Source organism: Hibiscus syriacus, unplaced genomic scaffold, assembly GCF_006381635.1.
Source record: "Hibiscus syriacus cultivar Baekdansim isolate YM2019G1 unplaced genomic scaffold, ASM638163v2 tig00110813_pilon, whole genome shotgun sequence".
Taxonomy (NCBI): domain Eukaryota; kingdom Viridiplantae; phylum Streptophyta; class Magnoliopsida; order Malvales; family Malvaceae; genus Hibiscus; species Hibiscus syriacus.
The window spans coordinates 757,844-829,932 of NW_024062871.1; the positions used below are offsets into that span (position 1 = coordinate 757,844).

The window sequence follows — 72,089 nt, forward strand, 5'->3', positions numbered from 1 at the left end:
GTCCTAATGTCTTTGGAAAGTTCATTTTTCCGTCACACCTTTGTAACTACCCCCATTTGCCCCATAAGCTCATTAGCCACCCATTTCCCCACCACTTAACATGCAATGCCAAATTGCTTACTTCTTTATGCTAATTGCTAACCCTCTTTGTTTCTCTCTCTTCATTAGTCAAATTAATGGTTGTTTTTTTTTTAATTTTTACGGTAAATTTGTGGGTTTGTTTGGCCAACTCAAGACTCAAGGCTCTGTGTTTTAGTCCCCCCCACCCCACCCACCACTCTTTGAAGCTTGAAAGATGCTTGGAGACTCACTGCCATTTATGTTCTGAATCATAAGTATATGGGTTTATATGTTTTGGAAAAGAGAAAGAGAGAAAAATACTGTCATTGCAAGTAAAGAAACATGAATAATTTTGTAGGAACCAAGAAAAAAATTATTTCATGTATTTAGACGTCTATATCTTTATACTCATGTTCGAATACCTGTTAAACAAGAACATCAAACGTAGATACGAAAAAGTAAAATGAAAAGACGAAAGATCAATTTGGTTATAGATTTTGTCTTAAGCTATATATGAAAAACATTTTATAACAGGACAGATTGAGTTGTAGTCTTGTTTCTACATGAAACAAACAACGATGGTAGCAGAAAGAACAAAGAAATACCTAATAGCAGAGCCCTTAGAATCTGGTTCCTGAATTTTCCAAGCTTCCTTTAAAATTATACATATTTTGTTTTCATTTCTAATTTGTCTACTTTGATCACTTGAGTTGAATATTTTAGTAAATGAATTTGAAATAAATCTTGGCTATTATTGATGTAATATAAACTTGATTCAAAAACTCTGGAGAGACCTAGGTAATCTAACCCTCATCTTGTGCTTATAAACTGACAACTTATGTTGATTTTCGTAATCTTCAATTGAAGAATATCGTTAATACAACATTGTTTCATTGATCTATATGAAGTATGTCTGTCAGTTTCATTTGAAAAAAAATAAAAGATTCTCTTCACTTACTCTAAAAACCAAATAGTATAAGATACCATGTTTTCTTGGTAATGTCGTATCTTTGTCATTGAGAAGCTACTCCATGATCTTGACTTATATAAAAATCTGGATAATAAAATAAAATAGAGGTTTCATTTGTTTATTATTTACAAGGACTGCAAAATTTTCAACCCTTCGTTTGTGAAGTTTAAAATATCATAGATTCAAATTAGCTAACGCTATTCCCATATGTAATGGGCTAAGGGGAGGTGAAGAATAATATAAACAGATGATGATGAAGTTAAATACCCAGATTATGTTAATAGTTTTACAATCTCATATGCATTAATGCTTATTATCTCATATTAATCTGTCTTTATAGATAATAGCAGCACCAAATTGATTGATGAGCCAAAAGTTTTAGTTAATCTAAGTCATCATGATTCCTGAAGTTCAATCATATTAGAATATCCTTTCTTTTTTCTCTAAACCACATTTGTTTATAGACTAGGCTTCTGGATTTTTCTGCAATCTCAATGTAATAGGCTTTTGGACCTTTGGTTGATTGTTGTTGTTGCAGTGATAAACTTTTTCTAAGAATTGTGTGTGACGACAAAAAGTGAGACCAGGCCAACTTACAATTACACACACAACCCCATATTTCTTTAATCTTTTCTGTATTGATCCTTGAAAAAGGTCAAGCCCCATAAGCATTTTTCTAATTATTTTATTTCAAGTGTGTGGATTCTATGACAAACATTAGTCTCTTTGCTACTGAAAGACAATCCGGGAATCTGCCTATGCGCCTATTCTCTCAAAAAAAAAAAAAAAACTTAGACAAAGAGAAACCACTTATGTAGACATTTATTTTTATTTGGGTTTACGAAAATATTTTATTTATTATTATTATTATTATTATTAATTAATTATTATTATATTTGTGCAAGCCGACACAATTCAGCAGCCCAACAAATTAAACCCAGCAGCACTCCAACCCATTTAACTCCAATCCCACGTATCTCAACCATTCCTATTCGCCCGGAATTGGTTGTGCACTCACCTCACGTCTTTTGTGGGGGGGGGGTGAGGGAGAGATGGACACTTCCTATTTTTAGTGGCTGCTGGGGTTATATAATTGGTTGGAGATAACAACAAAAGGGGGCGCGACACAAACACAAATGAAAAAGGCAGAGGGATTTCAACTTCTCTCTCTCCAACGCATCCAATTCCCGCTTTATTTCGCAACGCCACCGTCCATGGCCACCGCCCAGGCGATAGCTAACATATAGTTATGGTCCCCCTCACTCGGTAAACAGCGAGATAAACAAACATACTCCCTTCTTTTGCTCCCTCGCAAAGTACCATGAACCTAACCAGTTTAAGTACTCCAAGAAACTTTGATAATGTTGGTTGTAGAAATGGCAAAAGAAGAAAGCCACTTCTTTAGTTGGCCACCGGTCGGAGCTCCATTGAATGTACAAGGAGAGGAAGAACGTTGGAAACATTTTGACAACTATGTCAATACCGTGTTTTTTTGCTTTGTTGTTGTCGCCATTATCATCTCCATGTCCGTAGTAATGGCCATCTTCGAACGCTTTCTTAGAACCAACTCTTTGGCTCCCCCTAACCATGGTGATCTTCAATCTCAACCCGGTTTCAATAGCAAGCTTAGCCACCCATTACCTAAAAGAAGCATAGCCTTTTCAGGAATATTCTGGCGCGAGCTCTTCTTTTCTGTGTTTTCATCATGGTCGTCCGTTTTGCTTACGTGGTTACAATCACGGGCGAGTTTTGCAGTCACGGTGACTTTTGTTACTTCTCCATGCCGCAGAGTCTCAACTTTGTTATACCTAGTGCTGGAGTCTCCGCCATCGTCGGAAACGACGCCGTCTCACGTAATACGTGGGTTGAAGAGGAACTGCTGGTCTTCAGTTCAGCAAAGAGCCATGCAGGTATGATTTTCTTTCTATATATTAAAAGGTGGGGGTAGTTATCGTAGTATTCCATTTAAATAAAAATATTTTGCTACAAGTAATATGTTTCTCTGATGAGTTGCATTGCAAGTATATGTATTGTAATCTCTGAAGTGTATGTTGTCAGATTAAATCGTGAATGAATAATTGTTTACTGAAAGTGATGTAACTTTTTGTCCATACATTGTCCTTTATGTTTCCATCTTATTCTGTTCATATTGGTTTATGCGCATCTAGAAATTTGAACTCAGAATCGGGTACCATTAGACATCGAGCTTCTTTGCATCTTTTATCTATTATTTTATTTAGCACCATGTCTATACTTATGCCATTTTCCATGTAATTGCTCAACCTTTAATTGTTATATTCCTAGGACATGTCTATTTGATTTATGTTCGATACACTATTGTAACTGACTTTTAGGTATATTTTCAATCAATCAAGGGTAATTAATTTGAATTAAATATTTAAATTTTAATTTTCACAATTAAGACAATCGAAAAATTAATTGGTACCGAAAGGGCGGTTCAAGGGTGTTAATCATTCCTTAACCGTAACCGACTCCCGAGCCCGACACATTTCTAGTAAAACGAATATCAGGTAAGATGATGTCAACCCACCTAAATTCGTTTTAAAATGGTTGGTGGCGACTCTAACCCAATTAATTCATGTCGAAGCCCAATTTCGGGGCCAACCTGAAAGACGGTTCCGACAGCTTGTCGACTCTGCTGGGGATAGGTAAGTGAGTTAGGCTGGAATTAATTTTCGGTTATCTTTTTATGCGAAAATAGTAAATTTTAATTTATTTATTCGATTCCAATTATTTGTCTTTGGTTATTTTTCAAATAAATAGTTGTACTCACGTTTTTTTCAATGATTTCATATTTTCAAAGTTTTCATCTAATGCTCTATACCTGAGCTCCAAACCCTATTTAAGTGGGGTGAAAGTGACACCTTCGTGTGAATTTATTCACCGCACATGCCTAGCAAGTAACCTTCAGGATTCATATACCTTATGTCTTCGTGTGAATTTATTCTCCGCATAGACATAAGGGAATGTTTCCTTTCGAGTTTAACTTAGTCCACCTAAGCTTGTAATGGACTTAGGACTAAGGGTCTAGTAAGCCCAAGGGGGCACCAGCAAGGAGAACTCGGATACCTTCTTTAAACCTAAACCGAGAGAATACAGGGAATTAGAACCCACCCAAAGCCTCATTTCAAACCCTAGGCTGCTTTGTTTCATGTTTTACTTTTCGTTCAAAGCACGCGAACTAGACAAATATGCGGTTAGGATTTGTTTGAAATTAGCATGCTGGATAGAGATTATGTCCGGGTAGGAATAATAAGCATGTGGGGTAGATATCATGTGGGGTAGGACTTTTTCATAACTTTTTCATTATTATCACCTCACTAACTCCTTTCATTTTTGTTTTATTTTATTTTATTTTCATCACTTGCATCATTTAAAAGAGGTGTTGATCCACCAAAAACGTGTTTGTTAAATATGAATAATCTGTATTAATGGAAAAAGGGGTTGTAATACAAGAGATGAAAATGCAGAGGACAATCTACAAGGTGACTATGTATCACATTCAATCCAAAAGACGTGGTGCCCACAATTGAAGAGTATATCACTCTGCTGTATTATAAAGGACTCAGAATAAACGGGTCTGCATCAAGCACAATGAAAGTCTATATTTGAAGAACTGATTGGCAGAGGTTGCAGGGGTAAGATGAATGTTATTAATATTGGGAGTCCCTTCAAAGACAACAATGGCAAAATGATGGCTGAAATTGGAGACCATTAATGACGAATTCAAGAAACAGACAAATAAACTTCACATAGTTTCTATCAATTGAGGGCTCTAATGACGTATTTGTTGGGAACATTTTCAACAAAAGATAAATGCCAGAGATGCAGTCATTCGAGACATCTTGGACAAGTACAAAAAGCAACTCAACATTTGCACAGTTCATCCAGAGAACCCAGAGCAATTCAACAAGTTATTCAACCGGTGATAGACGAAGGCAGAAGACTAGTCAATATGTCAGAAGCTGTCAGGATATTTGTCTCTCCTAAAAGATAAAACACTTTTGTCCTCAATAAGGATTATTTCTAATAACAAACATATTTTTGGATCAATGCCTCGAACATTGCATGCATCATTCATTCTTGCATATTTCGCATTATTTTTCTCTTTTTTTATTACATTCACATGTCTCATAAAAAATGAGAACATTTAATCCTATGACATATAAGGAGCTTTACCAACATTTGTTTGACGCACATGTGGTGTCACCATATCCAGAGAAATCCATGAAGCCCCCGTACCCCAGGTAGTATGATGAGAACGCTCATTGCGAATATCATAGTGGTGTCCCAGGGCGCACTATCGAGAACTACTCCACATTCAAGAGAATCGTACAGAAAATACATAACAAGAATTAGATCGACTTCAACAACTTGGGCATCATTGGAGACATTCTGTTTGAGTTTGTTTTTTTTCCTCAAGTTTTTGTAAGAACATTTGAATAAATTTATGTTACTTTAATGATGACAAGCAATGAATCACATTTGCAAACTTGCAATTCTTTGAATATCAACTGAATTAAGAAACTCTGTAAATGATTAAAAGTTACAGATCTCTGACAAAGTAACATGATTTAAAACAAGGACTTTTTTACCTTACCCAGAATATACACTCAAACACCGTACCCTGCTCTTGCAATTAACAAATGTAACCTTTTCATTTCATAAGGTGCGGACAACATGGGGCATCATTTGCATATGACAATTACTATACTTTTTTAAGACGTTCAATGATGATCATTATCTTTACAGATGGAATAGTCGAGTAAGTGAATCTAGTTTAGGTCAGTTGCTTGAAAATTGAGCTCTAAAGATGAGATTCCTTGACTTTTAACAACACCTAGGCTATAACAGGTTCTTCTTGACAATCTTAAGAAATTAAATCTGTAAAAACTGAGCTATTCCGCTAAGGCAATTGGTTATAGAGAAAACTCAAAAGCTCTGGCTTTATGAATATATTGCGTTCAAACCATGACATTACTCGAACACTTGGCAACTCGGTGTTTGCTCTACTGCTATTGTCAGACTGAAGACTTTGTGATTAAATGAACCCTTCAGTTAACCTGATAAAAGTGATTATAATATTAAGCTATCCCTCTAAAGCAATTGGTTAAACGCCCCGGCCTTATGGATTTAGCTAGTCAGATAACGGCATGTTAAATCAAATTTATCTAGGAAGAAATTTTTGTTAAAAATGGACTAAGGGAGTTAAAGAACACCTGTTATAATCAACTTCACACGAGCACTCAGAAATTTCATTTTTAGACCGATATTTTTTTCATTGCCTTTGTTAGAGGAGCCTACAAAGCTTGAACAAATGAAAGATTCCAGAGGATCGAAATAAAAGATCTAGTAATTGATCATGTTAGTTACGTCATTTTGTCCTCACCCAATTAAAATACCAAACAAAAAACATGTTGCGATATTTCAAAAAATGACATTTTGGATGATCGAAACCTTAGAAAGAAGGCCAACCTAAAGCCAACTCATCCATTTGAACATTTGTCAAAGAGCTGTAACTCTGAAAGCATTTAAAGAGCTATTGATTCCTTTGATATACTTTGAACTCATGTTTATAATTTGATTCAATTGCGAACAATATTTTACAACATTTTTATCATTTTCCCTCCTAAAACAAGAAAAAGGAGAAAAACATTTTCAAACAGAACAGTCTTAGATATGAAAGGTCTGTAAAGCCAAAGCTTGAAAAGAGAATGGAACACGATCAATTCCATGGACCAGATTGGCAGACAAAACATGAGACTCTAATCCAAGACATAAAACATAACTAATTCATGTTGCATGCATCTTATACATACTTAAGAGCATCACATTTATCATGTTTAGCACACATAATTTTTTACAACTTTTAGAGTCAAATTTCAACTTCAAGATGAAAGATACTCAATTCAAAAGCGCATTCGAAATTGATGATGGTTGCTTAACTTCATAGCGAATGGGCGACTGTCAACAAACAACTTTTTAGTTTCATTCAGGGTCAATTTCAACTTCACAACGAATGATATTAGACTCGAGACAACACAAGCTCAACTTCACAGCAAAGGGGCGAATGACTGTCAACAATAAACTTTCTAATTTCAGAGTTAATTTTAACTTCAGAGCGAAGGATATTGAGCTCGAAACACACAATTTGCTCGAGAGTAGATTTCGACTTCATAACGAAGGATATCTAGCTCGAAGGCAACCTTCACAATAAATGGGTCATCCACGGTTTCAACTTCACGACGAAAGGAATCGTGTCCACCCGCAACATACAATACTTGGATTTCAACTTCACGATGAAGGATATTCAAGTCAAGGCTCAACTTCACGACGAAGGGGCCATCCACGATCTCAACTCCACGATGGAGGATATCGTGACCACACATCCACGATTTCAACTCCACGACGGAGGATATCGTACCCACACATCCACGATTTCAACTCCACGACGGAGGATATCGTACCATTTAAGGCTCAACTTCACGACGGAGGATATTGGACTCGAAATAATACAACTTACTTGGATTTCAACTTCACGATGAATGATATCCAATTCAAGGCTCAACGTCACGACGGAGGGGCCATCTACGGTTTCAACTTCACGACGAAGGGAATCGTGCACACAAGCAGCATCCATCTCCAGATTTGGATTTCAACTTCACGACAAAGAATATCCAACTCAAAGAATGAGTGTTTGTCAATAAACTTTCCAGTTTCAGAGTCAATTTCAACTTCACGGCGAATGATATTGGCCTCGGAACAGCAACATTAATCTTGAAGATTGGATTTCAACTTCACGACGAATGATATACAATTCAAGACTCAACTTCACAACGAAGGAGTTACCCACGATTTCAACTTCACGAAGAAGGATATTGTGCCCAATGGATCAACTTAGTGTCACAACAAACACTATCAAGTCTGAACTCAAAGAGAAACGAAAAAAAACTGGTTGTCTTTTTCATCTTTGGCCTATTATTGTTAATACAAAAATGTACAAAGAGGGGCAGCTGTAGACACCCGTTTTTGTCCGGGTTTACGAAAACATTTTATTTATTATTATTACTACTTATTATTAATTAATTATTATTATATTTGTGCAGGCCGACACAATTCAGCAACCCAACAAATTAAACCCAGCAGCACTTAACCCATTCAACTCCAACACCACGTATCTCAACCGTTCCTATTCATGGGGAGTTGGTTGTGCACTCACCTCACGTCTTTTGTGGGGGTGAGGGAGAGATGGACACTTCTTATTTTTAGTGGTTGTTGGGGTAATATAATTGGTTGGAGATAACAATAAAAGGGGGCGCGATACAAACACAAACGAAAAAGGTAGGGGGATTTCAACTTCTCTCTCTCCAACTCATCCAATTCCCGCTTTATTTCGCACCGCCACCGTCCATGGCCACCGCCACGGCGATAGCTAACAGATAGTTATGGTCCCCCTCACTCGATAAACAGCGAGATAAACAAACATATTCCCTTCTTTTGCTCCCTCGCAAAGTACCATGAACCTAACCAGTTTAAGTACTCAAAGAAGCTTTGATAATGCTGGCTGTAGAAATGGCAAAAGAAGAAAGTCACTTCTTTAGTTGGCCACCGGTCGGAGCTCCATTGAATGTACAAGGAGAGGAAGAACGTTGGAAACATTTTGGCAACTATGTCAATACCGTGTTTTTTTGCTTTGTTGCTGCGCCATTATCATCTCCATGTCCGTAGTAATGGCCATCTTCGAACGCTTTCTTAGAACCAACTCTTTGGCTCCCCCTAACCATGGTGATCTTGAATCTCAACCCGGTTTCAATAGCAAGCTCAGCCACCCATCACCTAAAGGAAGCATAGCCTTTTCAGGCGCGAGCTCTTCTTTTCTGTGTTTTCATCATGGTCGTCCGTTTTGCTTACGTGGTTACAATCACGGGCGAGTTTTGCAGTCACGGTGACTTTTGTTACTTCTCCATGCCGCAGAGTCTCAACTTTGTTATACCTAGTGTTGGAGTCTCCGCCATCGTCGGAAACGACGCCGTCTCACGTAACACGTGGGTTGAAGAGGAACTGCTGGTCTTCAGTTCAGCAAAGAGCCATGCAGGTATGATTTTCTTTCTATGTATTAAAAGGTGGGGGTAGTTATCATAGTATTCCATTTAAATAAAAATATTTTGCTACAAGTAATATGTTTCTCTGATGAGTTGCATTGCAAGTATATGTATTGTAATCTCTGAAGTGTATGTTGTCAGATTAAATCGTGAATGAATAATTATTTGCTGAAAGTGATGTAACTTTTTGTCCATACATTGTCCTTTATGTTTCCATCTTATTCTGTTCATATTGGTTTATGCGCATCTAGAAATTTGCACTCAGAATCGGGTACCATTAGGCATCGAGCTTCTTTGCATCTTTTATCTATTATTTTATTTAGCACCATGTCTTTACTTCTGCCATTTTCCATGTAATTGTTCAACATTTAATTGTTATATTCCTAGGACATGTCTATTTGATTTATGTTCGATACACTATTGTAATTAACTTTTAGGGATATTTTTAATCAATCAATCAAGGGTAATTAATTTGAATTGAATATTTAAATTTAAATTTAAATTTAAATTTTTGTAATTAAGACAACAAAAAATTAATTAGTACCGAAAGGGCGGTTCAAGGGTGTTAATCCTTCCTTGACCGTAACCGACTCCCGAACCCTACACATTTCTGGTAAAACGCATATCATGTAAGATGGTGTCGACCCACCTAAATTCGTTTTAAAATGGTCGGTGACGACTCTAACCAATTAATTCACGTCGAAGCCTAATTCCAGACCTATCCGAAAGACGGTTCCGACAATTTCATTTCCTTTTTAAGCAGTCGATGCCTGCTTTAAACTTATCTTTTCATCCTTTTGAGGTGAAAGTTTGCTGTTGTTTTTAGCGTTATTATTCTTAACAACTTACATTTGGACATAAATGCTTTCTTGATTAGTGTTCAAAATCCTTCATATTTTTGGAAGGACTTGCCTCAGACTTTTTCTAGCTTCAACAGTTAATCAAATCAATAAAAGAACTGTGATTGTTTAAAGATAATTGGACGTTAAAATGGGTTGCACGTTTGATTATATTAATCAAATGCAAGTTTGCCTACTGGTAACATAAGTTATTTGCTACAGAATTTTTGCAGATTAGTTGAAAACCAACTTAATTACCAGCTTTTTTCCCAAGTGGACTAGGCTACCCCTTTAGTTGAAACATTTTAACAATTGATCAAACTAACCCATCATTCCACCAATGATAAGCTTTAACCTAAATCAACAGCAAATTATTAGTATTTGATTTCCAAGGGCAAAACTTTATCCAACTGCAATAAAAATAACCAATGCCATGAAATAATGAAAAAGGGTTTAATCCCATAAAACACATGCAAATTATTAGCCAAAATAATAAGGTAATTTGAGACAGGGCAGCAGGGACGGTCACTAACATTTCTTTACGATGAACTCTTACACAGTCTTGGCCACTATTAATCTTCGTCTCATGTGTCTACTTTTGACTTCTGCTTGAGTGAAGAGAAGTAGAGAAACTGTCCACTTTTGGCCATTTGACACATGACACCAATTAGTGTCTAAAACAGAGGCTGTGTTTATGCGAGCTTTCTTCTTCCCTTAAGGCCCACGCACTGGTTTTACTTCTTTTTACAGTTAAAAGAGGGAGAGAATTTCCTCATTGCAAAAGTTAAAGGATTTATAATTGCCTTGAGGGAAGTAAGTACCTTGGAGAAAAGGGAAAGAAAACTGCACATTGCCCAAAAGCCAAAAAAGAGTCTCGTATTTTCTGAGCCGTATTAGTGGGGTTTTTAATGCAAACGCAATATCAGTCCTCTGCTAAGTTTCAGGATGTTTTAAGCAGCAAAATGATCAGTTTTTATGAGTAGTTCCTGGAAGTCCCAGTACTCTTGAAAATGCAACAAGACAAGTTTAGTCTTGGAGTATAATCACGGGTCTCTGCGTACTCACATGTCCCTTCTGCCTCTCTCTTTACAATTGTTTATCTTCTCCATCTTCCTCAGAATCCTTTTCCGGTCTTCCTTGTTTTTTTAGAGACTAAGTGGTAAAGTCCTCTACTTGGTTCCATTTTCTGCTGTCCATGTTTCAAAAGAAAATTTTCTTTTTTCGTGGGTTTTCTGTAAGTTATGAACAATTTTCTCTGACATTATTTTCTTAGTGATTGGATTTCAAGGCAGCGCAGAAAGTAACATGTTGGGATTGAGAGTGACAACATTAAGGCACAAGCGATCAAAGAGGTGACTGTTCATAAATCTTTTGTTAGTTTGCTTTGCCATCAACTTTGTTGTACTTTGCTGTTTAGAGTTTTCTCTAACTAGAAGGGTTTATGGGATGATGTTTTGCTTGAGAAAACTTGGAAAATTGAGCATTTTCAGAAGTAGAAAACCTGAAGAGGCTTTTGCAAAACTCTCCTTCATTAGTTTGGTTCCATGTCCCTACTCCCTAGTTTTGGTTTATCATTAATGTTTTGATGTGATACTAATAAATATGGAGTAACAAAGGGAAGTTTCTTAAATCATAAAGCTACTTGAAATTTGGCTTCTGGCATTAATGTGAAAAGAAAAAAAAGGTTGCCTTTTTTGCTTGAAAGGGTACGAATAGCAATGACGACTCTCAAATCCTGCCTTTTGCAAAAATTATCTATTGATTCTTGAATTTTTGTCACATGGAAGCTTTCCTGGAAAGAAAAGAGTTGAGGAAGATGGCTTGGGTAATTCCCCTGAAGCATCAAATCGTATAAAGCTGGTAAAGTGTTCCCTTTTTTCCTTTACTCTTACAAGTAATGTGTAAGATATTATTTTCTATAGTTGGTTTGAGACATTATATGATAATTTGATTTGTTACTTTGACTAATACTTATTTCAAGGTTCTCTTTTTCCCTCCCTCCCTTTGTCATGTTCGTTTCTTTTTCTTTTTCTCTTTAGCTTCTCGCTGTTGCATATGATGGTAAGAGTTGGTGGTTCAAAGAAGGAATCATATAATCAAATTCTTTGTTTAAAATTAGTCTTTTAGGCCTGAATCAAAATGGTGCTGAATAGTTCTTGCTATGGACTAATAATTAGTCAACATTAATGTGTTGCTACTAGAGAATTTTTTAAAATTGGAGAAGGGTCTGATTTCTATATCTGGTTACCAGGATATGGAGCACCTGAAGGACTCCGTTAAAACCCAGAAGAAACAATCTCCCACTCCCAGCATCGAGGTTCAAAACTCTTTGAAGCAAGAGGTGTGGAATTAAACTTGTTTTTATATGAAAATTTACTAATCTTTAGACATCATAGGGCCTTAATTCAATTTGGGAGTAGTCCAATCAGGTCTTTTATGACCAAATTTAGGCCACAGTTCACAAAGTAACAAAGTTCTATTGTTCATATGATTTATATTTCTCTTGCCAAAAAACTCTTGTGCAGATTTTACAGCTTGAGAAAAAATTACAATATCAATTTGAGGTTCGCCGTGCATTGGAAACAGCATTCGGTTATAGAACTTCTTCCCATGAAGACAGAAATGAAACTTCAGTGTCTGTAACTAAGGTAGTTCCTCTAAACTCTTATTTTCCTGGCAGGAGTTTGTTGTTTAAGACTTTCTGCTGCTGTTTGGTTTTTTAATGATATCGTCATTCCCAGAACTGCTGATTCTAGTCTTAGTGGATAAATGAAGTTTCATTTATGCCAATGTTTACCTTAGAATTTAGTTTTCAACTCTACTTTTAGCCCCTCCTTATATGTTCTTCATCCCTGCCTCTTGACAGTTGACACTGCTTTTCTGCAGCCAGCTACAGAGTTAATCAAGGAAATTGCCGTGTTAGAATTGGAAGTTGTATATTTGGAACAGTACATTCTCTCGTTGTATAGGAAAGCCTTTGATCAACAAGTGTCTTCTATAGCGCCCTCTAAAAGGTGTGAAATGATTAAAACACCAATAGATTCCCCAAGAACGAGATTTTCGAAAGTTTCCAAACCTGATGATGCATCAAAAGTTGAAAACTCAGCTCTACGGTCTGGTTACCATGACAATTCATGCAAGGCGCCTTGTGGCTTTGAAGAAGAAAAACTATTAGATTCTGGTGTTCACCGATGTCATTCCTCACTATGTCAACATTCAGTATATTCAAGTAGAGCTGCACCTCCAGAAGAGAATTTGGATAAAGCCATACGGACCTGTCATTCACAACCTTTGTCCATGATGGAGGTAACTTACTTTTAGCCTGTAATCTTCTCAGAACATTTCTATTAAGTTTTACTTTGCCTTTTTTTATTAGTTGCGGGTTATAGTACATCACAATCAACCATTAGTCATTTTAAAATTTCAGGACAACTAATTAGCAATGCCTTATGTAGTTTACTTTTAGTTGGCTTTTGAGGTAAATAATCACAAATGTAGTTCAACCATCATCATAACCAACTCATATTGATTGAATAAAGAAGTGGAGTAAGTTCAGTTTATGGGAGAACAATCTCTCATATAATAGGTATTACAATTTGAGGTTCTTTTCTTGTGGTTGTAACTTTTCTTGGTTCTCTACAGTATGCTCAGAACTCATCGAATGCAATCAGTCTGGCTGAACATCTTGGTACTCGCACTTCTGACCATGTTCCAGAGACCCCAAACAAGCTTTCTGAGGATATGATCAAATGCATGGCTGCTATATATTGCAAGCTTGCAGAGCCAGCAATCCAAAACGGATTATCATCTCCAAATTCATCCACATCATCAGCCAGTGCCTTTTCTCCACTGGAACAGCATGACATGTGGAGTCCGGGGTTCGGAAATAATTCCTCTTTTGATGTACGGTTAGATAACCCTTTTCATGTGGAAGGAAAAGAGTTTAGTGGACCATATAGCACTATGGTTGAGGTGCCATGGATTTTCAGAGATAGTCAGAAACTAGGTGATGTTGAACACTTGCTACAAAACTTCAGGTGCGTCTTTTTGACATACAAATGCCACAAGAAAAAACCCTCTCGTAATTTTTCATGTGTTCATCGAATTGTTTTGTTATAGGTTACTTATCTGTCGACTCGAAGAAATTGATCCTAGGAAGTTGAAACATGAAGAGAAGCTGGCTTTTTGGATAAACATAACAATTCCTTAGTGATGCATGTAAGTGTTCTCATTGATGAAAAGAATGTGATATTTTAGCGTTGGCTCCAAATTTAATGGAGTAGATTGTATTCAGTCCTTTTCTTTTCCTCCATAATAGGCTTTTCTGGCTTATGGTATCCCACAAAACAATGTGAAGAGACTCTTTCTACTGTTGAGGGTAAGAATAACTTTTCTCATTGTTGCATCTCTCGAACTATAAAACTAGATTGGTACATGTTATCTTATACTCTACTACCATTCAGGCTGCATATAACATCGGGGGTCACACCATCAGTGCAGATACAATACAGAATACTATCCTTGGATGTCGTATATCTCGTCCTGGACTGGTAGAGTTCTATTCTCGATTTTGGTACTTTATAATTTCCTAAAATTGTTAATGATCTTGTAGAAACTGGACTCTAGTTTGAAATAGCTATTGAGCTTGATTCAACTCATGTTTTAAGACGGTGCTGATGAAGCTTTCCTGCTTGTAGTGGATTAGACTATTACTTTCTTCGAGGACGAAGTTTAAAACTGGAGATGAAAGGCAGGCATATGCAATTGAACATCCGGAACCTCTTTTACACTTTGCCCTTAGCTCGGGAAACCATTCCGATCCTGCAGTACTATTTCTTCTTCCATCAATGTTATTTTCCTTACTATTGTATAGCCAATGAAAGGATTTCAGCAAACCTATTGAAAGATGTTAATTTAGTTTCCCATGGTAGTTTCTTTTTATATGAACATTATCAGCCTTGTAATTATATTTAACCTTTTCTTTAGATCCGTGCCTACACACCAAAGAGAGCATTTCAAGAGCTGGAAACTGCAAAAGAAGAGTACATTCGGGCTACATTTGGTGTCCGCAAAGACCAGAAAATTCTGTTACCTAAGATTGTAGAGTCGTTTGCAAAGGATTCAAGGTTGTGTCCGGCCGGTGTCACCAAAATGATCCAGCACTCATTACCCGAATCACTTCGTAGGAGCTTTAAAAAATGTCAGCTAGGAAAACCACGCAAGAGCATAGCATGGATTCCTCACAATTTTACCTTCAGGTATCTAATATCCAAAGAACTACTCGGATGATTTGCCTGTATACAGGTGTTTCGGCATGATGCATTTTGCAAGTATTTCCATTTCGGAAGATTTCAGATTTTTCCTTGTACAAAGTAGAAATGGAAAGGGGAAATGTAGGATATAACTATGTAGCATCATTTTGTAATGTAACTGTTATTATCCTTTTTCATGCAAGAGGAAGAACCAATTATTTATGTAATGTGCATTGAGATTTGTATATAACTAAAGAGCTGATATACTTTTTATAAGTGAAGCGAAAGCACACAACTTGAACACCAACTCCAAAAAATACTGTTCTCGACTTAAATTTAGCTGGTTTCCAGCAGAAGCACGTGACCCACGTATCATAATTTGACTTGAAAATATCTGGCCATGTTGGTGAAATCTACAAGGTTGGGCTCAAATCATCACACCATCTGTCTTGTACTAACTACAACGTGCCAGCCAGGTCTTCTTGATGACATCCGTCCTCTTGGCACGGGTTCTGTTTTGTCGGTCGAGCTGCATCAGTTTTAGCTTCAGGACCATCTGCTTTTCAGTTACTCAGAACCTAAATTTTTGGGTCATCTTTTGCTTGTTCTGTGATTCAAGTTCAACATCATGCTTAACAAAGTGGTCAAATAAAAGGGGTGAAAATGTACTTAGAGGAAAACATTTCCAGAACTGGTTTTATTTAGATCCAGAGTATGGAGTTTGGATGATACAACATTGGTTCCCTACTTGCATCCAGAATCAATAAATTATCCAGAAATTCTCAGATCAGATCCTGCAACAAGCTATACATAGAGCTGATTTTCTAGTATAGCTTCTCTCCTACATAATTTCCAGGAGGATTATAGAAACAGATGGTTAAAGAAGTTTGGTCCTTGCATGTAGCTTGTGCGCAGCCCAGGTCGGAAGAGTTCTTCCAAACCACTTGCGTGTAAATCCCACACTTATGATTTGGTGCACAAGAATTGGTGGCATAATCATAGTGTTGAGCATAGGAAATTAGTTGAATATCGTTATGCTGTTAGAAGTTAGTTAGAAATTAGTTCGAAGCAGTTATCTTAGTGTTAAAGTTATATATATATGTAATTTGTATACATTTGATAAAAAAATAAGAGGTATTTTTCAACATGGTATCAGCTTAATCTCGGTCCTCCATCTTTTGCTTCCTTCAGTTTTTTGGCACTCATTTGTTATTTTCTTTTCATTCCACTCACCCTCGATCAGTTACCTTTTCCCCAATTTCTTTTCCTTTTTTTCTCTCAAAATGCCTTATGCTGAGGAAATCGATTTCACTCACCTGTTGTATCTCCATCCGTCCGACATGCCTGAGCTTTTGCTCGTCTCCCAGCCGCTCGTCGGATTAGATAATTAGAGCATATGGAGTCGTTCGATGAAGATTGCATTGTTGGCCAAGAACAAGCTAGGGTTTATTGACGGTTCTTGTCAGCGTAGTGATTTCAGCAACGCTTTACAAGTTCAATGGGATCGGTGCAATTAGGGATGACAACGGGTCGGGTTCAGGCCGGGTATTGGTCCCCCTGTCCCCGTCCCCATTTAAAAAACCGGTACCCGTCCCCGTTTAAAAAACCGTGGGAATTTAAACAGGGATCCCTATCGGGTAATCGGGGAAAACCGAGGGAAAACGGGTATCCCCGTTTAGCATAAACGTTTATTTAAACGGGTATCGGTAGGGTTGTTCATTCGGTTAATTTGGTGGCCGAACCGATCGAACTACCATTAACCGAATTAACCGATTTTTTTTAACCGTTAATAGAACCAATTTTTTTTCGAAAATATTAACCGAACCGAATAAATTTCGATTAATTCGATTAATTAATTAACCGAAATTTTTTAGAATTTTCGAATTTAATACTAGAGAGCAGCAGCTGTTCCATTTGCTAGGGAAGAACATGATGTTGGTATAGGTCCCGAGGCTGATTTTAATATGGCTAATTCACATGCTTCGCTTTGTCAGAGGAACGTTAAAGCTTGTATGAGGTTATTGGAATACGAGGTGAAAATGAGGGTTGCTGTCGAAGAGACGAAGACAATGTGCAAGTTGCATTGATTTTAAATTCTGCTGAACATAATTTCCAGCTTGCCAATGCTAGTGGTGGGCTTCAGGTGTGTAATGGTGTACTGGACGAGGACCCTGCAGCAAGTACACGTTCGTTGGAAGTGGCACAATACCAGCAAACCAACCAGACTTTTCCCATTTAACTAGACAATGTTTGTCTATTAAAAGATATTAAAGGTTCACACGTGATTGCAAACAAGAAGTGTAAGCGCTATTTTCACTATTAAAAGAGAAAAAAATATTATGATACAGCGAAAATTGAGGTAAATTTTAGAAATTGAAGAGGGGACGATGTTTTAAAGTGGGGCAGTATGGGGTGAAAAAAATAATAAAAAATATTTAAGGGTTAATTTAAAATATGTTATTAATATATATATAAAAATAATTATTTTAATATTTATCGGGTCGGGTAATCGGGTAATCAGGGCAGGGATTACCAAACTCATCTCCATCCCCGTCCCCGTTTAACATAAACGGGTTTTCCCCGTCCCCATTCCCGTTTATCATCCCCGAACCCAACCCGTTAAATTCGGTTTTCGGTTTTCCCCGTCAAGTTCGGGTTTTTTTGCCATCCCTAGGTATAAAGCGGTGGTTCTGTCTTGGATTCTGAACGCCGTCGGTAAAGACTTATCAGATGGGCTGGTATTTGCATCCAGTGCTGCTTCTGTTTGGAGTGATCTACAAGAAAGATTTGATAAGGTAGATGGCTCTCGTATCTTTTTTTTTTTGCATAGAGAAATTACTACTCTTTGTCAAGGCGAATCCACTGTTTATGAATTCTTCACTCGTTTGAAGATGTTGTGGGACGAGTACGAGTCCTTGATTCCCTTCACTACCTGTGATTGTGAAGTTTCAGAGCAGAACATGAAACATCTTGTTCAGCAAAAACTTTTTCAATTCTTGATGGGTTTAAACGACTCCTATTCAGCAATTCGCAGTCAGATTTTGTTTATGAAACCTCTGTCAACGGTGAATCAAGCCTATTCTATGTTGATTCAAGAAGAGTCTCAAAGGTCGCACCTCTCTGTGGTTGCTGCATATGATACGATATCATTATTTTCTAATTCTGCTACTACTTCTGAACGTAAACAATTTTTTAGAGCCTGTGACTACTGCAAAATTAAAGGCCAAAAGAAGGATCAATGTTATCGATTGATCGGATTTCCTCCAAATTACAAGTTCACTAAAAAGAAAGGAGCTTCTAGTGTTGTTGGCAAATTCGAGCGTTTCTGTTGACTCTATGCCTACTTCCACTCGTTCTAATCTTGTTCCTTCTACTCCGATGTTCACTCAGGAGCAATATAATCAAATTCTGTAGCTCTTGAACAAGCCACCAGATTCTACTGTTAATCTTGCAGGTATCTTTCCTAACAGTTACTTGCAATCTAATGCTTCGCTTAAATGGATCATTGACACAGGAGCAACATACCATATTTTATATGATTTTAAGAGCTTGGATTGTCCCACTACTTGTGATTAATCCACACGTTTCATAACTCTTCCTGATGGTAAACATGTTCATGTAACTCACATTGGTTCCTGTTTTCTTACTCCAGACTATAGACTTGAAAATGTTCTGTTTGTTCTACAGTTTAAACACAATTTGCTTTCAATGTCTCGGCTTACTCATGATCTTGATTGCTTCCTCACATTTTATCCTGGTTTCTGTCTCCTGCAGAATCTCTCCACTGGAAAGATGAATGGGATTGGTAGGGAATCTAAGGGCTTATATTTTTTTAGTATTCTTTTGATTATGGTTTGTCTCTTGCTTTAAATCAGTTTTCTTTTACTATTTCTTGTATGGCTTCTAACAGATCAAATACTTGTATTTGGCATGCTAGATTAGGGCATGCAGCCTTTTCTAAAATGAATAAAATAGGTTTTCTACAATCTGTTAAAATTCAGCAAGACTTAGTTCACAAATACTCTGTTTGTCCTTTAGCTAAACAACCTAGGTTGCCTTTCCCTGTGAGCACTTCTAGGTCATCTGTTCCATTTCAGCTTATTCATATTGATTTGTAGGGTGCATATAGGGTTTCTACACATAGTGGTTATCGTTTCTTTTTAACCATTGTTGATGATCACACTAGGATGACTTGGTTGTATCTGTTGAAGCATAAGAATGATGCCCTTTATTCCCTCAAACAATTTCTTTCTTTGGTTAAAACTCAGTTCTCTGCTTTAGTTAAAATAATTATGAGTGACAATGGCTCTGAATTTTTTTAACTCTGAGTGCTCTCATTTTTTTCCTCTCTTGGCCTTGTTCATCAAAGCTCTTGTGTTGGAACCCCTCAGCAAAATGGGGTTGCTGAAAGAAAACATAGACATATTTTAAAAGTTCCCCGTGCTTTGCGTTTTCAATCTAATGTACCTCTTAAATTTTGGGGTAAGTGTGTACTCAATGCTTGTTACATCATCAATAGGCTTCCATCTTCTGTGATTCAATAGAAGACACCATTTGAAATTATTTATCATAAACCCCCAAATCTATCTCATCTCAAAGTATTTGGTTGTTTATGTTATGCAACTAAGCCATACTATAGTGACAAGTTCTCTTCAAAAGCCATTCCTTTTGTTTTCTTTGGTTATTCTGCTACTCAGAAATGCTACATTCATTTTAATCTTGAACAAAAAATCTTTTTTGTTAACGAGATGTTGTTTTTCATGAAGATGTCTTTCCCTTTAAATTTGCATCTTATGATCGTTCTTTTTTCCTCCTAATCCTATCATTTCTGATTCTGATTTTTTACAAATTTCATTCCCTTAACCAGTTAATTCAACTTCTTCTTCAGAATCTGTTTTGCCATCAAATTCTTCAGAACCTTCTATTGCTCCTTTATCTCCTAGTTCAGCAGATCTTCCCAATGATTCAGCAGATATAGCTACAGATATTATTCCTCCTGTTTCTGTTTCTAGTATTGTATCTAGTAGAGTTTCTTCTAGAATTTCTAAACCTCCATCTTGGTTAAATGATTATGTTCATACCTGCCAATCCACTTCTCTTCCAAGTCAATATCCTATATCTAACCATGTTTCATATTCTCATCTGCCACCTCATACACAATCCTTTATATTTTCTGTTTCTCATTCCCTTGAACCCAAGAATTTTCAAGAAGCTCAATCTGATTATCGATGGGTTAAAGCAATGCAGGAGGAAATTCATGCTCTTGAATTAAATAATACTTGGTCTCTTGTTCCTTTACCTCCAGGAAAAGTGTGTATTGGGTGTAAGTGGTGTTTAGAGTGAAATTCAAAGCCTCAGGAGAAGTTGAGAGGTTCAAGGCCAGACTTGTGGCTAAGGGCTATAATCAGAGAGAAGGGGTTGACTTTTTAGAAACCTTCTCACCTATTGCTAAACTGACAACTGTCCGTTTTGTTCTTGCTATTGCTGCCATTTTTATTGGCTTTTATGGCAGATGGATGTTCATAATGCCTTTCTGCAAGGGAACTTACATGAAGAAGTTTATATGGAATTGCTTTAAGGGTTTTGTAGTTAGGGGAGAATGTGGTATGTATACTACAAAAGTCCCTTTATGGTTTAAATCAAGCCTCAAGACAGTGGAATGCTAAACTTAATGAGTCTCTACTTTTAGCAGGATATGATCAGAGTAGATATGATTATTCTTTGTTTACTAAGAAGCATGAGACTAATATTATGGTGCTTTTAGTCTATGTAGATGATTTGATGATTACTGGAAATGATGTGAAAATGATTGTCGAATTAAAAGAGGTTTTGTATAGGAATTTCAAAATGAAAGACCTGGGTGAGTTGAAATACTTTCTTGGTCTGGAAGTTTTGAGATCAAATGAAGGAATACTTCTAAATCAGAGGAAATATGCACTTGAGCTTATTCAAGACACTGGAATTGGTAGTGCAAAATCTGTTGCAACACCTTTATAGCAGAATACCAAGCTTACTATAGTGGACTATGATGGTTCATTTCAGCAACATCAAAAATAAGAAAATGATCATTTGGCCGACAAAGCAGAATTTCAAAGGCTTATTGGAAGGTTGTTGTATTTAACACATACAAGACCAAACACAACTTTTTAGTTCAGCATTTAAGTCAGTTTATGCATCAACCCAAAAGGGAGCACATGGAAGCTGCTCTTAGAGTAGTGAGATACATTAAGAAGAATCATGTTTTAAGAATTATGTTGAAGCCTTCGAGCAATTGTCAGCTTGTAGCAAGTTGTGACTCAGACTGGGTCAGTTACAGGATTTTGTATTAAACTGGGAGAGTCATTAGTTTCGTGGAAGTCTAAAAAAACAGAGCACTATCGCAAGATCATCAGCAGAAGCTGAGTACATGAGTATGGCCATAACAACTTCATAACTTGTTTGGTTGAAAGGGCAGCTAAAAGAACTTGGAGTTAACAATGATCAGCCAGCAGAGGTTTCTAGTGACAGTAAGGCTGCTTTTCATATTGCAGCTAATCCAGTGTTTCATGAAAGAACAAAGCATATAGAGATAGATTTCCATTTTATAAAGGAAAAAATTCAAAAGGGAATGATTCAGACAGAGTTTGTTCCAACCTCAGAACAACAAGTAGACATTTTAACAAAGGCTCTTAGAGTTTAACAGCATGAATATCTGTTATCCAAGTTGGGAGTAAAATATGTATTTTACAACCCAACTTTAGGGGGAGTGTTGAGCATAAGAAATTAGTTGAATATTGTTATGTTGTTAGAAGTTTGTTAGAAATTAGTTATAAGTAGTTATCTTAGTGTTAAAGCTATATATATGAAATTTGTATACATTTTATAAAAAAATAAGAGGTATTTTCAACACATAGTAATCCTTCTCTTTCACCCATGTATCCACCACCACGCACGGCGTCATCGCTCCACCACTACCCCATATCTAGTTTGCACCGTACTTTTGATCTGTGAGGTTGGCAAACTGAACCCATTTTGTTCCTTTGGTATCTTGTGAGAATGCTTGAGGCATTGGCCAATTGCTCACTCTACCTGAGAGGTCCGACTCCAACTGCGGCTCTTGCTTGGTTGTGGGCTTCGAGGAATTCTCTGGCTGCACTAGGCAGCGCTGCTGGTGCTGCTGCCCCTGGGCTGTGTTGTGGCAAATAGCCAGAAACAGAAGTGCAACCAAGGCGTTGGCTATTGTCTCCTGTCTGTTTTTTAGCTGATGATTTTAACTTGCAAGTTCTGTTAATGGAAAGAATTTATAGACTTCCAAGGATGGGTCCGTTGTGCAAGCAGAGAGATGTGGGAACGTGGTCACCTTAGAAGTGGGGAAATGGGGACAATGTGCACCACTTAAACGGGTGGAATTATGAGATTTTATTGAGTTGTTAAGATATGGTAAGCTTTCTGAGCAATGAAATAGTTTGAATCCTTGGAAGATTCAACTTTGCAAAAGACCTTCTTGACTTCCATCCGTAATTGTATTAAGAGCTTGTTATTGTTTTTGAAAATGTTATTAGAAACAGTTCTTAAAATAAACGTTTTTAAAAACTAAGATTGTGTTTAATATGGCTCTTTAAAAGTATTTTAAGAAGATAAAATATTTACTTTAAATATAATAATTAAAATGATGCTTAAATTTATTAATATTATAATATATAAAATAAATTAATTTAAATTATAATAAATAGAAAAAATTATGACAATTCATTAGATATATAAATATAAATTTTAGATGAGAGTATAAATAATATAATAATATATTTAATATTTAATGAAAATCTTTAAATAATTATATATAGAATTTTTAAAATCTTATAAATATATGTCTAATAATATAAATAGAGCAGATTAATGAAATCGGAAAAAAAGGATCCAAATTGAACTATGCGGTTCAATTCGGTTTGATTTTTTTGTTTGGCGGTTCAGTTTCGATTTGGATTTAAAATATAATTTTACAATTACATTTAGTTTCGGGTTTTCCACAAGAAACAGTTTATCTAAATTAAATTGAATTTTAAAAAAATTAATTATTCAACTCAAATTTATTTTGAATTTACTATAAAATAAACTTAAATAAATAAAATTTTAAAATAATAATAATTTTATAAATTTAAACTTGTTTGTTTGTATTCTGTTTAAACTTTAAGTTTACTTTCTTTGAATGTTGAGTTTGAAAATTAATAAATAGTCAAAACCATAAAATCGAACTAAACCGTTCCGAAAATTATAGTTTTTATGTCATTCAATTTCAAAATTAGTTTTTAAAAATCACAAAATGCAGTTTAATTTGTTTTTTTTTTATTAAAAATGGAACTAAAACTGAATATACCCCTAAATACAAATGGCATTAATAAATCAAGAAAATAGCCGATATTAAATTATACATATATGAATATAAGTTTAACAATTGATTAGAATTTAATATTTGTTTATGTGGTGGAAAAATGTTTATTTTAGCCATAAACATCACTAAACGCACCTTAACTATGGACGTACCCAATATCACAGTTTTCATTCTTGGGGAAGGTATAATTGGAAGATGTTTTCCTTGAATCTCAGTTGTTTTCGTGATAGAAGGTAAAAATAGACACATGATATGGTGAATTTTATATTTAATAACTTATATTATAAATTTAAAATATAAAATTTCAAAATTTCAAAAATTAAATTAAATCGTCAATAAAAGAATAATAAAATTATATGAGAAACAAACAACTACCTTTACTCATTCTCTTTGACACGTTTTTAATTAAATAAATATTTTTTTCGTAAGCGACTCGGATGAGCAATAGTACAAAATATGTAAATTAGGGGAAATGCTTTTTTACTTCAATACTCTTGTTGTACAGAAAAAAAGAAAAAAGAACCCCGGATGCAGCCACTTGCCAGAACCAAAGGGCTCAAGCGAGTGGTCATTGAGCCCATCTATTACATGACCCAATGGTTAAGTATACCATGGTCTTCAATCGGCCATCAAAGCATATGATAAAAGAAAGGCAAAACTACTTTAAATACCACTTAACTTTACTCGTTAACATATTTATACCAATGGATTTTTAATTTTATCAATTATAGCACTGATCTTTAGTTTTACGTTCAATTATACCACTATGCCGTTAGGCCACTAGCATGATGATGGCATGGCTAACGGTTGCTGACATGGCATGTCACACCAAAATGATGTCGTTTTGGTATAGTTGTTATGATGCCTAAAACGACGTTGTTTTAGACTTTAAATTTAGGGATGTATTAATTATGCCACCGAACTTTTAAACATCTTTCTTTTTTACCACTTTATTTTTCGATCACCGTCAGAAACCAAACACCACCTATCATTGATCATCTTTCGTAACAAAATCGGTACCAAAATGTTCGTATTTAATTCCTCATTCTTCTCATGTGATAAGTTTTCCATGAAACTCACTCAAAATCGACAAAATTAAGCACAAAAAATCTATCATTTTTTAGATGTTTGGAGACTTTATTAGATTTATGATTTGGTGTTTGTTCAAAAATATTAAAGGTAAAAAACATTTTTTTTTTCAAAAAGACGAACAATACATCTCAAAACTAACTTCATGAAAAGGTCATTGAAAGATTCAACGGTAATTAATTGTCGACGACAGTAAAAAAATGTAGTGGTAAAAAATTATTTAAAAATTCAGTGGCATAATCGATACACTCTAAAGTTTAGTGTTTAAAATGACGTCATTTTAGGCATCAGAATAGTCGCACCAAAATGACATCATTTTGGTGTGGCATGCAACGTCAGCAACTCATGTCATTGTCTCGTTAGCGACTTAACGGCAAGGTGACATGATTGAATGTAAAACTAAAGCACTATGTTATAATTGAAAAAATTAAAAGTTTAGTAGTATAAACGAGTAAGTGAGCAAAGTCCAGTTGTATATGAATTAGTTTTCCCTAAAAGAAAACAAGAAACCAAAAGAATACTAACATGGGGCATAGGGCAAGAAAGAATAGTAACATAGACCTCCCTGGCTACCTTGTCAAGTTCGTCTCAGCATGGCTACTTTCCAAAACCACACTCTTACAATCTATATCCAATAATATTAGTTAACAACTTGAGTTTTAGCTTAACACCGTCTTTGCCTAGACCAGGGCTAGCAGCTTTTATGGAAAGAGCACACAAGTCCGGCAAGCAGAGAGACTTGTTAGATTGCGAGAGTGGCAACAAGAAGTAAATTATTCCTTGTTGAAGTTCCTCATCAGGCACTTGAAGCACGCGGATTGGTGTAACCGGTTTTCGTCCAGACACGAATTTTTACTTGGCGGAAAAAATAATGTGGATAGAAAATGGTTTTGATTTAAAAAATGTTTTGGGAGTCGCTATTTACCTTTTTGAGTTAGGTAGGTCAAATACCTAAAAATAATCTTTTAAAATAGTTTTTAAGAAAACATAATTTAAAAGATAAACTGATATGCGTATAACCAAAAAATTTTAGTAAAAATAGATTCGTGGTCGATTAGGTTTAGGGAATGATTAGCACCCCTATAACGCCCAAAATTAGTACTCGTTAATTATAATTTGTCTCTATTATTGGAATTTTAAAATTCAAAAATATATTTAATTCATAATCATGTTATTTCAAAATAATTTTATTTTTATAAATAAGATATTTATTTACTTAGAAATATCAGAAAATGACTTCTAGGTGCTTTAAGACAACCCATTTCTTAATATTAAAAAATAAATAAATATTAATAAAACATTTCTATAAAAATAATTAAAATAAAATAAAATAATATATATATATATAATTTATAAAATATGATATTTATTTATTTGAGAATGTCAGAAAATGACTTCTAGGTGCTTTAAGACAACACATTTCTTAATATTAAAAAATAAATAAATATTAAAATATGATTTATTTTTCTTATAAAATAATTTAATTAAAAAATATCTGGTTTTTATAAATAAGATATTTATTTATTTAAAGTACCAGAATAGGACATCTAGTTGCTTTAAGACTGCCCTTTTCTTTGATATTAAAAATAAATAAATATTATTATTTAAATATATATATATATATATATATATAAGAATAGGATAAAAATAATAATTAAAGCAATAATAATATAAAATAATAATAAAATAATATTTCAAATAAATAATGATAAAAGAAATTATCAATTATAAAATTAAATTGAAAAGTATATTAAATAAAAATTATCAAACTATTAGGGATTAAAATATAATATATATAAAAATTAATGGTCTAAATCAATTTATCATAAAAATATAATTACTAATACTGTAATTATCCCTTAATTATTAATCAGTGATTAAAATAATAATTATTAAAATTAAAGGCTCTAACTTGAAATAAAAAATTTTAAGTGTTAATAATGTAATTTAGTCTTAATAATATATACGAGATTAAAATGTAAAATATTAGAATTTAAAACTATAATTCGAAATATTAATATAATATGTACATTAATAATACAATTAATCCTTAATTCTAAATATATATATAAACATATATAATTAGTGGCGAGAATATAAATAAAATTAAATTAAAATACCAAATTAGAAGACATATAAATTGATTTTAGTGGCTAAAATGAAAGTTTATAAACTTTTGGTGACTGCGCGTATGGTTTAACCACGTGAAAATTTACACAAATACCCCTCCCCCAAAACGATGCCGTATGGGGGAGGGTATTTAAACCCAAAAATCGGCCCCCTTTGGCCAGATCTCTCATTCTTTCATTTTGAGTTCTCTCTCTAAGGGAGAACTCTCTCTATTCTCTCTAATTTTCTTTCAACGGCGAGAGTCCGGCCATCGCCGGTTGTCGTATTCCGACGCCGATCGCCGTCGCCGGCCACCACCCACGGTGGCCGAAAATTACAATTTTACCCCAAATTAAAGCCTATTTTACCCTAATACCAAATCCAGAGGTATTTTAGCCTAAAACATTACCAAAATGCGTAGATCTAAAGTGGTTACCTCCGACGTTTCAGTTTTAACGGCGTAGGGAGGCTCTGACGAGGTAAGTCTTTTAGTTTTTCTCTTTCTTTCGAGTTTGTAGTTGTAGATTGTTTGTAGTTATTGGTCGTTTGCTTGTTGTCCTTCTTCGTTCATGGTTATTGTTTGTTGTGTGTGTTATCTCTGTTCTCTCCGCCGTCGCTCTATGGGTTTTTTTCTTTTCGTAGGTATGGTGGCCTTAATAGCCACCACGAGGTTTGTCTTGGACTGGTCACAAATGGCGACCTTTGGTGAGTCACCGAACTATGTGGTGACTCACCTTGGTAGCTGCGACGTGAAGGGGGCAGGTGGCTCTTCTGGAGTCTTCGATAATGGAGGTAGAAGGTGGCTGAGGCATCTGGCAGCAGTGGGTTGAAGCAGCGACGTCGGCAGCAAGGCGTTGGACCACCTGGCGTCTGAGGCATCGGCGACGTCTAGAATGGCTTCAGAGGCGGCTGAAAACCCTTAGAATCAGCGGCTAGAAACCCTTAGAGTCGGTGGTTGGGGCTAGGGTTAGAAAACCCTAGCTGAAATGATATAAACCCTAAAGGGTTTGGGCCTTCTATTGGGTCATCCGGGTTGGGCCTGAAACTGTAATCAGGCCCCGTTTTGGGCCTTGTATTTTTTTTTATTTTTTATTTAATAATAATATAATAATAATAAAAATAATAATAAAAATAATAAAAATAAAAATAATATGAAAAAATTAGTGTTTACAGCTGCCCCTCTTTGCTCATTCTTGTGTTAACAAGAATAGAGCAAAGACGAAGAAAACAATAATTTTTTCATTTGGCTTCTTTTGAGTAGGATGGAAATGTTGAAAACATTCTGTCTAAAAGTCCTATCATCTTGCACTGTAGGTCTTACAGATGATCCGAAGGTTTTGAAAACATCATGCACTGAAGGGCTTACAGATGACCCGAAGGTTTTGAAAATATCAAAAAGCTCCCGAAGGCTTTTTGAAAACATCATGCACTGCAGGTCTTATGGACGACCCGAAGGTTTTGAAAGCATCATGCACTGAAGGTTTTATAGATGACCCGAAGGTTTTGAAAATATCAAAAAGCTCCTGAAGGCTTTTTGAAAACATCATGCACTTCAGGTCTTATGGATGACCCGAAGGTTTTGAAAGCATCATGCACTGAAGGTCTTACAGATGACCCGAAGGTTTTGAAAACATTATGCATTGAATGGCTTACAGATGACCCGAAGATTTTGAAAATATCAAAAAGCTCCCGAAGGCTTTTTGAAAACATCCTTCACTGCAGGTCTTATGGATGACCTGAAGGTTTTGAAAGCATCATGCACTGAAGGTCTTACAGATGACCCGAAGGTTTTGAAAACATCATGCACTGAAGGGATTACAGATGACCCGAAGGTTTTGAAAATATCAAAAAGCTCTCGAAGGCTTTTTGAAAACATCTTGCACTGCATGTCTTATGAATGACCCGAAAGTTTTGAAAACATCATGCACTGAAGGGCTTACAGATGGTGGGAAATAGTTTACTAAGTAAGAAACTATGAAAATCGTTTTCTTACTATTCAACAATTTCATTTTTAGAAAAGATTAAATTAGAAACTTTGGAAAGTGTTTTTCTCATTGAAATAACTTGTTGATTGGGTAACATGCCCCAAAATAATACTTCTTTTGTGGATCGCGTCCATCTATTTTTCAGATGTTTACGTGATTCCCGCATTTGAGGTTTTGAATTCTACCTTTTTATTGTAAGGTATTGTTCATCATGAATCTTCTTTTTCATATAAAAATATGCAAAACCTTATGTTTGAATGCAATTAAATGTAGCAATGTAATGCATTTTCTGTTATACAAATGTCGTTATTATGAATACATGAATGTTTATGCAATCTTCATTTGACTTCAAAGTGGTGAACTCGGTCTTCCTTCACTTCATCATTTATTGCCAGGGTTACCTTTGGATATCAGTGTAACAACCTATGCCATAAAGCTGAAGAACCATTTGATTAACTTGTATCTTTGTGTCTTCTTTGTCTCATGAAAGTATTAGAAGAAATGTTTTATTTAGGGTACTCTTGTTGTAGTCAAAATTATGACCTTGATGCCCCATTTTATTGTGGATAAAACCAACTTTCTTTGTATGGACTTGTATAGAAATCCAATAAAGCTTTCATCTTTGAAAAGAGAATCTATCATCTTTGAAGAGAGAATCTATTATCTTTGAAGAGTGTAGATGTAGATATTCCTGACTCAGCAGAGATTAATTAGGAAAGTAGAGTATGTTCTGATTTGTATCTTGAAACACATCATAAGGAGGATTTATCCTAATTCCTTTCATGTCTCCACATCTAATTAGATCTGAAACAAGGCCACTTGAACCATATCATGTCGAGATGCTTAACAACAACCTGTCATTCAACCTTAGTTGGATCCAATAGTTTCTTGTTGTTAAAATTTCTACTTTCCTTTTATGGAAGGAAATCTTCATCTTGGATCCATAAATGGAAATAACATATGATTGCAACATTAGTTCAGCATCAGAATAACTGGTTCGTAAAACATGTGACAATACATTAATCCTTTCTCGTGGCTTCTACCCGGATTTTCGTAAAGCTTTTGATAACACACTCATCCTTTCTTGTGGCTTCTGGCTAGATGTTTGTAAAGCATTTGACAACATATTCATCCTTTTCTATGATTTCTGCGCAGATTTCTGATCAATGAAGCTCTTTGCACAGTATTCAAAGCTTTTGTATGATGTCATAAGACCACTTGAGAACAAAACTCAGTGGGAATATAAGTGAGATGTTGGTGTGTTTCATGACCAAAACTAGATCAAATTCATGAGATATGCTAGTGCCGAATTGAATAATAGATACCAACTTCTTTTGATATCATCTCTGGCAAAGACAAGTGTGATATCGATCACGTTTTCTTCCATAATGAGTGTTTTAGGAAGTAGAAACACATCAGCTATAGGATCCATATACATAAGGAAGTTCATGGAATTCTTGCTGATAAACCAAATAGATGAAAACTCAGTTCACTCTGACTGTCAATGATAACCCCAGTAATAACGGGAATAAGGGTAATATACATAAATCAAGCCTCCCTCTTCAATGTTATCAAGTAAGCAAAATTGATGTGAAAAACATCTTCGTAGCCCCAACAGTATGATTGAAACTAACTGCAATGAATCTTAAAGAAATATTTCCAATCATTACCGACACACAGAATACAAAATTAAAAGCCGAGATTTTGAGGAACTGAACCATGGATCGAGTAGTCTGCCTGGGGACCATCTTTATTCATGAAACCATGATGTAGCTTAACAAAGAACACGTTGTCATGTGACACATGATTAAGAAGATTGGGTATTTGAAACCATACTTGCTGAGTAAATATTTGTTCAACAATATGACCCTAATGCAACTGCCTGATGAACGAAGCAATTATGTATAGTCAGCTCGACTGTTACTGCTTTACCATTTTCATTCTTCATACATTTCTATCTCATTGGAAATTTTTTCTCAAATCAATGATCTTTCCACAAGATGATATATGCCTTCAACATGTCCCAACAATTGCTAATACGAACGTTCAAAATACGTCAACATTCCTATTCCTATTTGAAATGGGCTTTCAGCATGCCCCAACATTGGTTAATACAATCGTTCCAAATACATCAACATTCCTGATTCTGATTGAAATGAGATTTCAGCATGCTCCATCATTTGCTTCTTGTTAATGTGAGCTTTCAAAAATGCCAAAATATTCATGTTGACGTGGGCCTTCAGAATTCCCCACATGAATCATTTATGTTTGAAATGGGCTTTCGAGATGCCCCAATATTCTATTTCTGGTTTACTCTCAACGCCTGTTTAACTTGAATATCATGATCTCCACGAGGTCCAATTTTGACAATGCACTGTTGTGGGTACTTGTGGCTTTATTCATGCACCAAATATGTTTATCTTGAATACTTTCATTCTGGTGTCACTAAACAGCAGTTGTCAAGTAACTTGAGGAATTCTCTTCATATTGTCACAAACTTAAGAAGTAATCAATAATTCAGACGAAAATGTCTGAGATATGTTTCTCTTCTTAATGAGGTGCCCATTTTTTGGATCTGGAGGGATCTAGTCAAACAGAGTGGTATGCATCGCTTGGTAATTCATTTCAGGCTGACACAGTGAACCTTGTTTTCAGTGAAGGCTTTTTCTAGAATATACTTTTCCATGCAACATGTTGATTCTGATAACTACTCATCTGATTATGAAGCGATCTTTCAGAATGATTTCACAGATATTGATAGTTCTTCTGATACCAAGGAAATCCTGCATTCTGATTCTGATGAGGAGAATAAAATGTTATAATTGTCGAAAATGGGGTACTCTGTAACATCCCAAAATACGGGTTAGTGAATAAATCATAAAACTTCAGAGTTTAGTGATTTAAGTATGATATTTGTATAGTCCAATGATTTGTTCGGAAATGTTTCCTGAAAGTTATTAGTAATTATCAAAGGAATTAAGGGGCAAAATGGTCATTTAGCATGAAAGATAATTTTTTCTCCAATAAAATAAATGAATCACGTGGGGATAGGGGAAAGAGTTATCTGAAAACTCTTTCTTCTTCCTTCTTCTCCCCACCGTGGAAGCTAGGCAAAGGTAAGGGTTTTCTGATTTGTTGATTATTTGTTAAATTAAAGGTTAGGTTTTGATCATTAGATGATAACTAAGCTTAAGGAAAGCTTAAGTTGTCTTATAATCAAAAGATGAAGAAGTTATAAGAGATTTAAGAAAACGAGTTTTTATATGAAATCATGGAAAAGAGTTGATAAGTTGAATTTGAAGTTAAATTTGACTTGTCATCATGCTAATTAAGGAATATGAAGTGTTAGAATTGTATTTAGAACATATTGAAATTTGAGTATGATTCTTGAATTACATATGAAGGATAGGATTTTGAAGTTATAGATGATTTTCATGGATATAAGTTGGTTTAAGTAATGGTAGTTAAGTTTAATGACATGATATGGGTTTAAAATAGAAGAATTAAGTGAAAAATTGATGATTTTCGGGGTTAAAATATAATTTCTGGGTAGAGGGAACTGATACCCTATGAAGGGAATCGATTCCCCCTCTTGGACAAAAATTCCTGTATGTGCAGGGGGAACAGATTCCCCCCTGGGGGGTATCGATTCCCCGGGAACAGATTCCCCCTGGGGGGTATCGATTCCCCCCTAAATGAAAAAATAGAATTTGATTCATTCAACCGGTTTAAGTTATTAACATCAAGTTTAAAGTTTAGGCTTCTGATAGTTGTTTTGAAATGTTATATTTATGTAGATATTGAGCCTAAACAAGTTCTGGAATAATCAAAGGATTAGAATTGATTCAAATCAAACAAGGCTAAGGTGAGTGCAATTTTAATTGTACTTATATTATTGAACGAATATTGGCTTGCGATGAGCCAGTGACGGAGTTACTGTGGTAAGAAGTGACTCCTAAAATGTTATTTGATTTGTGATGCATGCAAAACATTATATATGGATGTTTTATACATCATTGGGGTGTATTTTTGATAAGTATATTTACATGTTTGAATTCATAATTCCATAAGCACAAGCATGTGATTGATATGAATATTATGTGTGCATGAGTACATGAAAGTGGGCATATGTGTCTTATATTATTTTATGTGACATGATTGATGTGAACATATGAGAATAAAATATGAGATATGTGAAATTAATATATGTGAATACATTCATATCTGAGCAAGATATAACATATGTGTTTACATGAACACATGAGAAATGATATAAGCTATATGATATGATCTACATGATTACATGCACATATAATACATGTGATATGATATGAAATGACATATGAATATGTAATAGGTGATACATGTGATATGATATGTGATATGATATGAAATACATGGTTACACATACATGTGGTATGTGATAGAAGAGAAAGAACAAGTGATGAGAAATGTATTCATAATAAATGCCCATAGTATATGATACGAGAGTTATAGGTATAGTTGGCATGTCAAGAGTCAAGGGTTACATATGTCCTATAAGACATAGGATAGGTCTTACGGGACATAGATTACATCATTCGGGGATGACAGGTCTTTCGGGACACAGATGACATCCTTCGGGATGATAGGTCCTTCGAGACATTTATACGAGCTGTGGTGACAGCATATGTGTGCACAACCTCAGTGTACTCGCATACCTCTATTCTCAATAATATATATGGGCAATACAATTAAAAGATAAATTAAAGTGAAAGTGGCACAAGAAGGTAAGTTTTACATGTACATGACATGCTTATATATATGTTATCGTGTAATAGATACATGCATGTTGAAATGTCATGATCAAATGATAAGAATGCATATTCATGAATTGGTTGTTAAATGTTTACTTATTGCCTCACTAAGTCTATGACTTAGCGTGTAAGTGATTTACACGTAGGTACCAAGAAACGAAAAGAGCAAGAATAGAAGTGGCAAGGATAATATTATTACTAGAAGATCAGATCAGAAGTAATCGACAAAGTATGTATTTTGGTGTGTATAGAGTGTTGGCATTTAATAAGTCGTTAATTACGAGCACTCTGATGGAGTTTGTATTTTGTGGTCATTTTTATGTAAATTAACTTATTTTGCTTTAAACAAAGTTTTAAATTTCTCTGTTTTTCAAAAGAGTCAAAGTTTGAAAAGTCAATGTGACACCTCATACTTGTATTCGATTCGAGTACGGGTTGGGGTGTTACAGTTAATGGCATCAGAGCTAAGGTTTAGTCGATTCTCGGTATAAACCGGATTCTAGAGCGTTTTATAAGGTATACATGCCAACAAAATAGTGAAAACTTCTGATCTGATGGAATAGTAAGTGTACTGTCTTGCTAATAGAATTAAAATACTATGTTATATTAGATATATGATCATAAGAGTTTCTAAAGTGAAATACAAGGTGATAGACCTGAAGGTAATAGCATTCACCTGCCCTGGCCAGGCAGGGAGAAGAGCGAAAACCTCAGGGAATGTCTGTATAAGATTAGAGAGTGATTCATGATGTTGAATGATATTATGATGTGTTTTAATTTTATACTTCTATAATTCATAGAATTAATGTATTGAAAAGAGTTGAGAACACCCGAGTTTAAGGGTGAATTTGAGAAATGTTCCATTGTTATGGAAATTTGATTAAATGGTAGGAAGATAATATTAGAAAATTTTCATTTCTCCAAAGTGGAGAAGTTAAATTGAGTAGTTTTATTACTGCGTAGGTAAGCTAGAAGTATGGTGAATAAATGTCACCATAAGAATGTTAAAATATCAAGTGACGTGGTTATCAATTGTAGAAGAATTTATGAATAAGTACATGAATGATCAGTTCATAAAACAAATGAAGATCGAATATATGAGATTAACAAAGAAGTTACACATGCATGTGTATGAGTATAAGTTTAATAAGTTAAACAGATTTATTGTTGTGTTAATTTTGATTAGAAAGGATAAGGAAGAACATGTGATTGGTTGTTTAGGGCTTGCGCCTTAAATTAAAAGAGTGTTACTGGTTTTGAAATTGTTCTCAATTCAAGAAATGATTAATCGCGTTAAAATTCTATAGAGAGCTAAGAATAAAAGAATTGAAGAGAAAAAAATTTAGACGATTAAGAGAATTAGTGTTTAATAGAGTTAAACACCATTAAAGAAAGATAGAGATTCTGGCTTTCAACTTCAAACCAGATATGAATTAGTTGTATTCTCTGCCACAGAATCAAATCAGATGAGAGTCAGACAGAATAAAGAAGTAGGGTCTGATATTTGAAGATTAAATAAGGAGTTAATTGATGATAAGTCAGGGTTAAAGACAACCTTTGTGAATTGGGTTAAAAGCTCTGTTAGAAGTTATGAAAATTGAAGCAAGAATATTATTTTAAAGGGATATAAATGAGTTTAAGTATGTGTTTGTGAGATGAGGATTTGAATGTTCAAGAGAAGATATAGAGCAATAGAAAAGTTTGAGAATGAGTAAGTCGGTGAACAATTTATAAGATAAAGGAAGTTATAACGTTCGATTTTAATCAGAGAAATAATATTGCGTGTGAGTAAAAGTCCAAGTTTGAAAATTTGAGTAAGATATCATTGGAAATATATATATATATATATATAATAATAATAATAATAATAATAATTTGATTGAAAATATGGTATATGATTGAGTGGATAAGGGTTGTACTCTAGATTAAAAATTAAAGATTTTGTTTAAAAATTGAGGTGTTATTAAATAATGTTAAAGGATATCCACTATTATAAAGTGGAGAATTTAGATGAGATAATTTAGTTCCTATGCAGTTGAGCTAAAATATGGTAAATAAATGTTGTAATGAGAATAATGTAAGATTTATTGATGTGAATATTGTTTCGGAAAAAGTTTAAGAAATAGGTATGTCAGTAATTATTTTATAAGATGGAAGATGTTGAAATGTTGAGAGTAAACAAATAAAATTTCATGATACATGAGAATGAATGTGGATTTGATAAGTTAAGTAAACTATTGTTGAGATAATTCTGATTGGAAGAAAATATAAAGTGAATTAATCAAGTATGATACGGATTTGAATATGGTTAGGTATTTGGATCCTATATATATATATATGATTAAGGCAATGAGAAGAGTATTTACAGGTTTTAAAAGGCGCTTTGAGGAATAAAAATAATGCAAGTATAAGAAATGATAAAGAATAAAGTTATGTGAAAATAATGTTAAATATTAAGATTATGAAAATGTGATAGATATTATTAATCATATATAAGTACAAGTGTTATTATGATGTTTTTCATATAGATATGGAAAACGTAATGGAGTAAAAAAATGAATGAAATGATTTATATTGCAAGGAGATTTTAATTTGTGAAAGAATAAAGAGATAAGGAAATTAAAGGATAGAGTTTAAAGGTTTAAGAATGAAAAGGGTTATGATGAGGTGTAAAGTATAACTTTGGTATAAAAGTAAGAATTTTTCAATTCTAAGTGGAAAGGATAAAGAGTTATGAATTTTGTATCAGAATTTCAGTAGAGACTAAATTTGGAGGTTTATGAAGAAACTGATTAAGTTAGTATCCTTTATCATACTGAGGTAAATATTTCTTGGTTAAGTATGTAAGGTTATATGAAAAGATTGTTGGATTTTGTAAATTGCATGTCTTAATTATATCTGATGAAGATTTAAGATTATCTCAAAGTTGTGGAAATCTTTGAAAAGGTCTTAGGAATTTAAATTAATTGTAGCATTGATATCTATGCATAGACAAATAGTGAGTTTAACAGATTATTCATACTTTAAAAAGGATATGTATGATTGAGTTCAAAAAAATCATGGGAAAATTATTTACCTTTAGTAGAATTTGTCTATAATAATAATTATCAATTGAGCATTAATATGACTCTGTATGAAGTTTTATTTAGGAGAAAATGTCGGACATCATTAATTTGGTTCAAGTTAAAGGATCATAATTTTAATTTCTAGGATTTATTGAAAGTGGTTGAGGATAAAATAAAGATAATTTAAGATAATTTCAAGATGACATCTAATCAACAGAAGTATTAGGCAGACTTGAGACAGAAATAAATTGAATTTTATGAAGACGATAAAGTTTTCTTAAAGTATCGTATTAGAAAAAAAATTAATTATGCAAAGAGGAGCGTATAATAGAGTTTAAAAGATCGGAAAAAGAATGTTTGACTAAGTTAACCAAGTGTAACATGTATTGGTTTAAGGTTGTGTTTCTTAGCCATGTAAATATAGTAAAAGAGATAAGGATTTATTTATATGTATGAAGGAAACTTGAGATATATTTGAATGATAGTATTCTCTCTAATCAAGTTGTTAAAGATAAGCATGTAATTTTTTAGATGAAAAAAAAGAGTATTGACATCAATTTCAAGATTGATATGAGTAAAATTTAGAAATAAAGGTGTATAATAATTTGGATGAAGATGGTATAAGAATAAATGTTTGGTTTATGTTGTAAGTCATTAGAGATTGATGAAAGAAATCAATGGACTCATGATGTTGAGTGATAAGGATTAAGATTACCGTATGGATGGAACCTTATTATTTCCATGATGAGTGACATTATATTTATACGAATTTATAAAGATTAAAAGGTGTAGAATCGAATGAGTTAAAAGATAGGAATGAATGCAATTCCTTGTTGATTGAAAATAAGTTTAGTAATTGCAACCACGAAGGGAAAGTTAAAGACTTAAAGTCATATATGTTGTCATAGGAAGAGTTATTATTGAGTTTATTTAATGAGTAGTAGGTTCGCAAGTAAAGAAAGATATCAAAATAGTTTTTTTTGTGACATTGTGTAAAAGAAATGCTGGAAACTATTAAGTTAGTTGAATAGAAATATTGAGATTTTGTATGGACGGATTGGATCAAAGCAATTGAAGAAAAGTGAAAAAAAATTTAATTAAGATAGTGGATAGTTAACAGAAGTTCTATATATATATTTAAAGAAAAAAATGGAATTTCTAGATAAGTGATAAAGTATTTATTAATGTCTTGTTCTAAATAAGATTCTCTGTATAGTATAGCTCAGTCCTACATTCATTGGACCTTATGGAACTTTAAAAGAGGTGGATCTGTAGTATAATATGGAAGTGCAAATAAGATATAAGTAGACAGTTCCCATCCCTTTGTACAATGAAAATTCGAGGACGAATTTTCTTAAGGGGAGAGATTTGTAACATCCCGAAATACGGGTTAGTGACTAAATCATAAAACTTCAGAGTTTAGTGATTTAAGTATGATATTTGTATAGTACAATGATTTGTTCGGAAATGTTTCCTGAAAGTTATTAGTAATTATCAAAGGAATTAAGGGGCAAAATGGTCATTTAACATGAAAGATATTTTTTTCTTCAATAAAATGAATGAATCACATGGGGGTAGGGGAAAGAGTTATCTGAAAACTCTTTCTTCTTCCTTCTTCTCCCCATCGTGGAAGCTATGCAAAGGTAAGGGTTTTCTGATTTGTTGATTATTTGTTAAATTAAAGGTTAGGTTTTGATCATTAGATGATAACTAAGCTTAAGGAAAGCTTAAGTTGTCTTATAATCAAAAGATGAAGAAGTTATAAGAGATTTAAGAAAACGAATTTTTATATGAAATCATGGAAAAGAGTTGATAAGTTGAATTTGAAGTTAAATTTGACTTGTCATCATGCTAATTAAGGAATATGAAGTGTTAGAATTGTATTTAGAACAAATTGAAATTTGAGTATGATTCTTTGAATTACATATGAAGGATAGGATTTTGAAGTTATAGATGATTTTCATGGATATAAGTTGGTTTAAGTAATGGTAGTTGAATTTAATGACATGATAGGGGGTTTAAAATAGAAGAATTAAGTGAAGAATTGATAATTTTCGGGGTTAAAATACAATTTCTGGGTAGAGGGAACCGATACCCTATGAAGGGAATCGATTCCCTCTCTTGGAAAAAAATTCCAGTATGTGTAGGGGGAACAGATTCCCCCCTGGGGGGGTATCGATTCCCCGGGAACAGATTCCCCCTGGGGGGGTATCGATTCCCCCCTAAATGAAAAAATGGAATTTGATTCATTAAACCGGTTTAAGTTATTAACATCAAGTTTAAAGTTTAGGCTTCTGATAGTTGTTTTAAAATGTTATATTTATGTAGATACTAAGCCTAAACAAGTTCTAGAATAATCAAAGGATTAGAATTGATTCAAATCAAACAAGGCTAAGGTGAGTGCAATTTTAATTGTACTTATATTATTGAACGAATATTGGCTTGCGATGAGCCAGTGACGGAGTTACTGTGGTAAGAAGTGACTCCTAAAATGTTATTTGATTTGTGATGCATGCAAAACATTATATATGGATGTTTTATACATCATTGGGGAGTATTTTTTATAAGTATATTTACATGTTTGAATGCATAATTCCATAAGCACAAGCATGTGATTGATATGAATATTATGTGTGCATGAGTACATGAAAGTGGGCATATGTGTCTTATGTTATTTTATGTGACATGATTGATGTGAACATATGAGAATAAAATATGAGATATGTGAAATTAATATATGTGAATACATTCATATGTGAGCAAGATATAACATATGTGTTTACATGAACACATGTGAAATGATATAAGCTATATGATATGATCTACATGATTACATGCACATATAATACATGTGATATGATATGAAATGACATATGAATATGTAATACATGATACATGTGATATGATATGAAATACGTGGTTACACATACATGTGGTATGTGATAGAAGAGAAAGAACAAGTGATGAGAAATGTATTCATAATAAATGCCCATAGTATATGATACGAGAGTTATAGGTATAGTTGGCATGCCAAGAGTCGAGGGTTACATATGTCCTATAAGATATATGATAGGTCCTACGGGACACAGATTACATCCTTCGGGGATGACAGGTCCTTCGGGACACAGATGATATCCTTCGGGATGATAGGTCCTTCGGGACATTTATACGAGCTGTGGTGACAACATATGTGTGCACAACCTCAGTGTACTCGCATACCTCTATTCTCAATAATATATATGGGCAATACAATTGAAAGATAAATTAAAGTGAAAGTGGCACAAGAAGGTAAGTTTTACATGTACATTACATGCTTATATATATGTTATCGTGTAATAGATACATGCATGTTGAAATGTCATGATCAAATGATAAGAATGCATATTCATGAATTGGTTGTTAAATGTTTATTTATTGCCTCACTAAGTCTATGACTTAGCGTGTAAGTGTTTTACACGTAGGTACCAAGAAACAAAAAGAGCAAGAATAGAAGTGGCAAGAACAATATTATTACTAGAAGATCAGATCAGAAGTAATCGACAAATTATGTATTTTGGTGTGTATAGAGTATTGGCATGTAATAAGTCGTTAATTACGAGTACTCTGATGGAGTTTGTATTTTGTGGTAATTTTTATGTAAATTAACTTATTTTGCTTTAAACAAAGTTTTAAATTTCTCTGTTTTTCAAAAGAGTCAAAGTTTGAAAAGTCAATGTGACACCTCAGACTTGTATTCGATTCAGGTACGGGTTGGGGTGTTACATACTCAGAGGCTGAGGCTTCAATAGCCATGGAGAGATGTGGTCTAGATTTATCAATTGCAGAGTTGACAAATTTTATATGTGCTGCTCAAATGGCTAAGGCTTCTGACGCACTTCTTCCAGTAGAAGATAGGAAACCATTATGCAACGACCCCAATTACAAGAAAAGGTAAAACTCGGGCTATGATTTTTGAAAAAGGAAGAAACAGAGGAAGCTTGAAAAGAAGCTTCATAATGAAGATGATCATGCAGTTTATCTTCTGAATCTAACGATTGGTTTTGGGGTTCCTATCGAACCAGATCAGATAACTCAAAGAACATTTCCAGAAGATACTATTGGGACTTCTTATATCTACTACGAGAACGTGGTACTTGCTCCAGTTGGTGTTTGGACCGAAATATCATGGTACTTATACGATGTAGAGCCAAAATTTGTAGATTCAAAGTATTCTTGTGCTGCTGCACGGAAAAGGGGCTATATTCATAATCTGCCAATTGAGAACATATTTCCTCTTATTCCACTTCCTCCACGCACCATACATGATGCTCTTCCATTGATAAAAATATGGTGGCCTTCTTGGGATCCAAGAACAAAGTTGAACTATTTACAAACATGTACGGGAAGTGCCAAATTGATAGAAAGGATCCGTAAGGCTCTTGAAGCTTATGACGATGAGCCACCTTTGAGTGTCCAGAAGTATGTTCTTGATGAGTGCCGAAAATGGAATCTGGTATGGGTTGGAAGGAGTAAAGTTGTTCCACTTGAACCTGATGAGGTGGAAATGCTTCTAGGTTTCCCTAAAAACCATACACGAGGAGGATCTGCTAGAGACATATTCACCGGTGGTATCAATGTCTTGTCTTTTTTCTCTGGGATCAGTGATGCAGGGGTTGCCTTCTACTGTCTTGGCATACCTTTGAAAAAAGATACGCAAGAACTGAATGGTGATCGGTTAGAGCAATTAATGAGTAGGTTTAGCGAATTCGATCTTGTTGTTGGTGACATCCAGTGTAACAACCTTACCGGAAGAAATAAACATCACCGGGATGAACTAGAAGATTTTTGTTGGTGCATTTTCTTGCAATGATTGTTACAGCGACTGTCTCTTCTGTTGCTCCAAGATATATCACACTCTCGTATGAAAGGTATACAAGTGTAGAATCTGTTCCGATGTTAAATTTAAGTTCAGCAATCTTCTGAAAGACATAATGGATATAATCCTGACAAGGAAAATGATCGACATGGAAGAAGTATCAATGATGTATCAAGACTTGAGCCAGTATCATGGTATAACCAGAGTGCAGGTGGTGACTTTTTCATTCCCATAATACACCTTAATGGGACTTATATATCTGTGATTTAATCTTCTAGAGAACATGGATTGATGGCTGGGGAAAATAATTTGTCTGGTGATGCTTATTGCCCTCAGTATGAGATAAGTGATAATCTTTCTTGATGGATTGCTAATGATGTCACAAGAGAGCGTCACAAGTTCAATTCTCCGGATTTTCTGGACTCTCAGACCCCTTGCCTTCAAGAATGTGAAATGCTTCATCTTTTTCGCATCACTTTCTTTTTCTACAATAGAAGTAGAATATGCAACAATTTACTTTAAGGATCTTCCTCATTTGAGACTATCATGTTTGAAAATGTTTTTTTCTCATTTCTTTACTGAAGAATGACAGAATTTTGTAAAGTATTTCCCTTTACAGGTTCATAACAAAATTAAATCATAAGACATGAAATTAATGAATATCAAATAAATCAATTACTCCTTTAAATCATTCAAAAATCATAGTCATATGGCAAGTGTCAAAATTATTGACTGATTTAAGGTGTAGGTTGATTATGGTAAAGTAAGGTCTCTCAGGTTAGTCCAGCATATATGTCTCTTTGGGTTTCTATTTACTTGAAGAAATAATTGTTATGCTTATATGGTAGAGATACTTCTCGTTATTATGCTCATCTCGTAGAGATACTTCTCGTTGTTATGCTCATCTTGTAGAGATACTTCTTGTTTCTAGTCTCTCAGGAACATCATTGGGATGTGTGGTGCTTCATTAAGAGCTTAAGATCGTCTCTTATGTCGTTGTTGCACCATTTAATATTCGAGCCACCTTTTCAGGTTTTCAAATCGAATCCTCCTTTGGTTTCAAGATGTTATTCACAATTTACATCTTGAACCCCCCCTTTTATCATTTTTCATATCATGCATTAAAGATTTTAAAAACCAATTTTTTCAAATAAAAATCAATCTTGAGAGGCGGAATGAATTATGAAGATATTCTCTTTTAATTAGATGCCTACAATCTTGCTTTGCTTGACTTGGATCTGCTTTGCTGGGGATTTTTCCATAAGATTCATTCATCTCCAGTATTTCTTGTACTTCGTTTTGAATATGAATCTTTGAACTAATTGTACTTGATCAATCTTGTAACTTGAGGCTCTATGAGTCGCCTATTTTAATTTAATTTTTTCCTTTTTTGATTTCTTTTTTGTTTTCTTCTTCAAGTATAATATTTCTTGACAGAATCTGAGTTTATTTCGTTTCTCAGAACTTTCCCATCCATTTCTGCCAAAATCAATGCTCCTCCGGAAAAGGCTTTTTTTTATATGACCCTTCCTAATTAGGCATTCATTTCCCACATAAATCTTTATGTATAGGCAAGATCATTTTTTTTAAAAACTAGATCACCCTCTTGGAACTCTCTCGGATGTACTTCCTTGTTGTGATCTTTCATCATCCGTTTCTGATGTATCTACCCATGGTAAATAGCTTTCAATCTCTTCTCATCAATAAGGTTTAATTGATCAAATCGAGCTTGGATCCCTTCAACCTCCTCCAATTTTACCTCTTTCAAGATACAAAGTGGTGGGATCTCAACTTAAATCGGTAAAACTGAACAATAAGGTATTGCCCCAGTGATGTTCGAACAGTATTTCGATATGCGTATAAGGTAAAAGGTAGCTTCTCTTGCCAATCCTTGTAAGTTTCAGTGGTCTTCGTAATGATCCTCTTAACATTCTTATTTTCTCCTTCAACTGCCCCATTCATCTTTGGGCGATATGTCAATGAGTTTGCATGCTTAAATGGTGTAAAAAGTTCAGTCGTCTCATACATAGAAGTATTTGTAAAAAGAGGTATCTCCAGGGGGATGAATATTCAAGATTAACTTTCATTTACATGAAAACAATGCAATTAATGCATGATATATTAATTTAAATCAATCCCTTTTTTCTTCTTTGAGTATGCCCCAATCACTCAAAATTATCTTCAATAAATTGATCCATGATGCCTCATCTCGTCTCTTCTTGCAGGAAGATTCACGGATAATTGAAGTTTGGTTCTTTTGAAGTCTTTTGGTTTTACCAGTATGATGGTTGTATATTTGGAAGGACAAAAGTGTGACTTATGAAGTCATGTATATGGTGGAATGTAGTATCATAAACCAGTAAACATCTGGAGTTGATCTCTCAAAAATAGGTAGAGACATTTCTTCAGAGTCTCAGATAATTGTAGTGTCAGGATTTGGTTTTGGTAAGGGTTAAGTAGTTGGCGTTGGATGGGATATAGAAGATATAATTTTACCACTTGCCAAAGATCTATAACTCTTAAAAAATTAAAAGAATATTTAATCTACCTGATACTCAAGAATTTCAAGATTAAAACTTAATTCCTTGCTCATAACCATAAAAGCAACAAAAATTTATTTATTGTACAAAAGGTGGAGAAAAGGAACAAAAAACAAGTTCAAACAAGATGTTGAAAATGAAAGGTACTACAGTGGTAGATATCAACTTCCACTTGTTTATCTATCATGCCTCATTATAATGTTGGGTGTGTAATATGACTAAGGTTGTTGTCTTCATTTGCCCCCCATTTCTTGATCATCTTTTGTGTCAACTTCTTTGGATAAACCCTCAAATGTACAAATCTATACTTCTTCTTGATCAGTCTCTATCATCATCTTTTTCTTCCCCGAGTGGAAATTGGACTCAATTTTATATTCAGAACAGCTTCCATTGGTGATGACAGTTTTGTTTTGATTCTGAATGCATCTTACAGTTGTGATTGGAGTAGTATTCACCAGACTCTTTATATTGCGCACTGCTTCACTTGTCCTCAGAAAATTTGATACAAATATTTGAGGTTTCTTCAGATTTACATTTTTCCCATTCATTCTTAAACTTGTGGGCCAGTCTCGAATTACCTATCTTTTCATTTCTTTCTCATTTTTTAGCATCAGAGAAGTATCATGAGTTGAATCTGTCATACATACTTCATATTCCTCAATTTTACTTGTTTTCTTTTCAATATCTTCTGTTGTATGATCTTCATTTACCTTGACCTTGTTAACTTTATTTTGAGGTTTGAATCCCAATTGTTTGATCAAAATGGATTGACTGTTAACATCCACTCTTATGATTTTATGAACCAAAAGGTCTTGAACTTGTAGTTTGAAGTTACCGCAATTCTCGATGGAGTGTCCTCGGATTCCAGCATGATATTCACAAAAGATTTTCTCATTATACCATCTTGGGTAAGGAGTCAATAAAGGCTTATCCTGACATGGGCCAATAAGATGGGCTTTGAGTAACTCATGATATAACTTGCTGCATGAAACTGAAGGAAACTTGGGTAGAATTTCCCCTGACATCACTATCACATTACAATTATTTACTTTGATTTCTTGAAGACCTTGTGACTAACGATATAGATGTTTTCTTTGTTTAACTTTCTTCAGTTGCACTGAAATTTCTTCCATGCTTCTCTTCAACTTGATCTTTGTCGCATTTTCTGGGGTCATACCCGATTTTTGGAGATTTATCGAATTTCCACATCCCTTGACAAGTACTTGATCATTTGTTTCTATTGCATCAGCTATATCATTCATAATCCCATTCAAATCTTTCACAATAGGATCCTCTAAGGGTTTCTCTCCATGGATTACAATATTCACCCGGTCCATCAATTTGGTCAGTTGTTCCTTTGAATCATCCTGGAAATTTTTTACTTGATCAGTCATCTCTTGTTGTGTCTCGATAAATTGCTCTTGCAGTTTCTCGATTCTACCAACCCTTGCTAAAATCTCATTCATGGCTATTATCCTTCTTTAGGAAGACCAAGTTAGCTCCACTTTGATTTCAAAAATTCTGTCATGGAATTCTCCATGAATTATTCCAGTTGTCATGATTAAATGCATGTAAAATAGTTTGAAATAAAATGTAATTATGCAAATATGAAAATACAAAAATGAAAATATAAATACAAACGTAAAAATGAAAAAAATACAAAATGCAAATGTAAATATGTGAATATGTGAATGTAACAATAAAAATACAAATTGTGCAATACAAAAGCAAACATAAAAGTATAAATGAAAATGCAAAGATGCAAAATGAAAATGCATGTATGAAAAGGTGTTACTCAAGAGTGATCATCTTAGAACAAGTTTCATTGAACACAAAAGTTTCTGTGCATCAAACAAAACTTTATATATAGGGGACAACTTTCAGTCCTATCTTCAACAAAACTTTACATATAAGGGATAACTTTCCCTCCTAACTTCTCTAAAGCCAAGTAGTTCCATTCATGCTCAACGTTGAATTATCAGTCTGCTTCAATTCCTTGTAAAGTCAGCTTGGTCTATCAGCTTATGGGCCATATTGCTGTCTGGACTACAGCTTCTTCCATGACATTATGGTGTTTCTTCATCTTCTGTGTCACTTCTCGAAGTTGCTCATTTTCCCTTGTAAGAGAACCTTTCTATCCAAGAAGTTCTTGGATTAGATCTTCATAGATGTTGCAGTTATTTTTCAGTTTGGTAACCCCTGTTATCCACTCTTCTGGAGTGTTTCCTATGCCAGCTTTTTGGAAAGCTTGACTGGTCTTTTGGAAATCTTCATGCATGGTTTCCACTTCTGTGCTCAATTTCTTGTTTTGATCCTTCAAATAACATACTTGAGCTTCATAAAAACCTCCTCTACTCTGCGTGTCCCAACTGATACTCTTACCGTAGAATTCTTTTGGTATCAAACTGGCAGGATCTTTGTGTAATACTTTTGGTATTAATATAACAGGATCTTTGCGTGCATAACTTGCTTCTATCCTCGGGGTTTCCTCGGGATGTCTTTCCTTGGCCGCGTCATGTTTTTATTTGTCATAAAACTTTTTGTTTATTTATGAATTCTTTCCATTGATTAGCAGTCTTTCAGTCAACACCTTTTGGTTATGCTATGATCATGCAATGCAAACAAAAGAAATCAATAAACAAGTTAGAGCAAACATGTATGAAAAATAAAAATGAGAAATGAAAAAATAATTGGTTAGTACCAGTTAATGGAAACAAAGAAAATTCTATCAAGGTATAAAATCCTAACCTCATGCTTTCTAGTTCCATGCTTAGTTTAGAAAATTAACCTAACTGCATGATTTCTAGTTCACAAGCATTTATTTAAAAAATAATGGAATCAAATAATTAAAAGCTAGAGCTTATTTCTCCTTTGTGTACATCTACGGACAGGGTTTCAGTATTGTCTTAGATCAGTAGAATTTCTAGGGTTTATTATATGCAGTTTCAGTTCTAAGAGTAAGGTACTCGAACTGTCCTTGTTGGTGCCTCCTCAAACATTTGACAAACAAAAAAAATGAAATTTAATATCTAAAAATAAAATAAAAACATAATAATAAAAAAATATAATAAAATATTATAGTAATAAATTTTGAAAGAAAAGATTATAAATTAAATAAATATATTTTAATTTCTAATTGATAGAGACAATTTATAATTAATTTCAAAGCTGATCGCATCCCAGCGGAGTCGCCAAGCTGTCGTAACCGATTTTCGCACGGGCACGAATTTTTACTTGGCGGGAAAAATAATGTGGATAGAAATGGTTTTGATTTAAAAAATGTATTGGGAGTCACCATTGCCTTTTTGAGTTAGGTAGGTCAATACCTAAAACAATCTTTTAAAATAGTTTTTAAGAAACATATTTAAAAGATAAATTGATCTGCGTATACCAAAAAAATTTAGTAAGAAGGGATTCGTGGTCGATTACGTTTAGGGAAGGATTAACACTCCTATAACGCCCAAAATTGGTACTCATTAATTAAAATTTGTCTCTATATTAGAATTTAAAAATCAAAAATATATTTAATTCATAATCCTGTTATTTCAAAATAATTTTATTTTTATAATAAGATATTTATTTACTTAGAAATATCAGAAAATGACTTCTAGGTGCTTTAAGACAGCTCATTTCTTAATATTAAAAATAAATAAATATTAATAAAACATTTCTATAAAATAATTAAAATAAAATTTATATTATAATTATAAAATAGGATATTTATTATTTGAGAATATCATAAAATGACTTCTAGGTGCTTTAAGACAACCCATTTAATATTAAAAAATAATAAATATTAAATATGATTTATTTTCTTATAAAATAATTTAATTAAAAACAATATCCGGTTTTATAATATATTTATTTATTTAAAGTACCAGAATAGGACATCTAGTTGCTTTAAGACTGTCCTTTTCTTTGATATAAAATAAATAAATATTATTATTTAAACAATATAATATATATATTTTATAAGACTAGGATAAAAATAATAATTAAAGCAATAATTAAAATAAAATAATATTGCAAATAAATAATGATAAAAGAAATTATCAATTATAAAATTAAATTGCAAAGTATATTAAATAAAAATTATCGAACTATTAGGGATTAAAATATAAATATATATAAATTAATGGTCTAAATCAATTATCATAAAAATATAATTACTATACTGTATTATCCCTTAATTATTAATCAGTGATTAAAATAATATTAAAATTAAAGGCTCTAACTTGAAATAAAATTCTAAGTGCTAATAATGTAATTTAGTCTTAATAATATATACGGGATTAAAATGTAAAATATAAGAATTTAAAACTATAATTCGAAATATTAATATAATATGTACATTAATAATACAATTAATCCTTAATTCTAAATATATATATAATATATAATAGTGGCGAGAATATAATAAAATTAATTAAAATACCAAATTAGAAGACATATAAATTGATTTTAATGGCTAAATGGAAGTTTATAAACTTTGGTGACTGCGCGTATGGTTAACCATGCGAGAATTTACACAAATACTCCTTCCCAAAAGGACGTCGTATGGGGGAGGGTATTAAACCCAAAAATCGGCCCCCCTTTGGCTATATCTCTCATTCTTTCATTTGAGTTCTCTTTAAAAGGGAGACTCTCTCCCCTTCTCTATAATTTTATTTCAACGACGAAAGTCCGGCCATCGCCGGTTGCCGTATTCCGGCGCCGATCGCCACCGAAAATTACAATTTTACCCCAAATTAAAGCCTATTTTACCCTAATACCAAATCCGAAGGTATTTTAGCCTAAAACATTACCAAAACGCGTAGATCTAAAGTGGTTACCTCCGACGTTTCGGGTTTAACGGCGTAGGGAGGCTCGACGAGGTAAGTCTCTTGGTTTTCTCTTTCTTCGAGTTTGTAGCTGTTGATTGTTTAGTTATTGGTCGTTTGCTTGTTGTCCTTCTCCGTTCATGGTTGTCGTTTGATGTGTGTGTTCACTATGTTCTCTCCGCCGTCGCTTTCTGTTTTTTTTTTCTTTTCGCAAGTAAGGTGGCCTTTATAGCCACCACCAGGTTTGTCTTGGACCGGTCACAAAGGGCGACCTTTGATGAGTCACCGAACTATGTGGTGACTCACTTTGGTAGCTGCGACGTGGAGGGGCAGCTGGCTCTTCTAGAGTCTTCGATGATGGAGGCAGAAGGTGGCTGAGGCATCTGGCAGCAGTGGGTTGAAGCAGCGGCGTCGGCAGCAGGGCATTGGACCACCTGACGTCTGAGGCGGAGGCGTCGGAATGGCTTCAGAGGCGGCTGGAAACCCTTGGAATCAGCGGCTAGGGATAGGGTTAGAAAACTCTAACTGAAATGATATAAACCCTAAAGGGTTTGGGTCTGGCTAGGGATAGGGTTAGAAACTCTAACTGAAATGATATAAACCCTAAAGGGTTTGGGTCTTCTGTTGGGCTATCCGGGTTGGGCCTGGAACTGTAATCAAGCCTTGTTTTGGGCCTTGTATTTTTTTTATTTAATAATAATAATATATATAATAATAATAATAAAAAAATAATAATAAAAAAATAATAAAAATAATATGAAAAAATTAGTGTTTACAAGCATCGACTCTCAGCAGCAAAGGAAACAATTCGGATTCTAGGAAACAATGTTCTTGGCTTGGGTTGGTTGTCTGAACTCTTATGTACAACCATCGATGTGAACCACCTCAGCAGCTGTCGGTGAGTGTCGGACTCTGCTCGAACCTCCTGTTACAGCTTTACCTGTTTTTGAGTTTGAAATTGTGCAGTCACAGGCACCCATTTAGACTTCTATAATATATTTTGGTGATATATTTTTAAATTTAAATGCACAAACTAAAGAGTATGAAAACATTTAGAGTTTAGAAACTAAAATTTATCTTTGTTGTTGTTGGTCAAAATTGCAAGTAGCGGAAAAGTCACTCACCGGTTTTTCCACACTTCAACAAATGCTGTGTTAAGCTCAATGCTTCTCAATTATATTCTTGTAGTTCAATGATGTATATTCTTCTATGAGACTAGACATGAATTATTATAGCGAACAAAATTATCCAATCCAATGCCCCCACTATCTGATTGTTCGTACATATAATATATTAATTTTATCAACGAGTACAGTGAGGTGGAGTTTTCCAACTCAGTAAGGCAAAAATGAAAATGAAAGCTCGGTATTCCTTTTGAGGTTGGAGGAACATGGGAACAATAGTATAAGAGGCAATATACATTGCCGATGACCCTTGCCTCCTTTTCCAGCAACAATTGTTTAAAATTATTGTACTCATTTTCTCCAATATATGCCCACTTCTATCTGTCATCTTTCCCTTTGGTCTGCTTCATTCCTCGTGTAAAGGCCATCTCTACTATGTCATGTTCCTATTTTGCACGATATTCAAGGTTTGGACGTGTTAGTTTGTTTCGGACAAGAACATCTGCAGTGGGTAGCTTTGTCATCCCTACAAAACATGTGAGTTGTGGAAATAAAATAATACTAGATTCTTCATTTCTGTTTATTGAGTTTTTAAGTTGACCTAGGGTTAGATTGTTTGGATGATTAACTTTATCATCCACATCCTGCATTCTACATACTTGATATTAAAAATAAATCATCCAAAGGAATCAAATTCCCAGGAAAGTGATTGTATGCACTTGAAAAAGCTGATACTGGGATTTCTTTTCCACTGTATCAGAGAAACTTTTAATGCATCCAATAAAACTCAAACATCATGCTTCTGGAGATCCACATTATGGCATGCAAGGGTGTGGACCTCTCTTTCTGTTCAAGAAGATCCCGTAATTAGACCCGTTAATTTTGAGGCATAAAATAACATGAATAGTACGAATCAAACGATCTAAATGATTAAATGGATGATTGTTATTTCTAGGGTTTCGAGTTGAGCATGTTGTTTGTAGGAATGTTTGAGTATTTATTATCAAATGATTAAAAATCTTTTAAACAAAATACTTATAATCACTTCAAACTAATAAAAAAATAAGATGAATGCCACCAAAATTACATGTATTTAAGATTACATAGGTTAACAAAGTCCTATACATGCATCTTTAAAAAGAACTTCGATCTCGGACAGATGTGTTGAACTTAATTTGTCTTTTTAACTTTAAAGGTACCATAGTTCGATTTGGTTAAAGTTGCAAGGAAAGGGGAGAAGATATATATACAATACACATAGTTTTCTTAGCAGAGAAGCATGCACAATTAGAGGTTTAATTTGTTGATTGAATTGAATAAGTGAAACGTGTAAAGGTTAAGCTTATTGATTGTGATCATTAATTCATAATCATTCTTTTAACAAACTCAAAACCAAAGCTGCAAGGGGCTACTAGGGAATTCTTATGAAGAAGCTATACATAGAAAAGAGAAAATAATTTGAGAAACAGCTGGAACCAAACTCGGCACTCAATTCAAGGTAATTGAAGCCATGAATGTAGAGATGGGTATATGGGCTCAGGCCCGTGGGTTATCCGTTTAACCCGTGATCCGTGTGGGCTTCGGGTCTCAAAAATTGAAGATCGTTTAAATTGCGGGTTTTTTAGCCAGGACCGTTAAACCCACGGGTTTAATGGATATAACCGCGAGCTACCCGCGAAACCCGCTAAAGCCCACTTAATTTAAAATTCATAAAATTTTAGAGAAAATAAACTTGAATTTTATAGAAAAAAATAAATTACCTATAAATATGATTTTACTTATAACTATTCTAGTTCTTAAATTTATTAGGGCGTTTGTCATAATTTTACCGCTGCTTGATATTTTTTTCATTTAAATATACATCATTATCATTTTGGTATTTAAAGATTTTTTTATTTAATTTTGACCTTTATTTTTTTTCATGAAGTATGTTATCCATTTTGTTCTTTAATTATAAAAAGTCACGTGATATTCTAATTATATATCACATGACACGTAATATTTGGATTAAAAATAAGAAATAAAAGTAAAAGAAAAAATTGAAAACATACTTTTCAACTTTTAAAGACTTTTACAAAATAAATATATTTTAATAAATTAATGGCTTATATCAATTTTAGTATATCTGTATATTTCAAATTTACTCTTATATTGTAAGTATTTTATTTTATATTTTCATATTATGTTTTAGTATTTCTCTAAAGTATCCATAAAATACAATTATTAGGACCACTTGACAACTTTCTTGTTAGATTTGTATAATGTTTGACTTTGTTGAATTTTTATGTTTGAATTTCTGCTTTCAAAATTCAGACACTTATGTGTCTTCATATTATAGCCTTGAATAATCGTGTTTTATAAAAGTGTAATGTGATTATTGTTATATTTGTTTTTTAATTTGGTGATATAAGTGAATATTGTTTTTTAAATTTGAGTTTAAGTAATTATATCATTATATATATATATATATATATATATATATATATATTAATGATTAAAAAAATTTAAAAAATATTATTTTATAATCATTTCTGGCTATTTAAAAAAAATAAATATTATTTATTATTTTGACGGTGATATCTTCCTTTTCAAGTTGCTCGATCATTTTTAAAGGTGTAGTAAGCTAAAACATTATTTTTATTGCATTTAAAGCATTTAAAATTATTTTTATTAAACGGGCCGCGGGTAAGCATGTTTAACCCGCGGGTTAAATGGACGGGCCACGGGCCTTAAAATTCTAAACCATTTATGAATACGGGCTTTTTAACCCGCTCCGCTTAAGCTCGCACCGTCAAAACCTGCGGTGAATAACAAAGTGCCTGCTGGTTTTAACAACAAAAATAGTGGTGGTGAATAGCATATTTTTTTTGTAGGGTTGGCATCTTCCTTTAGTTGTCTTTCACTCCAATAAGTTCATAAAGATAACAACAAAAATAGTGGTGGTGAATAGCAAAAGTGCCTGCTGGTTTTGATATTGGTAAAAGATACAGTAAAATCATCACAATTCATGAAAAAAATTAGAGAAATTAAAAGATAAGGTTGCCCTCTGAACCCTAATAATAAGTCAAATTCTTTCACCAGTCCAGAAAAGTTGCAGTTTTAATCCTATAACCTATAGTTTCAAAATGAATAGAGCCATTTATGACCATGATGTGGTTAAGTACTATTATGCAGGACCACAACAACTTGTATATGAAATGATGGCAACGTATGTTTGGGTGGTTTGTTTACTTGAAATCTTTTTTTTTTTAATTCTTCCTGTTCTTCACCATGAATTGCCATAGGATTCCTCCAAGCTGTCGTTTTCAATTATAGTGTTAGCTTGACTTGGTTAAACTTTAAATCCAAATGTGGGAAATACGTGTGCTCCATTTCAACCCACTTTCAGAAGTCCATCTATATATGAGCTTCAAACAACTTGAAGTACGTTAGTGCAAAATTAACTAAAATTGAACCTTCGCTTCGAACTTTCATCGTGGCATATGTGAAAACATTATCAATACATCCCATGCAAACTATTACTCGTTATTAGTACTTAGCTCCAATTATTACATACACATTACCTTCAATACACGTAGTGCAAACTATTATTTTTGAGCAATTATCTCGGCTAAACTCACGATATAATGCTTTCAAAATAAATAATTCACGAGATAATGCACTCCCCATATTATTTGTTGAAATAGGGTAAAATCCACAGTGACCGTAGGTCGCCATGCCTTCCGGGCGACCTACTACGTCGCCATGGGCTTCCCTGGACGTCTGCATGTGCCATGCGCGTCCCTAACACCCCAACACAGGTCGTCATGCACTCCCAGCGACCTACAAGGTCGCCATGCACTCCCAGCGACCTTGTAGGTCGCCAAGCAGTCCTGGCTACCAAACTTAACCCTGCTCGCTGGCGACCAAACTTAACCCTGCTCCCTCATGCATGTGTTGCATCCATAGCTGGGAGATTCATGCATCCATAGCTGGGAGATTCATGCATCCATAAGCGTTAATTTAGCTGCTAAATGCAGCAAATATTGCTGTTGAATTGCAGCCTTTCAATGCTCAATAGTTACACGATTCAATGCTCAATATTATTTGCTTCAACAGTCAAATTTAATGACGCTCTCCAATGCTCATTTTCTTTATATAGAGGATATGGGGGTTTAGGGTTTAGGGTAAAAGCAGAAGCAGCGCATATAGAAACTTTATCGAGAGAAAGAAAAGGAAGAAGAAGAAAAAAAGATAAAGGCTCAAACATTCTTGTTTGAGGTAATTTTTTATTGTTTAATTTAGTTTATTATATGAAATTATTAGTTTGTTAGCTTAGGGTTTAGGGTAAAACTAAAATTTAGTTAATTAGTTTGTTAGTTTAAGTTATATTATATTAGTTTGTTAGTTTAAGTTATATATTATATATATATAAAAAATTAGTTAATTAGTTTCTTAGTTTAAGTTATTAAATATAAAAAAATTAATTAATTTGTTAGTATCTTTAAACGTATATTAGGTTGTTTGTTGAAGTATATTATAAAAAAATTAATTAGTGCTTAATTAGTTTGTTATTTTAACTAAGTTATATTATAATAAATAAATAGTTTACTAGTTTAAGTTATATTATATATATTAGATTATATAAAATTAATTTGTTTAATTTATTGTTGTTTAAAGAAATATTTTGTTTACACATACAGGGCATTATTCCCAATATTTGCCTACGTACAGATTGATTCGAAGACTTGAACAAGAAAGGAAAGGAAGAAGGCACAAATATGCAGGTAATTTATTATTTTTTGTTGTCCATTTTTAGTTATTGTGTATGTGTAAATTAGTTAGTTAGTAAGTTTATATTAGATAATTTGTGCGAGATAATTTCTGTTTAAAAAAATATTGTGTTTAAAAATACTGTGTTTCTGAAATGGCTTTATATAGTCAGTTTGAGGAGCCGACATACAGGTTCCCGAACAGTTTTATGGCACTATTGGAAAGTGTAAATGAAGTCGAAGGGACATCTGCAGCAGCAGAGTATGAGACGAGAAACATACCAGAATTGGTTGTTGATATTGACGCTGAAAATCGATGGGGAGAAATTCATGATGATTCAAGCGAAGATGAAGAAACCGAAGAACCCGTTTTGGGCGGCGACAAAAATATTTTTGGTGGAGGTGCAATTGATGAAGTTCTGACACTGTATGAAGCTACTCCTCACATGTACGAGATAGACTATGATGCGATGAGGGCACCTGAATTCCCAGACATGCCACATTTACCTCCATACCAAATGACTGAATCATTCAATAATTCTGGTGAATTTTCAGTTGGGGTGCAATTCAGAGGAAAAAATGAAGCTACCCTGGCGATTAAAGAGTACTGCATCAAATGCCATGTTGATGTCCATGTTGCAAAGTCCAACCAGAAAACCCTATACGCGAAGTGTGTAAAATATGGCCCAGAGTACAAGTGGAAGATCAGAGTGTCGAAAAATCAAAGGCATGATGTTTGGGTCATCACGAGGTACAATGGTCCGCACACATGTTTGCGAAACTCCATCGAACAAGACCACCGACTATTGGACTCCGATGTAATATGTGAATACGTGAAGGCGATGGTTGAAAATGATCCAAGGATATCTTGTTCAGTGTTAGTTGCATCTATTCAAAGCCAATTTAGATATCAAGTAAAATATGTCAAGGTGTGAAATGCGAAGATGAAGGCAATGAAGCTGACGAATGGAGATTGGGATACATTTTACAATGAGCTACCACATTTGCTACAAGCAATGAAGCGATTTATCCCATGAACCATAGTGAAGTCTCAAACCATGCCTGCATATGATGAAGAAGGTCAACTTCTGCCAGGGAAGAAAACATTTCATAGACTATTTTGGGCATTCAAGGCATGTATTGAAGGATTTCCATTTTGCAAACGTATGATCCAAGTAGATGGTACATGGCTGTATGGTCAATATAGACATGTACTTTTGATGGCAGTTGCTCAAGATTGTGAGCGAAATATCTTCCCAATTGCATTTTCCATTGTTGATGGAGAGACAACAGAGGCTTGGGATTTCTTTCTGACCAATCTACGTCAATATGTCGTTCGTGCAAATGGAGTTTGCTTGATATTCGATAGAGGAACGAGTATTTTGGCGGCAATTGAATGACCAAAAAGTCGTTGGATACCTCCGTATGCATATCCGACATTTTGTATCCGTCATATTGGCAAGAATAGTATCGACCAGTTTCATAACGCACACATTCGTAGTGAGATAGTCAGCATGGGAGTTTATTTTCAATATTTGTGCATTTTTTACATGGTTTTTTTAATTGCGGTTTAACACAATATATTATGAAACAGGATACGAACTACATCGACCAAATTTTGACAAGAGATTGGAGAATTTGAAGGTATTTTACGATGATCAGCGTGTTTGGAAGTGAGCTTCAAAAATACCGCGGGAAAAATGGTCGCAAGCATACGATGAAGGTCGGAGATACAGACATATGACCACAAACCTTGCTGAGACCATGAATTCGGTACACGCCATCTCCCAATTGCGAGTGTGGTGAAAGAGACGTACTTTAGATTGGCTAAAGTTTGGTCGGACAAAGGCAAAGAAATAGAGAGTCTCATAAATAGAGGAAAAACTTGGGCTCCTATAGTGGTGGAATCAATGGAAGCAAATGAGCGATTGGCAACATCAATGGTTGTTCATAATTTCGACCGAGTTGGTCATACTTTTGTCATGTCGTGCATACGCCGTAACGTCAGAGGAGAAGATCAAACATTTAGAGTTGATTTATGATAGAAATGGTGTTATTGTGGTCATTTTCAGGCATGGAAATATCCATGTGCTTATGCAGTCGCTGCATGTATGTATGTTGGTGTAAGTGCATACACTTATGTTGATGAATGCTTTCACCTACGTAAGTTATTAAATGTCTACAGCTAAGCGTTCAGACAGATCCCGAATGAATCATATTGGCCCAGAAAAGATCATGACGAATGGCTGCCAAATCCAATGCTTCGCAGAAGTCCAAAGGGTCGACCTGAGTCCACTCGTATTCATACCAGTATGGATTTCCATGCTAGAGAGAGAGGTCAAGCAAAGAGATGCGGATTATGTAGGGGTGAAGGCCATTCAAAAAATAATTGTCCTAATTTACCAAGATATAGGCCTCATCATTAGTAATGATATATGTATTTCTATGAATTTCTATGTATTTTTAAGATTTAGTAATGATTAATAATAATGAAATTATTATTAATATTTAATGATTTGATAGTAATGATTAGTAATAATGAAATTATTATTAATATTTAATGATTTGATATTAATGATTTAGTAATGATTAGTAATAATGAAATTATTATTAATTTTTAATGATTTGATAGCAATGATTAGTAATGATTAGTAATAATAATTTATAATTAATATTTAATGATTTGATATTAATGATTTAGTAATGATTTGATAGTAATGATTTACGACTTGGACAATGAACAATGTTTGGTTCAATTAACCATATTTTCGTTACATAACTAGTAATGAAATTATAATAATGATTTAGTAATGATTAGTAATAATGAAATTATTATTAATATTTAATATTTGATATTAATGATTTAATAATGATTAGTAATAATGAAATTATTATTAATATTTAATGATTTGATAGTAATGATTTAGTAATGATTAGTAATAATGAAATTATTATTAATTTTGATTGATATTAATGATTAGTAATAATGAAATTATTATTAATTTTTAATGATTTGATAGTAATGATTAGTAATAATAATTTATTATTAATATTTAATGATTTGATATTAATGATTTAGTAATGATTTGATAGTAATGATTTACAACTTGAACAATGAACAATGTTTGATTCAATTAACCATATTTTCGTTACATAACTAGTAATGAAATTATAATAATGATTTAGTAATGATTAGTAATAATGAAATTATTATTAATATTTAATGATTTGATATTATTGATTTAGTAATGATTAGTAATAATGAAATTATTATTAATTTTTAATGATTTGATAGTATTGATTAGTAATAATAATTTATTATTAATATTTAATGATTTGATATTAATGATTAGTAATGATTAATAATAATAATTTATTATTAATATTTAATGATTTGATATTAATGATTTAGTAATGATTTGATAGTAATGATTTACGACTTGAACAATGAACAATGTTTGGTTCAATTAACCATATTTTCGTTACATAACTAGTAATGAAATTATAATAATGATTTGATACTAAAAATCATTATAAATATGTCGAATTTGTTAAGGTTTGAAAAAGAGAAAATAACCTCAGTGACAAAAAATACCTTATAATATACGATTTTAACCAACTTTTTTTGGATTTGCCAAAATGACCAATTAAATCGCAATGCGATCGATAATTCGCAACGCGATCGCCGGTATCACAAATCAGTTTCCAGATTCGCAACACGAACTTCGACTATCGCATTGCAATTTACATATTCGCATTGCGATAGTCCAAGTTCGCGTTGCGATTTATTCCAAGTTCGTTGCGATAGTCGAAGTTCGCATTGCGATTTATTCCAAATTCGTTGCGATAGTCGAAGTTCGCGTTGCGATTTATTCCAAATTCGTTGCGGTAGTCCAAGTTCGCGTTGCGATTTATTCCAAGTTCGTTGCGATAGTCCAAAATCGCAACGAAGGTATTGCATTTGTTTCTTAAGAATTTTCTCTAAAAAGATAGTATTCGCGCGGACGTGTCAAAGACACGTATTACCACGACCACGACCCGACCTAACCCGAGACGAGATGAGACGGACGGCGGCGGCGGCGGTGCGCGAGAGTCCCCCTTGTTCTCTATCACTCAACAAGGAAGTGGGAAAGCCAAGCCTTAAATACCATTCCCAATAGTGTTTCCAATGTTATGTGGGATTGAGCATTACCAATACTTGTTCCCAATACTATGTGGGATTGAGCCTTAAATAGTGATATTATTTTTGAATGTTTTGCTTAAAATTGCAATAATCGCGATTGATTATAGATTGACTTTTAATTATGACATATTTAATCGTATAATACTAATGCAATTGGTTTCTGATTCAGTTGTTTTAAGGTGCATGATTGTTAATTGTTTCCTGAATAATCACATTGTATTGGAAACAAGTGTTGGTAATGCTCAATCCCACATAGTATTGGAAACACTATTTGGAATGGTATTTAAGGCTTAGCTTTCCCACTTCCTTGTTGAGTGATAGAGAACAAGGAGGACTCTCGCGCGCCGCCACCGCCGCCGTCCGTCTCGTCTTGGGTCGGGTCGGGTCGTGGTCGTGGTAATACGTGTCTTCGACACGTCCGCGCGAATACTATCTTTTTAGAAAAAATTCTTAAGAAACAAATGCAGTCATTGCGAATTTGGAATAAATCTCAACGAATTTGGACTATCGCATTGCGATTTACATATTCGCATTGCGATAGTCGAAGTTCGCATTGCGATAGTCCAAGTTCGTATTGCGATTTACATATTCATATTGCGATAGTCCAAGTTCGCATTGCGATAGTCGACTATCGCATTGCGATTTACATATTCGCATTGCGATAGTCCAAGTTCGCATTGCGATAGTCGAAGTTCGCGTTGCGCATCTGGAAATTGATTTGCGATACCGGAGATCGCGTTACGAATTATCGATCACATTGCGATTTAGTTGGTCATTTTTGGCAAATCCAAAAAAAGTTGGTTAAAATCGTATATTATAAGGCATTTTTGGTCAATGAAGTTATTTTCTCTTTGAAAAAACTAGTCTAATTTCAATATTAAATTTGTAACAAATAACAAACTAGTTTACAATTGTTGTCGATGTCGGGGTGTTGTTGAATGATAATATTGGGGCGGACGTCTGATGCGTTGTGGCCGTTGCGGTTGCTCAGGAGTATGGTACCCATCCTCCTCATTCATTGGGGGCAATTGAACTGACATGTGTTCAAAGTCATACATCGACGAAAATATGGGAGAGTAGATGGATGCATCAGGCTGCACAAACTATGGTATGTATGCATCGTCGAATGGTTGTGGTACGCTATTATCCACATCGGACATTTCCGCTTCAGGTTGTTGAGATGAACTCCCACTCCCACTTGGTAGAGAGTATTCATCTTTACCAAATCTTTTCTTAAACCTCAAAAATTATCGCCTCTCTACAATTGTTGTCAAGAATGGCTTTCCATTATCCAAAAAATAAGCAAGGTAAGCCGAAGTCTCAAAATTAAAGTCGTCGTCTTGAATGTCATCAAGAGTTGGCATGAATGAAGCCCTATTGTTCCAAGCATTAATGTAGATTGCATGCTTCTCAACCCAATTAACATTTTCTTTACGACAACCATCAAATCTGTGCAGCTGGTCATGCGTCTCAACCCAATTCACCTGACGACGACCATCTAAGATTTGGAGGAGGCCATGATCCCATGGACTCCGCGGAATAGGTTGGTGGAAGTGGAATTGTCTCAACACTCTATCCCCAAATTGGATCTCAACAAAAGAAAAATTGATCAATGGTGTAACAACACACCAATATTGAAACACATCTAAAATATCGTGCGGTATCAACGCAAGTATTTCTTCATTCATGTATGGTCTCCAATTAAACTTTAAAATTACAAAAACAATAAAATTTATTTAAATCAAATAATATAGTTAATTTAAATAATAATTAAAAATAACATATTATACATACCTCCTTTTTTGCCTTAATGTCGATCTTCAGCCTGAACTCTTTAATGTTGTTGTGCACCAACCTCGTGCCTTCAATTTTATGCCTCCATCTGTATATCAATTAAAATAAAAATATGGTCATTTTTATTTTATAATTAATATTTTATATTAAAATAGAGAATTCATATTACCTTCCGGCAAGCGGAAAGTCAACCGCAGTCCGACTAATCGGTGTCAGAAACAGAAGTATATGCCAAGCCCATGACTGTAGCAGCAACAGACATCCACCGATTTCTGCTGTATTATTATCATTCACGACTAATGAAGCCTTGCACATCTCACGATACAAGAATGCCAATATCGCCGATCCCCAGCTATATTGCCTACTATTATCAAAATTTCTTAAAAAAAGAAGATACTGAGTGTGAACATAACTACCGTATTTATCCGGCATTAAAATACCCCCAATTAACTGTAATATATATGCTCGTGTTGCATATATAATTTCGTACTCCGTACTATTTAGTTGAAGCTGAAATTCATTCTTCAACCATGACAACCTCACACGCCACCCTTTACACTCTGGTGGTACGGGCGTTTTCCCAAGAAACAAGCTACAAAGTTATGCCACATTATTAAACTCATGTGACATTACCACTGGCATCCCATTTGTTTGGACCCCGAGTTGCAATATCACATCCTCCAGAGTTATCGTACATTCGCCACACGGCAAATGAAACGTGTGCGTTTCTGGTCTCCAACGCTCAATCAAGGCACTGATCAAACCTGAGACCAACTTGTAATCTCGTACAAATGTTACATACCAAAATCCAGCCTCCTGCAAGTTTTTCTTCCATCAATCTGTGTGGCTTGGGCACTTTATGTAGCCGAAGACGAAGGACTCGCTGCTCGTCCTCCTGCAATTAAATATTTCAAAAAATTTATCACAATCATAAAATAATATTCAAATATTTATTAATTATAATTCATTAAACAAATATTTTATTCACCATTATTCCCAAATAGCTTGAAATATGTTCATTGTCAAGCCTCAACAGTGGAATTTGGTCAGCTATTGGAATGAATCTGTAAAAAAAATTAAACAACAATATTTAAAAAAACCATTTAATATAATCTAATATAAACTAACTAACTAATTTACAACACTGAACTTTAATATAATAACTTATAATATAATAAACTAATAAACTAACAAACTAAACTTTTTAAAATATAAGTTAAACGTAAACGTTAAACCCTTAAACAACTAATAAAATATTATTTTATATAACTAAAACTAATAAACTATTTTTTCATTATAATATACTACTAATAAACTTACTAACTAATTTCTTATATAATATAAATTCAACAAATATAACTTAACTATTTAACTACCACAAACTAATTAAATAATTTTTTATATAACTAACGATTAACAAAACAAACTAATTAATTATTTTTTAACTATATAACTATCAAACATACTAATTAAATAATTTTTTATTTATGTATAATATAACTTAAACTAATAATCATATAACCCTAAACTAACAAACTAATTAACTAATTTTTGTTTTACCATAAACCCTAAACTAACAAACTAAACATTTATAATAATAAACTAATTTAAATAAAAAAATTACCTCACAAGAGCATTATCTCCCTTTCTTCTTCTTCCTTTTCTTTCTCCCTTTCTTTCTTTCTCGGCTGCAATCTCTTCTCCCTTTCTTCTGCTGCAATCTCTTCTCCCTTTCTTCAGCTGCAATCTCTTCTCCCTTTCTTTCTTTTATGTTCTCACGATAATGCACACCCCATATATAATTTAGGTGTAACCGACTGCCTCAATTATTTCACCAATAATTGTGCAATTACAGCTATGATAGCAACTGATTTCACGCTGCAATGGTTCAATAATTGAACCAATAATTCACGGCTCAAATGGTTCACATGCATGCATCAATAGTTGTTGTATGAAGCAGGTGATTTCACGCTGCAATTGCAGCTATGATAGCTGCAGGCATGCAGCGGGAGCAGGAGGGGAGCACGTGAAGGAATCTCAGTTGGCTATTACAGCTGCTCGTGGCTCGTGTAAAACCCCACAAAGGTCGCCTGGAAGGCATGGTGACCTACAAGGTCGCTCGGATTGCATGGCGACCTATGGCCATTATTGAATTCACCCCATTTGTAAGAACTCCGAACTCTCCGTTGAAACCAACCCAAAAAATCTTCAAGACGATATTCCAAGTAAGCCCGACTCGGTTCGAGGTGGCCCGAGCCTTTCATGGTGACCACGTAGATGAAAACAACCAAGCATGCAAGCAATATGACGAGGATCAGCATGAAAACAACCAAGCTTGGTCGCCGGGACTGCTTGGCGACCTACAAGGTCGCTGGGAGTGCATGGCGACCTTGTAGGTCGCTGGGAGTGGGGAGTGCATGGCGACCTGTGTTGGGGTGTTGGGGACGTGCATGGCACATGCAGACGTCCATTATCTCTGTGCAGCTCGCCGGGAAGCCATGGCGACGTAGTAGGTCGCCCGGAAGGCATGGCGACCTACGGTCACACTGTGGATTTCACTCTATTTCAGCAAATAATATGGGGAGTGCATTATCTCGTGAATTATTTATTTTGAAAGCATTATATCGTGAGTTTAGCCAATTATCTCCAATTATTACAAGTCTTTTCATGCTCTGCCCATTTCTGTAAGCGCGAAAGTCCTTACAAATTTTAAGGTTAAAAGAGTTGTCTAAAAAAAACTTATAGATTTGCTTCATGGTTAAAGGGAATGTTGTAAATTATGAGTTTGAACAATTATATTGTAAAATATATATGCGTTGTTAATGATTAAATTTTTTTAAATAAATATTATTTTATAATCACTTTAAATTATTAAAAAATAAAAGAAAATGAAAAAGTAGCTAAATGGAACATTGAAATATAGGAATACTTTACTTATTTAACTAATTATATTTTTAATATCCAAATAAGAAAAGAGAAAATAACCTCATTGACCAAAAATGCCTTATAATATACGATTTTAACCAACTTTTTTTTTGGATTTGCCAAAATGACCAACTAAATCGCAATGCGATCGATAATTCGCAACGCGATCTCCGGTATCGTAAATCAGTTTCCAGATTCGCAACGCGAACTTCGACTATCGCAATGACTGGTGGTATTGCATTTGTTTCTTAAGAATTTTCTCTAAAAAGATAGTATTCACGCGGACGTGTCGAAGACACGTATTACCACGACCACGACCCGACCTGAGACGAGACGAGACGGCGGCGGCGGCGGCGCGCGAGAGTCCCTCTTGTTCTCTATCACTCAACAAGGAAGTGGGAAAGCCAAGCCTTAAATATCATTCTCAATAGTGTTTCCAATACTATGTGGGATTGAGCATTACCAACACTTGTTTCCAATACAATGTGATTATTCAGGAAACAATTAACAATCATGCACCTTAAAACAACTGAATCAGCAACCAATTGCATTAGTATTATACGATTAAATATGTCATAATTAAAAGTCAATCTACAAACAATCGCGATTATTGCAATTTTAAGCAAAACATTCAAAAATAATATCACTATTTAAGGCTCAATCCCACATAGTATTGGGAACAAGTGTTGGTAATGCTCAATCCCACATAGTATTGGAAACACTATTGAGAATGGTATTTAAGGCTTGGCTTTCCCACTTCCTTGTTGAGTGATAAAGAACAAGGGGGACTCTCGCGCGCCGCCGCCGCCGCCGTCCGTCTCGTCTCGTCTCGTTTCGGGTCGTGGTCGTGGTCGTGGTCGTGGTCGTGGTCGTGGTCGTGGTCGTGGTCGTGGTCGTGGTAATACGTGTCTTCGACACGTCCGCGCGAATACTATGTTTTTAGAGAAAATTCTTAAGAAACAAATGCAATACCGTCGTTGCGAACGAACTTGGAATAAATCGCAACGCGAATTTGGACTATCGCAACGAATTTGGAATAAATCGCAACGCGAACTTCGACTATCGCAACGAACTTGGAATAAATCGCAACGTGAACTTCGGCTATCGCAATGCGAATATGTAAATCGCAATGCGATAGTCGAAGTTCGCGTTGCGAATCTGGAAACTGATTTGCGATACCGGAGATCGCGTTGCGAATTATCGATCGCATTGCGATTTAGTTGGTCATTTTGACAAATCTAAAAAAAGTTGGTTAAAATCATATATTATAAGGTATTTTTTATCACTGAAGTTATTTTCTCATAAGAAAAATCTGAAAATGCTGACTCGTGCAGGTAGTTGTGAGTTGCGATTCCTTGGCCCATCTAAAACAAATCAAAGTGGGTAAATAATGAAGTTTGGACGAAGTAGCAGAGGTCATTCTCACCAGAAAATCTGAAATTTTCAAACAAAAATCTTACCCAGTCTCAGAGAACATTTAGCAAGCATACATCAGCCTTGAGCAGAGTGAATCTCAGGTTCCCCCAGATAGAATATTGCTGAGGCAATCATTTTAAAATTGGTTTTTCTTATATTTTTATAACCCGTAACATCACATAATTTAATATTAATAATTACGATTTATTTATAAAATACTGAATTTTTAAACTCTTTTTATTTATTTATTGAAGAACACCTTTCCATTTATAAACATTTTTACGCAGACAGTAACGTACGCAATCAGTCAAGGTTTATTTATTCTTTTTAACTTTTTATTTAATTTTTTAGATTTATTATTTTTAAAAAAATATTTTAATTTTTAATTATATATTTAATTATTTTAAATTCAAAATTGATAATTCCCTCAAAAAAAATTTAAAATAATAAATATTATTATATTTATTATTATATATTTTTTAACTACCTGTATTCAAATATTTATTATTGAGGTGACGTACCCAATTGAATTTGATACATTTATAAAACTATAATTTTATTTAAGAAATTTAATATCTTATCTCATTAAATTAATTAATTGTTGATAAATTATTATCATATTTTAACATATTTAAGTAATTTTTAAATATTCAAAATTAACAAATATTTTAAAATCAATTTATTATTTAGTATTAAACTTTTGTTTTCTTCTCAAAAGAAAAAAGTAATTAAATCTTTATAACTCTAAAAAAGTAGATAAACTTTAATAAAGATATTTCTCACATAAGTTTCTTATATCATACGTGTGTTAAAATTAATAATGTATAATGCATTTGTTTAAAATATGTGTTTGGACATGGAGCACTAATCCAAAATTATAGTATTCACTTGAACCTAATTGGGGTAAAATTGTAATACGACCCTCGCATGGGCAACCGAAGAATGTGAAGACAGACGGATGAGTTGTGAAATTAAGCTAATCACATCAGAATGACGGTCAACCACCTCGAATTGCACCAATATTTGACTAAAATTAACTCAATATCATTATATATTTACAAATATATCACCGTTATTTCCCAAAATGACCCCCTCCCTATTCAGGAATATCACTCAGCATAGCCCTGAACTTTCCCCTCCCTCTCTTCTCACCACCACCGCTGAGAGGGGAGACAACTTTCCGGCGAGGAGACTCGTCGGAGAAGGCAAAAGGAATAACAGTTTTACGTCTAGATCCGGATTTTTCAGTGCCACCACTTTTCATTAAAGCAGAGCTAGCTTTGACAGCCAATGCGGCCATCTCTTCGGGTTGTAAAGGATGTTTAAGCCAACTCAAGGGCAAAGCGAAGTAAAGTTGACCGGGTTGAAGCTCCTCCTCTTCCTCGATAGCCGATACGACGTCATCGAACTCCATTTCATCTGAGTTGCATATGAAACACATTGGGTTCCTTTGCAATACATAAGACACCTTAACAAGATAAGGGAACTCCTGTAACCTTCCGTCCTGAAGAATCAGCTTAGCCGTTGCTACATGAGTTGAATCGCACGAACTAAAAATACCCATTTTCGGATTCCTAGATATTTTTTAATAATGCCGATGTTGTTATTTTGGAACTGAAACTCGGTTATTTTTTTCTCTGAGTTTGCTTGGAATTCGTTGATGAATGGGACGAGGGGGGAGTTTATATAGAGGAGAAAAACAAGGTGACGAGGAAATCGGACCATGTTGCCACGTAGGATTTTGTCGTGACATGACAATAAGCATATTTATGGAACAGTGGGCATGGGTTGCCAGCCTGTAAGGTGGTGGTGACAGGTTGTATAGGTATCGAGGATCAGTGTCCTTGACATATAATTTTCTAAGATGATTTATTTTTATTTTTAGTTTGCACTTTTCACTCTCGTTTTTTTTTAATATTCTCTTTTCTTTTTTCTCTGATATTATGTACTTTCAACTTGAATGATTTATTATTAATAGGTTCATGAATGAACAATGCCACTAGGGTTAGCATTAATTATGTGTATAAATGAATGATCTAATATTAAAGTATTCTTAATCAAATCGAGTCATACTTTGAATCTTAATTTGTTCTTGTTAATTGACTCGGGTTTTCGTATTATCTTTTAGTGTATCAAGTCATATTGTCCTGAGTGCTCCAGCTCCCGTTTGGTCCTACAATTCATGAATCCATCAAACTGCTAATTCTAACATTTTAAAAATTATCAAACTATCAAACTTATTTTGCTACGAGATTTTAAAAAATCCAACATTTTATATTCAAATTGTATTGAGTTTATTAATATTTACTTTGATGAAATTATCAAATTTATTATGATTTGTTAATTTAAATTCAACTAATTATTTATTTTGATTATAATTTGTTGTTTGTACAGTTGTAATTTCAAAAAGAAGAATAAATATTGTGCTAAATAAGATAGTTTAAATAGGTGATTATATTTTCGATTAAAATATTTTGTATTTATATTATTTTAATATTGATATACTCGTGTGATGTTAGAGAGAAATGCAGTACTACTAAAAAGGGAGGGTAAATGGACAAGTAGAGGGAAACGTGAGCCATACAGAATAGCCCCAAGGGGACAGGGGTAGGCAGAAAATATGCAACTATGCAATGCCAACAGAAAAAACACGTGGGGGCAGAAATGAGAAACCCCAACAATCCGACATATGATATGGGTCTGCCGCTGCTCCGTTGCCGTGGGTTCCACCCCAAAGCGGCAAATCCTCCTCTTACGCCGGTCATGTCCCCGTCTCCCACTGCCCCCCTTTATTTCATTTTATTATTTTATGCCCTAGGCCCCTTTTCGTTGTTGTTGAAGCTAGGACACTCACTATTTTATATATTAATTAATAATCTAAACAAAATTTTGCAAGAACTTGTTATAAAAATATTTTATAATATATATTAGAAAGATTCAATATTTTTATTTTATTAGTTCAAATCACAATTGATTTATTCATCTTATGTTCTCTAATGAGCTGTTTGGCCTCGGTATTTACATGTGCATGTATCATATATGCTATTTTTATATTACGGGCGAGAAACAAGCTATTGAATTCACAACTTGATCATCAAATGAAATGATTTATGGGAATTATCAACTTGTCCTTACTAAACTTTGTCTACATGGGGAATTAAGCTTTGAATTTGACAAAGATATTATAACAATTTAGGCCAAATTTCGAAAAACAAAATTATCATAGATTTATTACACGTACCTTGATTTCAATTGGTTACCCCATCTAACTAGTATCATCACTTCCTTTGATACATTTTCATTTTTCAACTTCAAGCGTAATTGATCCTATAAGCTAAAACTAGCAATCTAAAATAAAAGTTTTGAGTTTCAAAACCATAAAATAAATTTTGGCGGAATATAGGTAATAATTGAGGAATGAAGGTGACGTCCCATTGTATGAACCTTCCTAGGGATCTCCTCAATCCACCCAAGCTAGTTGAAAAGTAACCCAATAATTGAATTCAAAGCCGTTTCTTCACATGGGGGCCCCCACCTTTTTATTTCCTCCTTTTTGACTTTCTTCATACAAACCCAATTTTCCCCTTTCTTGTTTCTTTTTCCTTTTCTCAATATTGTTTTTAGTAAATTCCATAATTAACATTAATATCAATTTCTTTAACAAGAAGAAGCTGCATACACTTCATTAATATACTTGAACAATGGTTAGCCTTACACTAATATGCCTATCAACTTCTATATTGCTTGAAATCTTACATTTCTAATTGCAATTTGAGATTAATTAGCTCGCCTAACTTGGGTAATATTTATACACGTGTAGATAATAATAACTTAGGAGAGATAACAAACCCCATACAAATGGTCAAAAATCGACAAGGATTTGATCTGTGACATTCTGGTATGCATGTTATTGCTTAATCCATTGAATTATATGAGCAAAAGTAGTTGGCAAAGAAGAAAATAAGCCCCAAACAACCGGCGTCACATTACGGAGATACTTATGTGGTTTTAAAATAAATCTAAATCTAACACTTTGTGATTTTTTTAATAAGATTTGAATAGCTCCACGCAACTTTTCTCCACCGTATCTTCTAATTTCAATCATATGTAGGATCATGGAAAAAGGTTACCATTGGAGCATTCCCATGAAGCTTCCTCCATTGTCGACAACATGAAGCGCTCTTTCTTTTCTTCTTCATTTTTTTGGCAATAACAAATAATGTACGGTTGTCATGCACATTCGGTAGGCCCTTTTGGTTGTAAGCAAATCAAATTATTGGGTTTTGATTTAAAGTCATTGAGGATCCAAAAAAAGATTGTTTTATGCACATGTGTGCACAATAAATGAAATGAAGATATATACTTGAATGCTTCATCTGGTTTTAGTTTAATTTTTTAAGCTGAGTTGATCTTAAACATATCCACAAAATTTTAGTATATTTTGAAATAAATAATTGATCATGAAGAAATTTTATTCCACCAACACGGATCAATCATAGTCGAATAGTTTAAACTAAACATTAGTCGTAATCTGAAAACAATAGATTTAGTTCTTGTTCTTTGATTTTTTTTTATTTTATTTTTTATAATTTAATCATTTTTTTTATTGTTTGAGCCGAGACTGAAATTTCAAACTTTAAAATGTATAAAATCAAAGTTGATCAAACTAAAATATAATGACCAAACTTTTATGTGAATTCTGATTCTATGAATTAATGGTTATGGACCTTGCTAAGGTAACCCAGTGATAAAAAGCTCAAGGCCTAAATATAAGTACTATCCAATCTCTTGTCCAATATAACACAGCCCAAACAATGAAATAAAAAATCAACCCAAACTAATTAACGGTTGACATTCATTTCTTTTGTATTGTTTAGCACTCACAAAATTTCCTCTTCTTTCTCCTTTTTTTTTTTTCTTTCTTATTCTATATCTCTATTTTTTTGTTTTACATGTATGAGTTTTATTAGTTTATTTTGTTCAAAAATAAAATCTTCATATTTTATAATGAAAAATATGAATATATTTTATCTTTTCTTAAAGTACTTTTTTTTGGGTAAAATACATAATTGGTCCCTCGATTATAGGGTTCTAGTTTGTTGAATCATCCGACTATTAAAAGTTACAAAATGATCCTTCGACTATAGGACACTATTTTGTTGAGCCATTTGACTATTAAAAGTTACAAAATGGTCACTCGACTATTCATATGTTTCAAACTCGTCCTTTTCCGTTTAAAAATTGGTGACCGTCTGAGCTTGGTGTTAACCTATTAGCTGGATACGATCAAATCTAAACCCATAATCATTTGAGCTTTATTTTTGGATCGACTCTACATTTACATTATGTCGTCAAATCAGTGCTTGATACATTATGCCATCAGGCCATTGCTTGAGAACAACAACGATACTGCTGGGTATCATTAAAAATATGATTTTGTTATATTATAATCAGTAGGTTAATGTCCAGCTTAGACGAACGCCAAATTTTTAATGAAAAATGGCGAGTTTTAAAACATATGAATATTCAAATGATCATTTTGTAACTTTTAATAGTTGAGAGACTCAATAAAACAACGACCTATATAGCTAAGATACAATTTTGTAACTTTTAATAGTTAAAGGACTCAGTAAAATAAATTATATAATTAAAGGATCATTTGTGTGCTGTATTTTTTTTAGAGTTAGATTTGATATTACTTGTCCTGTTGAAGTTTATTTAATTATTTTATAGATTTTTTTAGACCCTTAAATCAATTGGTGCTTGTATCACCACAGATGTTCTCATTGCAATAAAATCAATTTTTTCTATACACTTAAATTGATTGGTGCTTGTATCACCCTAGATGTTCTCATTGTAATAAAATCAATATCAATATGCTCTCATTGTTTTATTCTTATACTAGTGTTCATTATACTTATTTTTCCACGACAAATATATATATTTATATCTTTTCTTTGGTTGGTTAAATTTATTAACCGTTTCGTTTATGATTATTTTATGATTATTTAATGATCAATTTTTATTTTCACATAGTTTTAAGAAAAAAAACACTAATATGATTAATTTACTTTAAATTTCATTGATTTTTTTTCTTTTTGGAGATTGTGATTTTTATTATATATATTTTTATTTAATAAGATCAATTCCACATATAGTCTTCTAACTTTAAGATTTTTTGTTTGTAAATTCATCATGCCTTAAAATAAAGCATTCGTCAGACAAATGCCTAAATTAAATAAGATTATATTTTATCAATTACACAATAATCAGATTTTTTTTGTTTGTAAATTCATCATCATGCCTTGGATGCTTTTAAAATGCAAGAGCAAGCTAAAAAAATGCCATTTTTAAGAAATAAGCAAAAATATGAAAAAGTCGGGTGGGTTTCTCTCAGACAAATGCCTCGATTTGTCGTCACGATTTAAAAGAATGGAAAAGCATCGGACTCGTCATCATATTGAAATCATCACTGAGAAACCCTTCTCTATACATGGATCTAACCACAAATACCTCACCATGGACGAAAACACAAGGGAATCTCGCTTCGCAGCATCCTAGGATTTTTTTAATTCGGGTAGGAAAGAGTAGAATGCTTTGCCTTGGATAGGATATGAGAATCGCAAGTTTCATTTTATAGGCGAATTGAATTAGGGTTTAGGGTTAGTTTGTTTGAATCTTCAGCCACTTGTGGCTTTGAAATCAAACCCAAACCGCCATTGGGTTGGGTTTAGATCTAAGCTGACCTTGATGGGTAGAATTCCAGTTATCCAATCTATGCTTCAAGGCCTAAAAATATTATCCCAAAACGAAGTGTTTGAAGGCCTAATTCTGAATCCAATTATTGGACGGAAACCCTCGGCAGTAGAGATTGAAAATTGAAAAATATTAACATCTAATTTGGTCTCTAAACTATAACTAAAACAAAAATATAATCCTTTAACAAATATTTTTAACTATAATTTGAAAACTATAGAATTCCAGAGAAAAAAATGCAATCAGTATTGACCTAGTTAAATTTTCTA

At 33.8% G+C, this 72,089-nt stretch overlaps 1 protein-coding gene, 1 non-coding gene and 2 pseudogenes across 2 annotated transcripts; 1 reads left to right on the plus strand and 3 right to left on the minus strand.

Annotated features, from left to right (window-relative positions):
- Positions 1-10,804: 10,804 nt before the first annotated feature.
- On the plus strand, positions 10,805-15,471 carry LOC120141832 (annotated as a pseudogene).
- Positions 15,472-15,913: 442 nt separating this feature from the next.
- LOC120141795 lies at positions 15,914-49,851 on the minus strand (annotated as a pseudogene).
- A 16,206-nt stretch (positions 49,852-66,057) lies between these two features.
- On the minus strand, positions 66,058-66,692 carry LOC120141716. The gene has a single exon (XM_039156513.1). The coding sequence runs from the start codon at positions 66,626-66,628 to the stop codon at positions 66,161-66,163; it is 468 nt and encodes a 155-aa protein (XP_039012444.1). The 5' UTR covers positions 66,629-66,692; the 3' UTR covers positions 66,058-66,160.
- Positions 66,693-71,452: 4,760 nt separating this feature from the next.
- LOC120141837 lies at positions 71,453-71,542 on the minus strand. Its single transcript, XR_005517805.1, has one exon. It is a non-coding gene; the product is annotated as a small nucleolar RNA SNOR75 (small nucleolar RNA).
- Positions 71,543-72,089: the final 547 nt, after the last annotated feature.

Coding starts and splice junctions, on each gene's coding strand:
- LOC120141716 (XM_039156513.1), bottom strand. CDS start 66,628: ATGGGTATTTTTAGTTCGTGCGATTCAACTCATGTAGCAACGGCTAAG.